This window comes from Mobula hypostoma, chromosome 27 (assembly GCF_963921235.1).
Source record: "Mobula hypostoma chromosome 27, sMobHyp1.1, whole genome shotgun sequence".
NCBI classification, from domain to species: Eukaryota; Metazoa; Chordata; class Chondrichthyes; order Myliobatiformes; family Myliobatidae; genus Mobula; species Mobula hypostoma.
The window spans coordinates 33,812,665-33,884,753 of NC_086123.1; the positions used below are offsets into that span (position 1 = coordinate 33,812,665).

The 72,089-nt window shown below is 44.9% G+C and overlaps 1 protein-coding gene across 2 annotated transcripts; it reads right to left on the reverse strand.

Moving 5' to 3' along the window:
- Window positions 1-19,247: 19,247 nt before the first annotated feature.
- Window positions 19,248-46,794, reverse strand: tmem119b (transmembrane protein 119b). 2 transcript variants are annotated; one of them, XM_063034327.1, is made up of 3 exons: window positions 46,293-46,794; window positions 36,661-36,716; window positions 19,248-23,781 (listed from the first exon to the last, which is right to left on the reverse strand). In XM_063034327.1, exon 3 carries the CDS (start codon window positions 23,751-23,753, stop codon window positions 22,719-22,721), a length of 1,035 nt encoding a protein of 344 aa, XP_062890397.1. In that variant the 5' UTR covers window positions 23,754-23,781; window positions 36,661-36,716; window positions 46,293-46,794; the 3' UTR covers window positions 19,248-22,718. The 2 variants fall into 2 exon arrangements, with proteins under 2 accessions (XP_062890397.1, XP_062890396.1); XM_063034326.1 differs by lacking the exon at window positions 36,661-36,716.
- Between the last annotated feature and the right edge of the window lie 25,295 nt (window positions 46,795-72,089).

Consider the following 72,089-nt stretch of genomic DNA (forward strand, 5'->3'; position numbering starts at 1 on the left):
CACCACATTCCCAAGCATGCTCAATTGTAAACATGCCTCCTTCCCATTTCACCCTCCCTCACCCCACCTTGCACACACAAACATACAATCGCTGGTGTATGATTGTGTGTGCAAAAGGTGTTTGGATCTGCGTACTTGGTGGGGTAGTTCACTCCTTCTGCCACTTAGCAGGACATTGAGGTTCCTAATGCCATCGCAAGTCCTTCTTCTCCGCTTTGAGTTGTTATAGGCCGCAAGTTGTCAAGAGTCAGTGGGGTTGTTACATTTCTTCAAGGTGGCTTTTACCCCACCAAGAACTTCTATACTTATGTAAATAAGAAAAGATTATCAAAAATTCATGTGGATTGCATATAGATGGAGATAGGAGAAATTACACTGGGAATTAAGGAAATGATAGAAAATTAAATACTCTGAGTTTGCATTTGTGGAAGAGGACCAGGAGAATCTCTTAGGAATAGTTGAGAACAACAGGTTGGAGAGAATAAGCAGGTGAGAGGAATTGGTATTAATAAAAATAGTTTTGCAGAAATTAATAGAACTGAAAGTCAATGTATTCTCAGAAAGGGATGGTCTACATCACAGGATAAAGTGAAAAAATAACTATACTGATCGTCATCATCCAAAAGTCTACAGATTCCAGAGTGGTTCCAAAGAGTGGAAGACAGCAAATGTAACCCTTTTAATTAAGAAGGGAAGGGATGATAAAGCAGGCAACCACAGCTCAGTTTGCCTGACATCGGGAGTAGAGAAAATGCTAATGTCTAATTTTTAAGGAAGTGGCAAAAATGCTCTTTAAAAACAATACTGGGATTGGGAGGCGTCAATAAGGATTTATGAAAGGGTGCAAAGGGACTTGGTAGTCCTGGTGCAGAATTCCCTAAGGATTAACTAAAGACCACTAATTCTCAGTTCTCCCACAAGATGAGATCTCCTCTTCACTGTCAACCTGACAGAATCCCTTAGCATCTTAATAGATTTCTTTGAAGATGGTAAGTCACACTTTTTCTCAGAACTCAAGTGGAAATATGCTTAGCCCGTGCAACCTTTTCTCATAAAATCACCCACCCTTTCCAGTAAACCTTGTCCGAACTGTGTTACAATGTAATAGTATCGTTCTTTAAATAAGGAAGCAGTGTTACATATGTGGCCTCACAATGAGCTTTATAACTGAAGCAAAACCTAACTTCTGTATGCATTTCGCCTTGCAATGAGCAAATCATTTTGTTGGCCTCCCCATGCCTGCATTTTATCCTTTTGGGGATTATGCACGACAACTTACTCGTCTCCCAGCATCTCGGATCCCTACAATCTCCTACTGTTGGAGTAATGCAGTATATTTAATTGCAGAAAAATTCCCGACAAAATAGACAACCTGATTATTTTCCCACACATTTTAAATCTCTGGACATGGCAGCAACAGTTAGACAGAGTGGTCGTGAAACTTGCATGGCATGCCTGTCTTCATCAGGTGGGCAGTGGGGTGTCATGTTACAGATATGCAAGATGCTGGTGAGATTACAAATGGAATATTTTGTGCAAATCCAATTGCCACCTCTAGGAAGCATATGATTAAACTCCAGAAGGTGCAGGAAAGATCACAAGGATTGTGCCAGGATTGGCAGGCTTAGAGCTTGGATAAGCTGGGACTGTTTTCCCTGAAGTGGACAAGGCTGTGGGCTGACCTTAAAGAGGTATGTAAAATCATAAGAGACAAGAGGGAAAGTTTTTTCCCCCCTAGGGCTGTGGAATCTAGAGGGGATAAGTTTAAGGTGAGTATGGAAGATTTAAAGGGGACCTGACTGACAAGTTTTTCACATGATAGGCGATGGGTATATGGAATAGGCTGTCAGAGAACGTGTTAGAGGCTGTTACGATTACAAAATTGTTGAAAGATTGGAGCAACTGGGGTTGTATACACTGGAATTTAGAAGGATGAGAGGGGATCTGATTGAAACATATAAGGTTATTAAGGGATTGGACACGCTAGAGGCAGGAGACATGTTCCCAATGTTGGGGGAGTCCAGAACCAGAGGCCACAGTTTAAGAATAAGGGGTAGGCCATTTAGAACAGAGTTGAGGAAAAACTTTCTCACACAGAGGGCTGTGGTTCTGTGGAATGCTCTGCCTCAGAAGGCAGTGGAGGCCAATTCTCTGGATTCTTTCAAGAAAGAGTTAGATAGAGCTCTTAAAGATAGCGGAGTGAAGGCAGGAAAAGGATACTGATTGTGGATGATCAGCAGTGATCACAGTGAATGGTGGTGCTGTCTCGAAGGGCTGAATGGCCTACTCCTGCACCTGTTGTCTATTGTCTAAAATTTAAAAGATACTTGACCAGATTCATGTGTAATGCTCTGGTTAAGATTTCTACTGTGATGCTGTAGATATTTCATTTTAGCACCTTCTGCAAAAGCTGTGAGTTCTGCGGGTGGAATGTTTGCTTCCGGCTAAAGATGACGGGCTATGATGTTCAACTTGGGAATGTTGTGTCAGCCAATCAGGATTGTGGAATTGAGAGAGAGCTGGGCAGAGTGCAATTTGTGACGGACAGGGTGGTCCCCGGGTCATTTTTTGGTGGGAGCTGCAGAAGAGACAGTAGGGAATATGGCTGAGGAGCTTCCCTGCTGCACAAGGTGCTTTGTACAGATGAATTGCCCCAAGGGGGAAGGGCCAAGACTCCCGAGAGAGAGCCTGCTTGCTTGGGAGGGTTTTTGAGCGAAGTTCGAAATGTGGTGTGTGATTTCACACAGACCATGGGTCCAATGCTGAGGAAAAAAGACAATTTCAAAATGAGCTCCAACTTAATTTGCACATTTGGGCAGGGTTAACTGAAATGGGCCCTTTTTTTCCTTTCTTTTTCCTACTAACTGATCCATAAAGCTGAAATTTGTAATTATACTTTCTTTATAATTCTATACGGCGTATGATCTGTTATTTCTTGCCGACCGACAATTGTGTATGGGCAGTATTTAAAGAGCACTCGCTTAAATCGGAACATCATAAGGTTCCTGTTTGGTTGAACCCCAAGTCATACTGACCCCAGGTGTATATTGTTTGTGAAAGGTGGCCTTCCCACCACTGAGTCCCATGCTGTTCACAGGAGGCAGCTCATAAGCCAAGTTCGCATATAAGCCCAGTGAGGGGGTTGTACAAGGGTATTAACTGTTGAGGGATATGGTCTAAGTGAAGGCAAAGGGATCTAGCTCAAGAAGGAACCTCAGCCAGCATGGATTTGCTTGGCCAAAGGGCTTTTTACTGTGCTTTAAAACTTTTACGTCTATATATCATTTGTCAAGTTTTTACCCATGTGCTTAATATTATCCTTATTAAACTTCTTTTCTTCTTTTCACCATTTACTTTCCTACCTGTGTATCATGTGCAACCAAACCCTGAGTGCCTTCATACAAGTCACTTATATAAATTTTGCATTATTGAGGCATAAGCCCTGATGTCGGTGGCAACGTCGCAGTTTAGATAGCACCGATGAATAGTGACACTTTATGCATAGTTCCAATGAGAATGATCAAATATTCCCATTTAGGACTACTGTAGCTGAAATCCACAGTCACCGCTATGGGTACTTCAGTAAGCAACATAATTTTAGGATGTTTAAAATATCTGTTGATTCTCAAAATCGGTGGACCCCAGATGACAGGCTTGTGTCTTGAGTGCTGTTCCTATTAAGAAAATGGAAGCTGAGAAGTTAAGCCATTCGACAGGTAAGATTGAAACACAGAGGCTTTAGACCTCCACTCCCAAATATCCTACTGGTCAATGTACAGTCTCTGGAAAATAAACTGAAGACATCAGAGCAAGATTGTTGTACCAGAGGGACTTCAGGGACTGCTATGTACGCTGCTTCATGGAAACATGGCTCACTGGGACTATTTCTGACGCAGTGCTGCAGCCCGATGGTTTCTCCATTCACTGTAAAGACAAGTCAGTTGAGTCGTTTGAAGATAGATGAGCGGGGGTATGCCTTATAATTAACTCATCATGGTGCACTGACCTGGCGGTTTTGTCTCAGTCCTGTTCACCCAACTTGGAACATCTAACGGACAAATGTAATCCATTTTACCAGCCGAAGGAGATTTCTGCCGTCGTCCTGGCAGTGGTTTACATTCCTCCTCAAGCATGGAAGGAGCTGAGCAGGCATGGCACTGTGCACCCTGATACCTTCCCTGTCACTGCAGGGGATTTCAACCAGGCCAGCTTGAAGAACCTCGGAACAGTTACCGCCAACACATCACCTGTGCAATCAGAGAAGCCAACACATTTGGACCACTATTATACCACATCAAGAACATTCACCACGCCATCCCATGCCCACACTTTGGCAAGTCCAATCTCCTGGCTGTACTTTTACTCCCATGAATAGGCAGAGACTGAAGACTGCAGCACCAGTGAGGAGAACCAAGAAGGTACGGTCAAGGGAGGTAGATAGTCAGGGATTCATCTTCCCTTCTGAATGAATACACCACAGTTGTCACCAACTTCATCAAGATTTGTGTGGACGAGCGTGTGCCTTAGAGAACATACCGGACATAGCCAAACCAAAAACCATGGATGAACCAGGAGATTTTTAGTCTGCTGAGGGCTGGATTGGTGGCACTCAAAGCCAGTGATCCAGAACTATATATAAGAAGGCCAGATATGACCTATGGAAGGGTATTGTAAAGGTGAAAAAAAAAACAATTCTGTTTGAGGTTAGAGATGGAATCTGATGCACGTTAGCTCTGGCAGGATTTACAGGCCATTACTTCCTACAAATCAAAACCTAACATCACGAATGGCTGTGATGTTTTAGTCCCAGATGAGCTCAATGCCTTCACTTTGAAAGGGAGAATAAAACTACTCCTGTGTGAATCCCTGTGGTATCTCTTGACCCTGTGATCTTTGTCTTGGAGGCTGACATCAGAACATCTTTTCAGAGGGCGAACCCCCACAAGGCATCAGGACCTGATAGTGTACCTGGTAGGGTGCTGAAAAACTGGCCAACCAGCTTGCGGGAGTGTCCAAGAACATCTTCAATTTCACACTGCTGCAGGCGGATGTTCCAACCTGCTTTAAAAGGGTGCCAATCATACCAATGCCCAAGAAGAGCAAGGTGAGCTGTCTCAATGACTGTTGCCCACTGGCGCTCACATTTACTGTGATGAAGTGCTTTGAGAGATTGGTCATGAGTAGGATCACCTCCTGCCTAGGCAAGGACCTGGACCCACTGCAATTTGCCTATCAGCACAGTAGGTCTACAGTGGATGTGATCTCACTGCCTCTCCATTTGGCCTTGGATCACCTGGACAATAACAAATCCTACCTCAAGCTGCTGTTTATTGATTACAGCTGAGTGTTCAACTCAATCATACCCTCAGTTCTAATCCACAAACTCCAAAAACTGGGCCTCTGTACCCCCCTCTGTAAATGGTTCCCATGATGGAGCTGACTGAATTTACAAATTTCTGCAGCTTCTTCCAATCATGTCCTGTCACAGTCGGTACAGATTGGAAATAACGGCTTCACCTCGCTGACAATCAACAGTGGCACAACTCAAGGGTGCGTGCTTAGCCCATTGCTCTACTCTCTCTACACCCACAACTGTGTGGCTAGGCAGAGCTCAAACACTATCTACAAATTTGCCAGTGACACTAGTCTTGTTGGCAGAGTTTCAGATGGTGATGAGGAGAGTAAGCAAGATCAGCTGGTTGAGTGCTGTCGCAGCAACAACCTTGCGCTCAATGTCAGTAAGACCAAGGTATTGGTTCTGGAGTTCAGGAAGGGGAAGTTGAGGGAATGCACACCAGTCCTCATCAAGGAATCAGCAGTGGAAAAGTTGAGCAGTTTCAAGTATCTAGTTGTTGATGTCTCTGAAGATCTATCCTGGGTCCAACATATTGATGCAGTTACAAAGAAGGCACAGCAGCAGCTGTATTTCATTAGGTGCACAAGGAGACTTGGTATGTCACCAAATACTCTCGCAAATTTCGACAGCTTTACCATGGAGAATACTCTAGCTGGTTGCATCAGTGTCTGGTGTGGAGGGGCCACCGCACAGGATCAGAAAAGGCTGCAGAACGGCATGATCTGAGCCAGCTCCATCGTGGGCAGTAACCTCCCCGACATCAGGACACCTTCAAAACGCGATGCCTCAAAACAGGTGGTATCTATCGTTCAGGACCCCCGTCATGCAGGACACGCCCTCTTCTCATTCAGGACCCCCGTCCTGCATGACATGCCTTCTTCTCATTCAGAACCCCCGCCATGCAGGACATGCCCTCTTCTCATTCAGGACCCCCGCCATGCAGGACACGCCCTCTTCTCATTCAGGACCCCCGCCATGCAGGACATGCCCTCTTCTCATTCAGGACCCCCGCCATGCAGGACACGCCCTCTTCTCATTCAGGACCCCCGCCATGCAGGACATGCCCTCTTCTCATTCAGGACCCCCGCCATGCAGGACATGCCCTCTTCTCATTCAGGACCCCCGCCATGCAGGACATGCCCTCTTCTCATTCAGGACCCCCGCCATGCAGGACATGCCCTCTTCTCATTCAGGACCCCCGTCCTGCAGGACACGCCCTCTTCTCCTTGCTACCATCAAGCCTGAAGACACACACTTACATTTTCAGGAACAGCTTCTTCCCCTCTGCCATCTGGTTTCTGAATGGACAATGAACCCATGAACACTATCCCACTGTTTTACCTCTCTTTTTGCGTTACTTATTTAATTTATATTTTTTATACATACTTATTGTAATGTATAATTTCTTTTTATTATGTATTGCAATGTACTGCTGCCACAAAGAGCAATAGATGTAGTGTATATGGATTTCAGCAAGGCATTTGAAAAGGTACCCCATGATAGGCTTATTGAGAAAGTAAGGAGGCATGGGATCCAAGGGGACATTGCTTTGTGGATCTAGAACTGGCTTGCCCACAGAAGGCAACGAGTGGTTGTAGACGGGTCATATTCTGCATGGAGGTTGTTGACCAGTGGTGTACCTCAGGGATCTGTTCTGGGACCCCCTTCTCTACATGATTTTTATAAATGACCTGGATGAGGAAGTGGAGGGATGGGTTAGTAAATCTGCTGATGACACAAAGGTTGGGGGTGTTGTGGATAGTGTGGAGGGCTGTCAGAGGTTACAACGGGACATCGATAGGATGCAAAACTGGGCTGAGAAGTGGCAGATGGAGTTCAACCCAGATAAGTGTGAGGTGGTTCATTTTGGTAGGTCAAATATACCATTAATGGTAAGACTCTTTGAAGCGTGGAAGATCAGAGGGATCTTGGGGTCCGAGTCCATAGGACACTCAAAGCTGCTGCGCAGGTTGACTCTGGTTAAGAAGGCATACGGTGGATTAGCCTTCATCAACCATGGGATTGAGTTTAGGAGCCGAGAGGTAATGTTGCAGGTATATAGGACCCTGGTCAGACCCCACTTGGAGTATTGTGCTCAGTTCTGGTCACCTCACTACAGGAAGGATTTGGAAACTATAGAAAGGGTGCAGAGGAGATTTACAAGGATGTTGCTTGGATTGGGGAGCATGCCTTATGAGAATAGGTTGAGTGAACTTGGCCTTTTCTCCTTGGAGTAACGAAGGATGAGAGGTGACCTGACAGAGGTGTATAAGATGATGAGAGGCATTGATCATGCGGATAGTCAGAGGCTTTTTCCCAGGGCTGAAATGGCTAGCACGAGAGGGCACAGTTTTAAGATGCTTGGAAGTAGGTACAGAGGAGATGTCAGGGGTAAGTTTTTTATGTAGAGAGTGGTGAGTGCGTGGAATAGGCTGCTGGTGATAGTGGTGGAGGCAGATACAATGGGGTCTTTTAAGAGACTCTTAGATAGGTACATGGAGCTTAGAAAAATACAGGGCTGGGCTCATTTGCTCGTTATTATCATTTGAGCTAATTGATAGAATTTTTCCACGATCAAATTGTAAATTTTGGTATATTTTCTTTTCTTGCTGGCAGTTTGACGTTTATTTTTAGAAGCTTTTTGTATGACGCATGGCTCCGGGGTTGTACACCTAATAGGTTATTTTTTTTCTCACTTTACTGCTTAATAGGTTTTTTTTGTTATCACAAAATCTTTTTTTCAATCTTTAAGATAATGTTTTTTTGAGACATTGTAAGTGTTGTTACTTCAATGTACTCATGTTATTTCTTTTGTATAATATAACATTAAAAAGATTTATTGAGATTTAGAAGGGCTATGGGTAACCCGAGGTAATTTCTAAAGTAAGTACATGTTCGACACAGCATTGTAGGCTGAAGGGCCTGTATTGTGCTGTAGGTTTTCTATGTTTCTCTGTTTCTAAAGTAACATATTTCATGACATAAGCCAGTGATATTAAACCTGTTCCTCACGCTGATTTCGGTACCTCATAATATCTTACAAATCAGATAAGGACCAACTGAACGCTTCCTGTTGGCTGACCAATCTACTATCCATGCCAATATGTTACTTTCTGTTTCTTGTGAACTTTTATTTTCTGCGTTATCCTTTATCAAATTGCCTTATTAAATGTTTCTTTAAATCCCAGTCCATCCACCAGGTCTTCATTACCCACATCAAATGCCACCTCCTCGAAGATCTCCAAACATGATTTCTCTTTCAAAAACCATGTTGACTTTCCCTAATTCCTTGAAAGTTTTAACTATCCTGCTATAACATCTCTAATATTAGCTCCTAACATTTTCCCTACAACAGACATGAAGCTAACTGACCTGTACGACTTACTTCTGTTTCCCCGACTTTTTTGTAGATAAAGGAGTTAACTTTACTGTTTTCCAGTTTAATGAAACCTGATTTCTGCCCAAGATCCACAAACTCGACTGTCTGGGTAGGCCCACTGTTCCTGCCCCACTGAACTCGCATCCGCATACCTTGACTCCATTTTATCGCCCTGCTTCAGTCTCTTCCCACCTACATCCGCGACGCTTCACATGATCTTGATCTTCTCAACAACTTTCAGTTCCCTGGCCCCAATTGCCTCATTTTCACCATGGATGTCCAGTCCCTGTACACTTCTACTGCCCCATCAAGAAGGCCTTAAGGCTCTCTGCTTCTTTCTCGACAACACTTACCCTCCACCGCCACCCTCCTCCAGCTGGTGGAGCTGGTCCTGGCCTCAACAATTTCTTCTTTCGGCTCCTCCCACTTCCCACTAGACTTGAGGGGTAGCCATGGGCACTCACATGGCCCCAGCTCTGCCTTCCTTTTCGTTGGATATGCAGAACGGTCCACATTCCAAGTCTTCCCCCCGGAAAGGCTCCCCAACTCTTTCTGCGCTACATTGACGACTGCATTGGTGCTGCTTCATGTACCCATGCTGAGCTCGTCAATGTCATCAAATTTACCTCCAATTTTCACCCTGTCCTTGGTCCATTTCTGACACCCCTCTCCCCTTTTATGATCTCTCTGTCTCTATCACTGGAGACAAACTGTCTGCTGATATCTTTTACCCATGGCTATCTTGACTATGTCTCTTCCCACCCTGTCTCCTGTAAAAATACCATTTCCTATTCTCAGTTCCTTCATCACTTTCACATCTTTTCCTAGAATGGGGCTTTCCTTTCCAGAACATCAGAGATATCTTTCTTCGGAGAATAGGATTTCCCTTCCTCCACCGTTGATGCTGCCCTCACCTGCATCTCCTTCATTTCATGGACATCCGCACTCAACCCATCTTCCTACTGCCTTAACAAGGGTAGAGTTCCTCTTGTCCTCATCTACCACCCCACAAGCCTCCGCATTCAACACATCATTCTCCACAACAGGACCCTATCACCAAATACATCTCTACTTCCCCCCCCCCAACCCCAATCTCTGCCTGCCACAGGGATCACTCGTGACCACCGTGATTCCCTTGTCCATTTGTTTCTTCCCACGAATCTCACACCTGTCCATTCACCTCTTCCGTCTCCTCCATTCAGGGCCCAGACAGTCTTTCCTAGTGAGGCAGCACTTCACATGCGTATCTGTTACGGTCGTCCACTGCGTCTGGTGCTCCTGTACATATGGGAGACCTGACATAGATAGAGGGACTGTATCGTAGAGCACCTCAGCGCCATCTGCAAAATGCAGGTTCATTTCAATGTTCGAGCTGAAATGAAATGGCTGTGGCTATATTTTGTCCCCACTCTCTCACCTTGCAACTACTGGTGCAGCTGAGCAAGGCTGTTCAAACCTCAAAAAGGCCTGAATGAAGCATGATTCTTTGAAGGTGCCCTTCCCAAAAGGTAAGGCAGCTTTTAGTTTTATAAGAATGCACCTCACATATAACTGAAAGAAAAGCTGTCAAGTTGATCTTAAGCCATCTCATGCCTAAGACTGATTTGTCCTCTTCTGTTTCTAAGCATCAGCAGCAGCAGTTGAGCTCATGATAAGATAATCAGGCCCATCTGTCTGCTCTGTCCTGGAGAGAATGGTGATCCAAGATCTCAGACATCTAAAAAGCTTGTGGATTTCTGGAGATGTCATTGAGTGTAAGGGGTCTCTGATGTACACAGCATGAATAGAAAATCGCTATGTTCCCATTCACTTGGACCACCTCTTGCCCTTCCAAGTGCTGGCACTGCTAACAGTTTTTCCTCTGATGATACCAGAGACAGCAGCAGAACCTAGTCCACATGCTAATGCCACATGCAATGGTTAGTTCTGAAAAGAATCTTAGAATTGTAGAAGCTGTGTGCTTCAATAATTCTGGTATTCTTTTCAGAAAAGAACTAACAGATAGGGTGGATAAAGATTTATTGGTGGTCAATAAGGTGCCGCGTCAAAAATAATTGTGGAAAATGAAAGCTTGTACAGGAGGTGAAGTATTTCTATGGAAGCAACATTGTCGAACAAAGGGGAATCAGGAAGACCCCATGATGGGTCTTATTTTGATTAGTAGATTTGACGAGTGGTGTGGCACAGTGTTTGGTGCTGCGGCCACAAGCCTATCTAAATGATTTAGCTGAAAGCACCAAGAGTATGATTGCTAAATTTGCCAGAGACACAAAGGTAGGTAAATGAATACATGATATAAATAGTTAAATGAGAGGGTGAAGATCTGACAGATTATCTATAATGTTGGGAAATGTGAAACTGTCCACGTCACGGTGATCTCATTAAATGTAAAAGTTGGAATTGATCCTGGTACTGTGGGGGTCTGTGGCTGATTCCTGCAATATCATCTCAATGTGAAAGCTGCTGGATTCTGGTATTAGGAGCAAAGAGACTGGGCCCTAATGCACAGTGACAGACTGAAGAGAATTAGCCTGAGTTTGTGAAGGGCAGCTTTCTCTGTCTTGCATTGAATCTTTGGAAGATTCTGGTTAAAGGATTACCAATGGATGGAGGTGAATGTAGATTTTCTTCTAGTAGTTGACAAGAACCCATTGCAATTGTAAGACACAAAAATGAAGAAAACGGTGCAGTGGGTTGAAAGATGACTAAAAATCAGACAATATGAGTAAATAGAAAACTCTTTGATTAGCAGTTGGAACTTTGTGCCCTCCTGGGATCTGGACTGTATACCATGTTTATCAATGAGGTGGGTAAAGTCACAGGTTGGGTGGTGGGGTGGGGATACGTCTCTACCAGAGGAGGTGTAAGGTGCTCCTTCCCTCCGCTAGCCTGCCATTGGACAAGGTGTAGCACCCGCTCAGCCCCTGATCAGGGTCACGTGAAGCCGCTGGAGCAGGTGGTGGATGGTCGTACGAGCAGTTGGTGCACATCACAAGTCCTGGTTATGCGACCACTGACAACAGCAGAGAATCTCTGGAGAGTATTGATAATGGCTGGGGTCACCTGTCCTGGAAAGACACTGCCCAGAAGAAGGTAATGGCGAACCACTTCTGCAGAAAAATTTGCCAAAAGCAACCATGCTCAAGACCATGATTGCCCAAGTCATACAACACAGCACATAATCATGATGATAAAAGTAACAGGGCAGTTGTTCATCGAAGTATGCTGATGGAGTGTGGAGCCATGGAGATTGGCAAGCTCTTAAATTATTACTTATTTACTGGATTTACTGTGTTTAATGTCATGGAAGAATTTTAAATATATTTTTTAACCATGAAAGTCTTTAGGCACTAGAAGACAGGAGTGGGATTTTGAAAGATCGGATCCATCTGCATTTGGAAATGCCAAGGACTGATTATGGATAGACCATCTGGCCTTGTGAATGGAAGATTGTACCTCATGGATTTGAGTTCTTCGAAGAGTTGACCAAGAAGATTGATGACATTGGGCAGTAGGGATTGTCTACATGCACTTTAGCAAGGCTCTCAACAAGTTGCTGTCTGGCAGACTGGTCCAGAAAGTGAGATCACATGGAATCTAGTTGAGCTAGCCAATTGGAGACATGTTGAGGTTGGTTGAAGAACTCAGCAAAAGGTGGTGAGGGCTGTTTCTCAGATTGGTGTCCTGTAACCAACAGTGTCCCACAGGCATCAGTGCCGTGTCCCCTGTTGTCATGTACATTAACAATCTGTACAAAATACATGGTGGTAAGTGGACGATGAAGAAGACTGTCTAAGGCTACAACAACAATTTGATCAGCTGGGAAAGCAGGAAAAGGAACGGCAGTTGGAATTTAACTCAGGTAAGGGTGAGGTGATGCATTTACAAGAGCAAACCAGGACAGATACCCGTAGTGAATGAGACAGCTGAAAGTTCCCTGGAAGTGGCAGCACTGGGTGGTGAAGAAGGCCTAAGGCATTCTTGCCTTCACTGGACAGGGCACTAAATAAAGATACTGCAATTTGAGACTGCAATATTGTCAGCAGTTTTGATTGCCATATGGTAGGAAGGATGTGATTAAGCCAGAGAGTGTGCGGAAAAGATTAGCAACGATGTTGCATGGACTGAAGGGCTTGGGTTATAGGAAGAGACTGTACGGGCTGGGACCGCCATTCCTGGAGTAACAGAGGCTGAGGGATATTGATGTAGAGCTATAGAAAATCATAAGCGGCATAGACAAAGTGGCTTGTCACAGGCTTTTTCCCAAGGTAGCGGAGTCCAAAATAGAACTTTATTGTCATTGCTCAAGACAACGAGATTGTGGTGTTACTCCAGCCCATGCAGTACAGCTTAATTTTAAAAAAAACTTCCCATATTTACATGCAACAAGTGACTTTGATAGTTCATAACATTCAAAGGCCAGGGTGTAGCATTATTCAGCTGCACGATAGCCCTTGTGAAACTTTTTCACTCTTACTGTCTTGGCTATGATGTTTCTTAATCTTCTGCTGGGTGGCAGGAGATTGAACAGGCAGTGTCTGGGATGGGATGGGTCTTTAATGATGTTATGAGTTCGCCATAAGCATGGAGAGTTGTAGATGATCTCCAGGTGCAGTAATTGAGTCCCAAAGATGTGCTGAACCATCCTAATCACAGTTGGAGTGCTTTGTGATCTGCCTTGCCTCAGCTACAGTACCACACTGCCATCCTGTACGTCAGTATCCTCTCTATCGCACATCATTAAAAATTGGCCAGCAATTTTTGGGACAGATTATCTTTCCTTCAGCACCACAGGTAGTATAGTCACTGTCGTGCCTTCCCAGTGATCGTGGTTGTGTTGATGGACCAAGAGAGCACCTCAAAACCTAGAGGGTGCAGGTTTAAGGTGAGAAGTGAAAGATTTAAAAACTAGAGGGTACAGGTTTAAGGTGAGAAGTGAAAGATATAAAGAGAACTTGAAGGGTAGAGTTTTCATATAGAGGGTGGTGGGTATATTGAAGAAGCTGCTGGAAGAAATGGTAGAGGTGGATGCCATTATACTGTTTAAAAGGCATATGGACAAGATCATGAATAGGAGAGGTTAATAGTGATACAGGGAAATGGCACTAGCACATGGGTCAGCGTGCATGATTTGCACTGAAAGGCATGTTTTCATGGTATATAACTCTGTGACTCTATGATGACACTTATCAGAGAGCCACAGTAAGTTACAAATACATAAACAGGAAATAACAAAAGAACATAAACAAATAAAGTGACTGCACAAACAGAAGGAAACAGAGTGCAGAGGAAGGGTGAATTTAATTTCCACAAACTCAATGGAGATGAGATGTGGGCTCACCCACTCTGTAGACGTGTCGAAGTGTATTCTAATAGCTGAAAATCTAGCAACACTAAAGGAGCAAGGAGATTAGGTTTAGGTCAGTGGTGCATTGATTTGATTTGGAAACAATAGTTCTGTTGTCCAAACTAATATTCGTATATATATCTGTAATCTGTCAAGTAGGGGACCGTGCACAATTCTGATTTGATGGAGACAGACGTGAGACTACGGAGGAACATCTGGAGAAACTTCTGAAATGCCCGCTTCGCTGCCGCTGCTACTGTGTGATAACTGGAATCTCTGGAGCAGAAGGTCCCGAATTCTCGACTTTACTTGTTTCAGCGGCCGGGGCGAGGTCGAAGGCGCTCGGCAGAGGATGGCGCTTGGGAAGCTGTATCGGAGGGGCTGGTCGGAGGCACGAAGTTTTCGGATGGACGGACTGTGGTCGGCTGCTTCCAAGGCATCGGCAAGGTGATGGTGCCTGGAGGTTTATGGCAGGGAGTTTCTCCCTTTTGTCGCCTGCTATCGGGGACTTGGGGACTTTAAGACTTTTTTTTACCGTGCCCATGGTTTGTTCTTCATCAAATTATGGTATTACTTTGCACTGCTGTAACTATACGTTATAATTATGTGGTTCTGTCAATGTTAGTCTTTGGTTTGTCCTGTTCTCTGTGATATCACTCCGGAGAAACATTGTATCATTTCTTAATGCATGTATGCATTTCTAAATGACAATAAAAGAGGACTGCGTGCTCTCATAATCTAATCTGTGACTCTTTTTTGAAAGGTAAACTACCGGAACACAATGATCTTATAATTGTCAATCCGTCACTGAGTGACAGCCTCGCTGTTACCAGCAGCTCCAACAAGGATCTTTTGCACAAATGTCCTCCCCCTAATGCACAGGGTCTGTGTAGAGTTAGGGTGGAGAAGGCAGATTGAGAGAATGGGCAAAGAAGTGGCAGATTGAATATAGTGTAGGAAAGCGTACGGTCATGCACTTTGGGAGAAGGAATCAAGGCATGGACTGTTTTCTAAATGGGGAGCAAATTCAGAAATCTGAGGTGCAAAAGGACTTGGGACTCCCCGTGCAGGATTCCTTAAAGGTTTTTCTTACAGGTCATAGTCATAGTCATACTTCATTGATCCTGGGGGAAATTGGTTTTCGTTACGTTGCACCATAAATAATTAAATAGTAATAAAACCATAAATAGTTAAAGAGTAATATGTAAGTTATGCCAGGAAATAAGTCCAGGACCAGCCTATTGGCTCAGGGTGTCTGACCCTCCAAGGGAGGAGTTGTAAAGTTTGATGGCCACAGGCAGGAATGACTTCCTATGAAGCTCTGTGTTGCATCTCGGTGGGATGAGTCAGGTCAAGTCAGTAGTGAGGAAGGCAAATGTACTGACAGCAGTATTTCAAGAGAAAGTAGTGCTGAGGCTTTCTGGAGCACTTGGAATACTGTGAACAGTTTTGGGCCCCTTATCTAAGAAAGGATGTGCTGCCATTGGAGACGGTCCAGAGGAGATTCACATGAATGATCTCGGGAATGAAAGGGTTAATGTATGAGGAGTGCTTGATGGCTCTGGGCCTGTACCCACTGGAGTATAGAAGAATGAGGGGAGATCTCATTGAAGCCTATCGGATATTGAAAAGCCTAGGTAGAGTGAGCATGCAGAGGATGTTTCCTATACTGGGGAAGTCTAGGACCAGAGGGCACAGCCTCGGAATAGAAGGACTTCCCTTTAGAACAGAGATGAGGAGGAATTTCTTTAGCCAGAGGGTGGTGAATCTTTGGAATTTATTACCAATGACAGCTGTGGGGGCCAAGTCATGAGGTTGATAGTTTCTTAATTAATAAAGGCATCAAAGTTACATGGAGAAGGCAGAAGAAGGGGTTGAGAGGGATAGTAAATCAGCTATGATGGAATGGTGATCAGACTCAATGGCCTGAATGGTCTAATTCTCTTGCTCTATGTTTTATGGTCTTATGTTATGGGCTATAACCATCACAGTTAATGAATAACTTTAGAAATGGAGTCATGCGTCTTTCCAACAACTGGCAATGTATTTTCCCCAGGTTCCACAAAACATTAAAAGGCAAATCAACCAGTTTGTGGTGGTGAATGAGAGGGAGTGAATAGAAATGGTTTCTCCTTCACCTTTAGTGCTATTGGGCTTTTCAGGAAACCAATGGCTTAGTTTTAACATCTCACTCAAATAGTTCTTCGCAATATTGAGCAGAAGTATCACCCTCGTTACAGGTCCAAGTCTACAGTGGAGTTTGTGACTATAACCTTCCCAGTCAGAGTGTGCCATAAAGAGCTGCTGTCTGATAAGACCATAAACTATAGGAGCAGAATTAGGTCATTAGGCCCATTGAGTCTGCTTCGCCATTTTATCATGGCTGATCCAATTTTCCTTTCAGCCCCAATCTCCTGCCTTCTCCCTGTATCACTTCTGCCTTCCCCAGTCAAGAATCTATCAGTCTCTGCCGTGAATATACATAAAGACTTGGCCTCCACAGCTGCCTGTGGCAACGAATTCCACAGATTCACCACTTTTCTGACGTGATAACATTTGAAAACGATAACATTTTCTGACGTGATACTCTTTAGCAGTGTGACGTTCTGTTTTAAGAGCGACTCCCTTTCCAAATAGGCAATTTTTGAGCTTGGTGTGACACGAACCCAAGAGGAAATTTATGGCCTGGAGGAGCCCAGTTTTGGCAGAGTATTTTACTGGTTTCAACATTCGGCAAGTAAGAGCAAGTCAAGCAAAGCAACTAACAACAGAGTTGAAATGGCAGGTTTGAAAATTGAGCAGGCCTGTTATTGAGCAGGATATTGAATAAGGGATCTGCAGATGGAGGGGGTGGGGTGGAGAGGAGGTACACGACCGTCTAGACCTGGGGTTCCCAACCTGGGGACCACGAACCCCTCAAATAATGGTAGGGGCATTAAAAAGGTTGGGAACCCCTTGGTCTAGACTTAGAGGAAGTGATCTTCACTGTTCCCTCTAAGCTGCGGGGGTGCACAGCTGCACAGCAACTGAAATGCTCCCGCCTTCGTTGCCGCCCAGCTGGAATTGGACGCAGCGAGAAAAAGTTTACAAAACGTGAACGATTTTCTTTGTTGTACTATATTTCATTACTCCCTTTCAATGAATAAATCAAACCAAAAGTGTGCGATTTTTCAATCTTCATTCTAAACGTTCATTGTATGCCTATTACAGAATGAAACATTTAAAGTGCTGCGCAGTTTTCAGGCCATGTAAAAATTTCCTGCTCGGAATAATGGTTGGTCCGCGCAGCTGTACGAAGAATAGAGGGAATATTGGTGACATTCATTGTAGAGTCATCAGAGAAATTTGATAGCATCACACTGTAGAGAAGCAGGTCAACCATGTCCATGCTGACTGTCGAGGACATGATCATATGTCATCTGAAGCTGTCTATGAGTTGTGAGAGTTCCAAAAATATTTTTTCCTTATATCCCTTCTAAACCTCCTACTCTTTACCTCAGAGGTTGGGAAAGGTATGGAGTACTGAAATTAGGTGGTCCTGGTGAGGGCCTCTCCATGGAGTTTGCAACCCACCTCATGTTGGGTCACAACAGTGAAATTATATCCAGTATGCACTCTGAGTGAACAGGGTATAGAATATTTGAAACAGGATGAATGAACTGGTTTCTGTTTTGAGAATGGACAGCTGTCAGGGCGGGGGGGGCGGTGAAGTTTAGTTCATTTAATGATTATTTATGCTGTATCTTTCCATTTCCCTTTTAAGAACTTTGAGCAATTTCCCCTCAGGACGTTGTGTATAATTTGGTCTGATGTCTTGGGTGTAGCAATAAAGAAAGTAACCACTTTTCCCTCGAGCTCAGCAGTGACTCCGTCTCATGACTCACAAATGCAGGCATAAAACCCCCAGAATTTGCAAACACATGGTAAAACATAAAAGAGCCCAGATGTTTCACTCCACGAGAACCTGGGAGAAATGGTCTCGGGTGACAAATCTACATTTATGGTCCACAATGATCCTTACTGTCTGTGTACCATCGGGTTGAAAAAATTACTTACTGACATAGTGTGAGTTAGGCACTGTTTGTGACATGGAGTTGCACTCAGTAGAAACTGATGCAGGATCCCAAACCTATTGTACGATCATTGGGTGATGAGTTCAGTCCTCCCGCCATCTGCCCTAAGTAAAGAGAGTAATTAAACCCAGAGCGTTTCACATCTGACCTGGCATTTGGTGAAGACATTGAGCTAGTGATGGTTCACACTGGGGAGCATTGATGGAACTCCCCCACCTTCCATTTACAGTCAACAACTTGCTAACCAACGCTGAGCTTGTGGACTATGAAACTGCAGCTTCCTGTGCACAGAAATAGTCCTCTGGAAACAGACAGCCACAGCCGCCTTGCTGTACATGAAAATAAATGGCCTCTGTGCACAGTAAGCATTCAGTGAGGGGTGCTGAGACTCGGTTCCCCACCGGGATTGGGGGAGGGTCCTAATGTCCTGTCTATCGCTTGGGCCAGGGAGTTGGAATAAAGAGCCAACTTTTCCCAATTAGGCCACTCAGTTGTTTTCAGGTTGATTAGGGGGCTGATGGCTCACCAAGCTTGCACATAGAGTGATTTCTGAAGCCCTGTAAAGCAAGATCCCTGCGGGCGAGGTTATTAGTTTTCTTCTTGCTGAGGTGGGGGGAGTTTGGAGGTTGATGTTCTTACTGTCGTGTGTCACATTTAGATAGTCTTTCGGGATGGGGCGGGGTGTGTTGGGGGTTGATAGTCATGTTGCTGTTCTTTTTTGCAGGGGAGTGGGTTTGAGGTTTTTCTTGAATGACATCCATGGTGTTTCTTTGTTTCATGGCTATCTGGAGAAGATGAATCTCAGAGTTGTACTTTGATGATAAATGAACGTTTGAACCTTTGAATTCCCTGATGGCTCAGTGTGGAAAAGAGGTCCCTGTTAGGACCATCGTGGGTTTAATCCCTGACTTGTGCTTTTGGGATGACCTCAGTTAGGCCACTCATTTGATTTCAGGTTGGTCAGAGGGACAACAGCTCACCAAACTTGCACGTAGAATGATTTTCAAAGCCCTGCACAGAAGGAAGGTCCCTGGGGGCGAGCTAAAGGAGGACTGTAGGGATGGAACCCAGGATGATTAGAAAATATATGTATAAAAGAAAGGAAAGCTCTTGTTTTATTAAAAATGATTTATTATTGCATATAGCCAGCAGTAAGTTCCACTACATCGACCTTAAAACTCAACAAAAAAAAAGCATTACACAGAAAAGTTCATGTTGACCGGCTCTGTGTGTTGTGTGAGACCCTCAGTGCAGGACAACGGAGGTGTAGTTAGGGTTGGACATCCTGGGAGGGTGTGTGCGGGTCACAAAGTTCAATGCGCCACAGCCTCACACACTTAGTACTTGACACCCCCTGTGGAGAGGGTGAGAGGCTCAATGGTTTCTTGGGGGAGGGTGGGGGTGAAGAAGGCTGAAAAGCTCTCGCTGCAGGTGACCCCTTCCATATCTTCTCCTCCTGCCCCTCAGTCACACCACACCACCACCCACCGGGTTATTCCAAGTATAGATCCCTTGGAGGCTGCGCATCACTGGGAACAGGAGGCGGAAGGCCGGTGGAAGAATGATCAAAATTGGAAGGGGGCATTCGCTGTTTTAAAAATGACCAGTGTAATTGTAGATGGCAAAACGGATGTAAACTGTACTGATTATCTGCATGAGCTTCCTTCAGAATAATAAAGGCAGGAGTAGGGCGTCTGCCCAGAGTGGGCAAAGCTAGCTCACCCTCCACTGTAATCTGAAAGTGACAACATGCTGTGAATCTCAAGATTTCCAATATTTACACTTTGCTTTCCTTTCCCTGATGTTCCAGGTCTGCACTTGCATGCTGTCCCAGCACGAGCTGTCCTGGGAAGGACGAGGCAAAGACTGCAGCACCCATGGGCTGGGCAGTGAGGGGAGATTTTGTAGAGGTATACAAAATTACAAGTGTTATAGATAAGACAAATAAAAACAAGCTTTTTCCACTCTGGTTGGGTGACACCAGAGCTAGAGGTGATAGATTAAGGGTGAAAGGTGAAATCTTTAAGGGGAACCTGAGAGGGAACTTTTTCAGTCAGAGAGAGGTGCAAGTGTGGAAGGAGATGTCAGCGGAAGAGGTGGGTGTGGGTCTGACTACAACATTTAAGAGAAATGAGGATAAGCGCATGAATGGGAGAGGTATAGAGAGCTATGGTCTAGGTGCGAGTCAATGGGACTAGGCAGGATAACAGTTTGGCACAGACTAGATGGGCTGAAGGGCCTGTTTTTGTGCCATAGTGCTCTATGCAGGTGGTAAGGTGGCTATATGTCTCTACCAAAGGAGGCGTAAGGTGCTCCTTCCCCCCACTAGCCTGCAGGTCACCCTCGGACAAGGTGAAGACCTGCTTGGCCCCTCGATCAGGGTCACGTGAAGCCATGGAAGCAGGTGTCCCTGAAGAGTATTGACAATAGCTGGGGTCACACATCTTGTAAAGGCAGAAGATGGCAAAGGCAAACCATGTCTGTGGAAAAATTTGCCAAGAACAATCATGGTCATGGGACACAGCCTACATCATACGGCACAGCACATAATGACTGTATGGGGAAAGGGGAAAGTAAAATATAACTCGGACCACAGACAGCACTCCTCATTTCAGAGCTTGATGCCAAGCTCTCCATAGCAGAACAAGAGCCCAATGTCCCAGAAGTTTGCCAGCCTTACAAAACATAATTTTAAAAAAAGTTCCTGACCATGAAACCATTGGATTGTGGTCGTGGCTGACTCCCCAGACTTACAGGTTGCTAATAGGTGATCCCTTCCAAGAGGACCACAACCTTGCCACGGTTTGGAGGCTTGCGTGCCTCAGTGACCTGGAGGGCTGTGTTGGCTGGAGTCAGGGCTTTGTGCTTTGAGGGTCACCCACACCAAACAGGTCAAAGGGTAGAGGCCAGACCAAGAGTGGTCCACCGGTCCTACAAGATCGGGGGTTCAGCTCAGGGTTAACGACCCAGACTGGCCAAACAAAAATTATTACAAAAACAGCAATGACGAATGCTCCTATATCTGTGTGCGACAGTATGGTCATTGCAACCCCAAGCACCATCGGCGTAATGGGCAGTAAGTGAGGAAGTGCATAGGTGATTACTGATTAAGCCTACCACCATAGCACCTCAATTGTACTGGCACTGGGTTCACCCTGCAGCTGAAAACACTCTGAATTGCTCACTCCACACACATGAGGAACCCAGCATGTTTGGATTCCGCTAGATTTCAGAGCATTTGTCACATGGTGTCTAGTTTTACTAAAAAAATATACAAGTAATGTAAACCACTTGGCTAAAGTTACCGCTAAAATGAAAGAGTTGTGCTCAAGCTATATGATTGGCTGTTGCAACTCAGTCTGACAAGCTTTAAGTTTCCTTCAAGGAGCTTCACCCCAATTAGTCACTATATGTTTAATTTTGTTCAGATCCTGCCTGAACAATCAATTAAAAAAAAGAATTCTTTGAGTTGAGCTTTTCCAATCCATGGGCACTTGTGTTAGGACTAAATTATCCAATGTTGTGATAGATAAAAAAAAATCATTTTAAGTTTTGGGTCCTGCCGATGCAAGGCTAAAACATCCAGCAGTTCTTCGATTTTGAGAAATGATATTATCTAGCTGCTTTTTTGACAAATGACTTCTTTGGAAGTTCTATGAATGGACCTTATCTACGGATCTGTTCCCTTAACCTGATACGTGAACAATTTGGAGAGACGAGGAAGATCTTTATTCACTAAATTCCAGTTTGCAGGAAGATTTGAAGGGGCCGTGAAACTGTTGGGCTTCTTTCTGAGCCCAGATGTTCAGTGGACTCAGAAGCAGGGGTTCAAAGTTGGCTTCAAGTATCTAGTTATTGTTGTTGATCCTCTCTGCACCCTGTGGTTTATTGGGCAGCATGTTTGCCATTTCTTTAGCATTTTCTGTTTTTTTGTGAGGCTGAGTTGCTAGCTCGATGCTCAACCCAGCACAGATGGAAAACGAGCAAGGAGATGGCCGGATTCGAACCCAGGACCACTCACTTCGAAGTCCGAGGCAGATGCCGTTACACCACCGGCTAGCTGTAAGTATCAAGCTGGATGGATGAAATTTAGTTAATAATGAGGGAGATTGGTGGCAGCACAACTGAAATATTTCTAAGTTTAAGTTAACAATGGAGTTTTGACTTGTGGGTGACCTGACTGAACATTCTTCCAATTTGAAGCATCATCTCTGTTAATCAAGCCCACAATTGTTTAAGGTGGTTAAAGTAAGCGCTATTTATATAGTTTAGATTATCCAAGTTTTATGTTAATTATTTTCCTCTTGATATAGAGGGAACCAAAGTTTAATCTTACAGGTGTGGGGTAACATTAAGAGAAGTAATAGAACTTTGCTTTTTTTCCACAGTTTATATTTTCCTGAAAAAGTTTCTCTTGCGTATTCTACTATTGAAAAATATGTTTTTGAAAGCATCTGCTTGAAAATGAGTGGCATTGATATAAGCTGAGAAAATTCTCTGTGTGGGCAACATTCAAGTAATCCTCGCGTCAATCTGATATTGATTTGGCCTGTGGTTGGTCGGTTAGAGAGCCCCGGTGTCACTGGGCTTCAAGATCAGTGGGGTGTCCTCGAGGTCCTTGCAATGATCAGCAACACTGGATGATTCACTTACACCCTGCTCAGCAAACTTGACTTCCTTTGGCTCCTGGCCACCAGCTTCACCTGCTTTGTCTGAGGCTGCATCTGCATCAAAATGTGGTTTATCAGCAGCCTGGCTGGACGGCTGTTGCAAGCTGTGGCCCAGGGCCACTCCAGTTTCCAACTCCATTTTATCCTTCTCCTTCTCTGCTCCTTCAATCCCTCCCTTCTTGTCTTCCTGCTCTGCTGATTTTTCATTCCGGTCCTTTTCAGGCTCTCTGGCAGTGTTGCTGTCAGACATCTGGCCTTCCTCATTGGTTCCTGCCTCCAGACCTGTCCTGTCCCTGCCCTCCTTGCCCTCCTCTTGATTGGGCTCTCCCTTTCCTGAAGCACCGACCTCCTGCCTCTCCTCACCCTTGGATGGCGCCTTCTTTTTGAGGTTGTGGTTCGCGGAGAGGATGTCGCTTTGCAGCTGCTCCGTGGAGTCGACCGTGTCCTCTCTAGGCTCGCCACTGACCATCCCAGTGACCTCCTCAAAGTTCTTGCTGGAACCCCTTTTGTCCTGCTCATCCACGTACTTTTTTGTGGGGAAAGAGGACGGGTAGTAAGCCGAACCCTTGCGTAGCTTCGTGAATATGACGGTGCATACGACGATCAGCAGTAAGACCAGAGTGGCTGCAATAATGATGATGAATACCATGTACTGTGAAATAAACTTCATTATAATTCTGCCGATGAGGGGAGGCTTGGAAAGGGTAACGTCAGAGAAGGATGTGTAGCTTACACTGGTCATGCCAACTTTCGTTGAGACTTCACTGTTAAAAGATGACACATTCGCACTCGTGACTTCAGATTCAGAAGTACCAGATGCTTCTTCAGAAGACGTCAATGTACTGCCGGTAGCATTGAAGAGGGGCATTGGCGTACACCGGCCCATGATCGCAAGAACAAGCTGTAATAAGATCAACCAAATGGCCATTGTTGACTTCCACAGGCGGGTCCAAGGTCTAGTGGAGCAGGAAAAGAACAAAGCAGCAGATTAAAATTTAAAGAGTGCGTCTATATTTGTTCAAAGCAATAAACACCCGGAAAGGCTCATCAGTGAGACAGCATCACAGCGGAGAGAAACGACTCAGAGTTTAGGCAAATGTGTTGATGAAAGTTCATCAGCCTGAAACAACAGCTCTATTTCTTCTCCAAGGATGCTGCCCGGCCTGCCGATCAGTTAAAACATTTTGTTTAAGTTTTATAGCATCTGTGGTATAATACTCTATCAATACTTTTGGAAAGGTCCTGAGATTAAATGTTGTAGTTTTTTCATTGGGAAATTGCACAGGCATGCCTCAGGGCTGCGTTATGGTAACATGCTGAATTACCTGGTCTCAGCTGGGGCAAAGTTTGTCCTCACTTTCCCAAGCAGTCCTCGATTAAAAAGGTGGAAGAAGTTGATAATGAAATTCTTGCTCCTTTTTAAGGTTGTAAAGGCTGTATTTGAATGCAGAACAAATGGTACAGCACAGTGGCAAATCTTTGGCCCACAATGTTGTGCTGAACTAATTAGTGTGACAATGCCTAATTAAACTAATCCCTTCTGCCTGCACATAGACCATATCGCTCCAATCTCTAAATATTCCAAGTGTTGAGATATTGAACTGTTGGGATGGGCAGTAGTTTTTGTGATGGACTTGAGATCATCACGGGGGGGGGAGGAGGGGGAGGGGGCGAGGGGGAGGAGGAGAGGAGGGGAGGGGGAGGAGGAGGGGAGAGGAGGAGGGGGGAGGAGGGGAGGAGGAGGAGGAGGGGAGGAGGAGAGGGGGAGGAGGAGAGGAGGAGAGGAGGGAGGAGGAGGGGGAGGAGGAGGGGGAGGAGGGGGAGGGGGAGAGGGGGAGGAGGAGAGGAGGGGAGGGGAGGGGGAGGAGGAGGGGAGGGGAGGAGGAGGGGAGAGGAGGAGGAGGGGAGGAGGGGAGGAGGAGGTGGAGGAGGAGGGAGGAGGAGAGGAGGGAGGAGGAGGGGGGAGGAGGAGGGGGAGGGGGAGGAGGGAGGAGGAGGAGGGGGAGGGAGGGGGAGGGGTGGGGGAGGGGAGGGGGAGGAGTGGGAGGGGGAGAGGGGGAGGCGGAGAGGAGGGGAGGGGAGGAGGGAGGGGGAGGGGAGGGGGAGGAGGGGAGAGGAGGAGGAGGGGAGGAGGGGAGGAGGAGAGGGGAGGAGAGCTGGAGGAGGGAGGAGGAGGGGGAGGAGGTGGGAGGAGGAGGGGGAGGGGGGAGGAGGAGGAGGGGGAGGGGAGGGGGAGGGGAGCCTTTGGGGATTTAACGTTTCCTGTCATTCATTCTTTGGGGTTTTTCTTCTGTTTTGTGAATGTCTGTGAAGAGTAAGAATTTCAGGTCATATACTGTGTACATTCTCTGATATTAAAAGGAACTATTGAATATTCATGTGCTTATCTAAGACTCTGATAAATGCCTCTACTGTAGCTGCCTTCATTTCAGGCCCATCACAACCTGTGTAGAAACTTTGCCCCAAATATTATCTTTGAACTTTCCCACTCTCTCTTTAAATGCCTACATTTATCATTAAACATTTCAACCCTGGAAAAGTGATACTAGCTGTCTACTGTATCTATGCCTCTCATCACTGTATAAGCGTCTATCAGGTCTCTTCAGCTGCTGCTGCTCCAGAAGGAAAAAAAACCTCTCTTCACAGAACATACCATCTAAGCCAGGCAGCATCATGGTAAATCTTTTGACAGACAGGAGACAACGAGTGGGCATAAAGGGGGGACTTTTCTGGTTGGCTGCTAGTTCCTCAGTGTTGTTCCTTAGGGTCGGTATTGGGACCGCTACTTTTCACATTGTTTGTCAATGATTTGGATAATGGAATTGATGGCTTTGTGGCAAAGTTTGCAGATGATACGAAGATAGGTGGAGGGGTAGGTAGTGCCGAGGAAGCAACGTGATTGCAGCAGGACTTAAGACAAATTGGAAGAATGTGCAAAAAAGTGGCAGATGGAATACAGTGTTGGGAAATGTATGATACTGCATTTTGGTAAAAGGAACAATAGTGCAGACTATTATCTAAGTGGGGAGAAGGTTCAAACATTAGAGGTACAGAGGGACTTAGGAGTCCCCATGCAAGACTCCCAAAAGGTTAAGTCTGTGGTAAAGAAGGCAGATGCAATGCTGGCATTTATTTCAAGGTGAATAGAATATAAAAGCAAGGAGCTAACACTGAAGCTTTGTAGACACTAGTCAGGCCGCAGTTGGAGTATTGTCAACAGTTTTGGGCCCCGTATCTCAGAAAGATGCGATGTCATCGGAGAGGGTTCAGAGGAGGTTCACGCGGATGGCTCCAGGAATAAAGGGGTTAACATATGAGGAGCGTTTGGCAGCTTTGGGCCTGCACTCACTGGAATTTAGAAGAATGTAGGGGGATCTCATTGAAAGGATTAGATAGGGTGGATGTGGAAAGGATGTTTCCATTGGGGGTATCCAGGACTAGAAGGCACAGCCTCAAATCTGAGGGGCAACCTTTTAGAACAGAGGTAAGGAGGAATTTTTTTCAGCCAGAGAGTGGCGAATCTGTGGAATGCTCTGACACAGACTGTGTTGAAGGCCAAGTCCGTGGGTATATTTAAGGTGTAAGTTGATAGTTTCCTTATCGGTCAGGGTATCATAGAATATGGCGAGAAGGTAGGTGTATGGGGTTGAGTGGGATCCAGGATCAGCCATGATGGAATGGCGGAGTAGACTCAATGAGCTGAATGGCCTAATTCTGCTCTTATGCCTTATGATCTTATGATCTTCACAAGTCCTGGTTATGAGACCACTGACGCCAGGCAGACAATCTCTGAAGAGTATTGATAATGGCTGGGATCACCCATCTTGGAAAGACACTGCCCAGAAGAAGGCGATGGCAAACCACTTCTGTAGAAAAATTTGCCAAGAACAATCATGGTCATGAGACTGTGGTTGCCAACATCATACGACATGGCACGTGATGGTGATGATAATGATGACATTGAAACATACAGTGAAATATGTCATTTGCATTGATGACCAACACAGTCCAAAGATTGTGCTGGGGGCAGCCCGCAAGTGTCCCCATGTTTCTGGCACCAACATAGCACGCTCGCTCTCTAACCCTAACCCATACGTCTTTGGAATGTGGGAGGAAACAGGAGCTCCAGGGGGAAACCCGTGCAGTCATGTGGAGAACATTCTTACAGTCATCAGTGATAACACTCCTTTCAAAGTCACGGATTCCTTTAGATATTTAGGTGTTATAATCACTAAAAAATATAAGGATCTTTATAAAGCTAATTTTGTTCCCTTGGTGGATTCTATGAAATATTTATTTAGTAGATGGAACCCACTTACATTTTCACTTGTTGGTCGCATCCGTATAGTCAAAATGATGATTTTACCAAAATTTTTATATTTATTTCAGAATATCCCTGTTTTTCTGACTAAGAAGTTTTTTGATCGGATAGATTCTATTATTTTATCTTTTATTTGGAATAATAAAAGACTAAGAATTAGTAAATATCACTTACAAAAGTTGAAAAAAGATGGAGGTCTCGTTTTGCCTAATTTAAGAATGTATTACTGGGCTGTTAATGTGCGATACATGTCCTTTTGGTTACACTGGGTTGATAAGAATGATCGGCCAGTTTGGGTAGATTTGGAATTGAAAGCTGTGAAACAGTTTTATTTAACCTCATTATTGGGAGCTGCTTTACCTATGCAATTAGCTAAAGTTGCCAATTTAAATTTATATCCTGTGATTAAGCATTCTTTACAAACTTGGCTCCAGTTCTGTAATATTTTTCATCTTAAAAAATTTAAACTTTGTAGCTTAGTCTATCGAAATTACTTTTTTAAGCCTTCTTTGAGTGATCCAATTTTTTTACTTTGGAAAAATAAAGGTATTAATTCTTTACTGGATTTATTTAAAGAAGATAGACTGATGTATTTTGAACAATTAGTTGATAAATATTCTTTTTCATACTCACACTTTTTATAATACCTTCAAGTTAGACATTTCTTACAAAAATATTTAAGTAATTTTCCTTACATTTTAGATGCCTACTTGTTACATACTATTACAAGTATGAACCCTTTAATGAAGGGTTCCATTGGAAGAATTTACAATTTACTATTACAATGGGATAAGCGTCCTTTATTTAAGATTAAACAAGATTGGGAAAAGGAACTTAATTTGACTTTTATGATGGAAGACTGGATGCGGATTCTGAATTTGGTTAACTCTTCTTCGATTTGTGCTAGTCATTCACTGATTCAATTTAAAATTGTACATCATTACTATTTGACAAAGGAGAGATTGTCTAAAATGTTTCCTAATGTTGATAATTATTGTGATAGATGTAAAACTGAGCTACACTGACATGTATGTTTTGGTCTTGTTCTATACTGGAACAGTTCTGGAAGTCAGTTTTTTCTACAATTTCTAAAGCACTTAAAATTAATTTACAACCTAACAAATTAACTGTCTTTTTGGAATAATTCCTCAAAGTATCTGTGGTGTTTCTTTGTCTGACCAACATATTATTGCATTTGTTACATTGATAGCTAGGAGGGCTATTTTGTCACAATGGTTCTCTCAAGTGATGTTATATCTTAGTTTGGAGAAAATTAGAAGTCGAACTTTTGAACCTATGTTTGATTTTGAGAAAAGATGGGGTTAATTTGCTCGTTACTATCATTTGAGTTAATTGATAGATTTCCTCCATGATCTAATTGTAAATATTTGTTTTTTTTCTTGCTGGCGGTTTGATGTTTATCTTTAGAAGCTTTTTGTATGGCGCATGGCTCCGGGGTTGAACACCTAATGGGGTTTTTTCTTTCTCACTTTTTCTTGCTTAGTAGGGGTTTTTTTTGGTCACCAAAATTTTTTCAATCTTTAAAATACTATTTTTTTTCTTGAGACAGTGTAAGTGTTGCCTACTTCGATGTACTCTTGTTAATTTTAGATAATAATAGTAAAAAAGATTTGAAAAGAAAGATGATGGCTAGAATCACCTATCTTGTAAAGACACTGCTCAGAAGAAGGCGATGGCAAACCACTTCTGTAGAAAAATTTGCCAAGAACAATCATGGTCATGAGACTGTGGTTGCCAACATCATACGACACGGCACGTGATGGTGATGATAACGATGACATTGAAACATACAGTGAAATATGTCATTTGCATTGATGACCAACACAGTCCAAGGATTATGCTGGGGGTAGCAGCGTCCCCGTGTTTCTGGCACCAACATAGCATGCTCACTCTCTAACACTAACCTGTACGTCTTTGGAATGTGGGAGGAAACAGGAGCTCCAGGGGGAAACCTGTGCAGTCATGTGGAGAATGTTCTTACAGTCATCGGTGGAAATTGAACCCCGACTGATGATTGTGGCCACTGTAAAGCATTGCCTAACCTCTACACTACTGAGCTGCCTCTACTGTTCCCTGCTGCATGCCTTGCGAATCTTTGAAATTCAAAGTGAGTTTTATTATCAAAGTACATATATGTCACCATATACAAGTTTGAGATTCATTTTCTTACGGGCATATATCCATATATAGACTGATATCTTTTTGGGGAGTGAAATCTGCTGTATAAACTTGGTCAGGTCTTTATGTGACTTCAGACCCACATAGTTGTGGTTACGTAACTACTCCCAGAAGCAGCCAGTCAATGCAAAGGCAGTAATCAGCATTAAATACTGGTCTGGCAAGCAAAATCCAGATACTGTTTTGGCCATGGTGTGAAATGGGTGACAATTTTTCTTTCCCCATATTGTTTAATCACAATTGAAGTCAATTAAAATAAACAACAGCGAGGACTCAGTTCCAAACAGTGTGTTGTAGATTCATCGAAAATGCGTGGAAAATGCTTGCTCTTATTGCTGGTGATTTCCGATCTGTCAGCGTTCAACACATGCATGTGAGCTGAGAAGTAGTTGTGGCCAAGCAGAGACACAAAAAAAGCCAAAGAAACACAAGCCAATAGAATTCAAAGGTCAGCTGAAGGGGCAGCCAATCAGGACCGAGGCAAGCAAACGGGTTGCTATATAAATGCAAGCACTCCCAGAAAGAAGCACCTTGACTGGTGATGAAATGTCTGAAAGCTAGTCGCCAAATGCGGTCAACACTGCAACATCAAGTGAAACCAATCCAACCAGAACGAAGGACCCTCACAGACACTGGACTGCAGCAGAGTCTGAGCTTCTGCCTAGGTGTATCACCGTGTAGAACCTCGGGGGCCATGGGGAAAGATGAAATCTCTCCACAGTGTGTCCTCCACATACTTGGACTTAGTGGCCCGATTCAGGATTATCCGTCCTTTAGGACTGTCACTTGCTCAGTCTGTTAGACCAACAAAAAATGTTTGACGAGAGCAGAAAATGAGAAAATGCCATGGTCTCTGGGGACTCTGCTATTGCTTGCACGGTGGGTGGGTGGTGGGGGGGGGGCATTTGATGCTTTGGCCGGAGCAAGTTGGGGGAGAGGGGGAGTTGATGCTTTTGCTACTGCTTGTGTGTGGGAGGGAGGAGGGGGGCTTTGGGGTTCTAACATCTTCTGTCATTCATTCTTTGGGTTTTTTTTCTCTCCATTTTGTGGATGTCTGTGAGGAGTAAGGATTTCAGGTTATATACTGTATACATTCTCTGATATTAAATTGAACCATTGATTCCTATAGTAACCCTGACCTAACAGAAAAACAACCTAATCTGGTCACAGTTACTTTGTCATTTGGGGCCGGTGAATTACTTACTATCAATCTTCTGTGTGTTGTTACTAGAGTCATTAATAATTGTACTTTGCCTGCACCTGGAGAGTGTGCACTGAACCGAACTCCTGACTGCCCAGTTGGGCCTCCAGTGGCCAATAACCAACAGCCTGAGTTAAAAATAATATTTTAAACAGCAGAGTTTAAAATAATGCTGAGGATGGATGGTGGAAACTGGAAGCAGTCAAAAGAGAAAAGTGAAAACAAAGGCATTTCAGAAAAGTTTAAAGCCGCAGGGCCTGGACGAATAAATGTCCTGAGTCATAACTCAGTTTCGCTCTTCACTAAGATTTTCCTGCTTTCATTTTTGATTTCCAGCATTTGCAGTTTCTTGCTCCCGGAAGTCCCAATCTCTGTGCCTTGAATTCAACGACACAGGGATACTCTACAGCAGCTCCTGATCTGGCGGACAGACAGAAAATTTGAAAGGGAACAAATTTCACTTGCAAATTTAAAATATACACAGGAGCCTTGTTTGTCTTTAAGAAATCACTGAGCGATATGTCAAAAAGGAGACTGTTCAGCCCAATACGTGTGTGACAGACTGTGCATGGGAGCAATCCGACTCATCCCACTTGGAGGCAGTTTTCCATATCCCCGAAGCTTTTCCCATTTCCTTCAGATAATGGGGTGCATGATAACGTAGCGGTTAATGCAACAGTTTGCAATGCCAGCGATTAGGGTTCAATTCCCACTGCCATTTGCAAAAGATTTGTACGTTCTCCCCATGACCGGTTGGTTTCCTCCAGGTGCTCTGGTTTCCTCCCACATTCCAGAGATGTATGGATTAGGGTTGGTAAGTTGCCGTCCAACTGTGTGTGTGTATGAGGCATGGTGTGCCCAGCACAGCCTCAGACAGTATTGGTCCTTGATGCAAACAACGTATTTCACTATATGTTTTGATGTATATGTGACAAATAAAATAATTTTCTATCTTCTAATTATAATCCAATTCCCTTTTTGAAAGTTGCACCAAATCTGTTTTCTACCAGGCAAGGTGTTCCAAGCCCAACCACACTGTGAATAACTAAATGTTTTTCATGCCATTGTAGAGTGTCATGCAGCTGAGTACTGCGGAGTTAATCATCTTGTGTCTTATGTCAGACTCCTGCCCGTTCCTACAGTTTGAAAGTCCATCAATACAGCCTTGAATAAAAGGCACAAAGGACGGTGGAGACTAATCTGGAGCAAGAAGAATGTGCTGCTGGAAGAACTCGGCAGGTCAGGCAACAATGGATGGTCCGTGTTTCTGACTGACTCCCCCTCTTCCTCTACTGCCTGACCTACTCAGTTTCTCTACCAATATGTATTTCATTCAGCCTTCAATAAATTCAGTGACTGAGCATCTACAGTGGTGTAGAAGAAATATTTACACGGTGAGTAGCTCAGAGATAGAGCCAAACAAACAGAATGGCAGCAGGCCATTCATCCCATCGAGACTGTTCTGCCATTGAATAAAATCCTAGCTGACACAAGAGACTGCAGATGCTGCAATCAGGAAAAACTCACAATCTGCTGGAGGAACTCAGTGAGGGGAAAGGCGAGTTGATTCCTAGCAGATGCTGGAATCAGGAAAAACTCACAATCTGCTGGAGGAACTCAGTGAGGGGAAAGGCGAGTTGATTCCTAGCAGATGGAATCAGGAAAAACACACAATCTACTGGAGGAACGGTGAGGAGCAAAGGAAATATCAAGGTTTCAGGTCAAAACTCCTGCACCAGGACCAGCTGATCCAATTCCAGTTGATTTAACATCCACATTTCCACCTATCCCAGTATCTCTTCACAAGCAGTACTCGGATCTATCTAGCATCCATGCCTTTCTGTTCCCACTGCTTTAGCAAGAAGAAAGTCCCAAAGACCAGCATCCTAGTGATTCATCTGTCTTTAATGGTTGATCCCTTACCTTTTAACGCAGACTACCAGTTCTGGATTCTTTCATAGGTACTCTGCACACCCACCCTGCCTGAATCTCTCACTATCTTAAACAATCTTATAAATGAAGTTGCCTCTCACGTTTGTGGGTACATGCCCAACCTGTCCAAATGTCCCTCATAGGCAACTATCTATTTCATATATTAGCTCAGCTGAACTGCTTCCAATGTACTAACATTCTTCCATAAATAAGGGACTAATATTATATATGTGTGGGTGACAGGGTGGAGCTGCATCTCTACCAAAGGTGCTCCTTCCCTCCGCTATCCTGTAGGTCACCCTCGTGCAAGGTGTAGCACCTGCTTAGCTCCCGATCTGGGTCACGTGAACCCATGGGAGCAGGTGGTGGATGGTCATACGAGCAGCTGGTGCACATCACAAGTCCTGGTTATGCGACCGCTGATGCCAGGCAGACAATCTCTGAAGAGTATTGATAATGGCTGGGGTCACCCATCTTGTAAAGACACTGCCCAGAAGGAGGCAATAGCAAACCATTTCTGTAGAAAAAAATTGCCAAGAACAATCATAGTCATGGAAAGACCATGATTGCCTATGTCATGGCATATGATGATGATATATGTGTGCACACGTGTGTGTGTGTGTGTGTGTGTGTATATATTTATATATATATATATAATATACACACACAGTGTACAGAATTTCCTGGTCTCGTCTCACCAGTGCCCAGTAGACTGTATTCAATTATATTTCATTTTTCTAATAATAAACTATAATATTCTTTTTATTCATCTGATTACTTGCTACACCAGCGTACTAGCCATTTTGGGGTCATGCACTGAGATGCCCAGATCCCTCAGTCTCTAGAAACGCTGTAATCTTTCACTCTTCGGATAAGACTTGTTTTTATTTGGTCAACTTTATATTTTCCTACATGGAATTCCATTTGCCAGATCCTCGTGCTACCATTTAGCCTATCCAGATCTCTTTGAACGACTGACTTCCTTACCTATACTGTGTCGTTACGAATATTAGCAACCACATCTCTGGAGCTTTATTTACATTCGTTGTACAAAGTTATGTCTGCGGCTCTGCTCACTGTGTCACATCACCTCATCATCCAGATCAGAAAAATAGACACTGGTTCACTGTTTCCTGTCCAGTCAAACCTTATTTTCCACCCAGGAGCTCCTATACTGGGGCAGCATGGTATCTCAGTGGTTAGCACAATGCAGTACTGGCAACCCGGGTTCAATTCCCGCCGCTACCTGTAGTGAGTGTGTACATTCTCCTCTTGACCGTGTGGATTTCCTCCCCCAGTCCAAAGACGTACTGGTCGGTAGGTTAATTGGTCATTGTAAGTTGTCCCGTGATTAGGCCAGGGTTAAATTGAAGGATTGTTGGACACAACGGCTCGAATTTTTGGAAGGGCCTATTCCACACTGTATCTCAATAAATAAATAACATTTCCCCTATTACCTTCACTGTGACCCCTCATCAAATGCCTTCAAGAAATCTAAATATAAGGCATCCACTGGCTCCTCCTTAGCCACTTTTCCAAAGAACCCAATACACTGTTTAAACAACATTTCAATCTTACACAATCGTGCTGTCTCAGACTGCCTTGAATTTTTCTAAGTGCTGTGCTATGACATCTTTAACTACAGCTTCTATTACTAGCTGGCAGTTCTTACAACTTCAGAAAAGTTTTCATGCAAAGCCGACTCAGAGCTCACTTGACACAGGTAGCACAGGAATATTTAGGGGAAGCTAGATAAATACAAGAGAGAAAGGGAATAGGAGGATTTGCTGACAGGCTTAGGTAAAGGAAGATAAGAAAATATGCTCCTAGCGCGGTTATGTAGAGCAGAATGGTCTGATGTTTTTATTGAAGATAGGAGGTGGTTTATCTCCTAGCATAGTTGTGTAGGGATGAATGGTCTGACATCAGGTGGCATGGTAGTGTAGTGGTTAGCACAAAGCCTTACAGTACAATTCCCACTTGAACCTTGATCCAGGTTCAATGTGCACCTCTGTGTGTCAGGAGTTTGTCTGTTCTCCCCGCGAAAGCTTGGGTTTCCCCCAGGTGCTCAGATGTCCTTCCACAGTCCAAAGACGGTTGGTGAGTTAATTGGTTATTGTCTCCTGAACGGGCTCAGATTAAGTTGGGAGATTGCTGGGCAGTGTGGCTCAAAGGGCCTCAGGGCCTATTCCATGCTGTATTTCAATCAGTAAATAAATAGACATTTTTATTAATGCAACTTTATGTAACACCAAATCAAACTGTGGTAAGCAGGATGCTTGGTGAGAAGTTGCCATGGCACCCTTGATAGTTTAGAGGCAGAGGTGTCAAGGGGCCTCATTCTGTGTAGCAGAGCTAAACAAGTCCAAGGGTTTTCTCACTTCAGCCCCTGGCTGATACTGGCAGAAGGTTAAATTGCCAATGGTTTTCAGTGCAGGCAACAAGCTTGGTCACCAATCAAAGTGAATTTACAGATTATGGGATGACTTCTTTGGTAAAGTGAATATTCCCATTGTGCATAAAGAAAATCCACTTGGATGAGTTAGCAAGTGCCCCGGGGTAAAAGGGACTACGATTCCAGGCTACAATCTCGGCATCCCAGGACAGGAAGGAAGAATAATTAGAGGAAACCAATCCCCAGGAGGCTGCTACCTTGTCAGACACTGGATCAAGTGGGATTTCTCACATTCTTGGACAGCGCTTCTGGGAAAACAGCAGCACATATGGTTTTACTTCAGATAGCCAGAGCAGATTTAAAAAAAAGATAAATTGGATCCCAAGCTCAATCCGTTTATTTTAGCTTTGCAGTAGATCTTCTTTTCTTACTTAACTTGAGAAGAGTGGAAAATAAAAAGACCACACAAAGCTTGGAAAATGATTTATTATAAAGCCCCATGCTGAGTTGTAAATGGGCCTCGAAGCACCAGGAATTATAAAGGGCCACTCTCCAGAAAGAAAGGTGAAAAAAGGTCAAAGGTTTGATTAATTTAGTAGAAACTGTCATCATCTTTCTGCGAACCTGTGGAGCTATAGCAGATTCCAAACATTCCAGGAGGCCAGCTTGGCAATGTGACCACACAGCCAGGATATGGTTGTATGGAATATCCCCATGATAAGTCCAAAACACCTTAAGATGTAGGAGCAGAATTAGGCCATTTGGACCATCGAGTCTGCTCCACCATTTCATCATGGCTGATCCAATTTCCCTCTCAGCCCCAATCTCCCACCTTCTCCCTGTATCCCTTCGTACCCTGACTAATCAAAAATCTATCAATCTCTGTCTTAAATATACCCAATGACTTGGCCTCCTGTGGCAATGAATTCCACAGATTCACCACTCTCTGGCTAAAGAAATTCCTCCCCATCTCTGTTCTAAAAGGACACCCTCAATAATGAAGCTGTGTCCTCTGGTCTTCTAGGAAACATCTTCTTCAAGTTTTCTCTTTTGAGGCCTTTCAACATTTGATAGGTTTCAATGAGCTCTCCCCTCATTCTTCTGAATTCCAGTGAGAAGAGGCCCAGAGCTATCAAACACTCCTCATATGACAAGCCTTTCAATCCTGGCATCATCTTTGTGAACCTTGCTTAAACCCTCTCCGAGGTCATCCTTTCTTAGATAATGGGCCCAAAACTGCTCACAATACTCCAATTGAGGCCTCACCAGTGCCTTATCAAACTTTAACATTACATCCTAGCTTTTATATTCTAATCGTCTCAAAATGAACGCTAACATTGCATTTGTCTTCCTCCCCACTGACTCAACCTGCAAATTAACCTTTAGGGAATCCTGCACAGGGGCTCCCAAGTCTCTTCTGTGCCTCAGGTGCTTAGATCGTCATGGTTAATATTTTCATTTGACCTAGTGAGGGAGGAGGAGTTAAAAGAAGGATAACACACGAAACAGAGAGAAAAGGGATAGGAGGGTGAGTGAGCACAAGGGGAAAAAAATGGGCCACAATAAAATAAATGGTGTCACAAAAGAGAGTGGAGAAAGCTTGTGTGTGATAAAGTAAGTGGGGAAGAGACAAATCAAGCGATTAGGAAAGATGAAAGGAAAGAGACGGAGAACCAATGAAAGAGAGCAGTGAAAGAAACAGGAAGGGAGAAGATTAGCAAGGAGCAAATGCTCAAGTCATTATAGAAAGAGCAAAAAATAAAGGGGCGACCCAGAGACTTGCCTACCGGATAATGGCGGATATTCTGTGATGGACGTAGAATGAGACGGAGTAGAGGTGTCACTGAGAAAACAAAAGAAATAAGAACACATCTAAGAGGAATGAGTCACGGTAGCACAGTGGTTAGCACAATGATATTTCAGCTCAGGGTGTTCCCAAGTACAGAGTTCAATTCCAGCACCGTCTCTAAGGAGTTTGCACATGAACACGTAGGTTTCCTCTGGGTGCTCTGGTTTCCTCCCACAGTCCAAAGACGTGCAGGTTAGTAGGTTGGTTGACCTTTGTAAATTGTCCTGTGACTAGGCCAGTGTTGCTGAGCATGTTGGACAGGAAGGGCCTGTTCTGTGCTGTATCTCTAAATAAAATGGAACTGATAGTTACTGAGACAGAGAGAGGAAAAGGAAAGAAGAGGAGTGAGAGGGGGAAGCAAATGTAAAATAGGAGGCAGCGCATACAAATGTTAAGTAGCGTTCTACACTCCAACACATTATTAAACTGTCCAGAAATTTCAACCTGTGCAGTGATAGAATATAGATAACTATAAGCAGTCAAGGGGACAGGGAGTGACTGGGTAAAGGAGAGTAGTAGGGGTGCTTGGATCAAGCCAGTTGACTCCACAAGCAATGGATCTGTGTTGGGCCACTGGTGTTTCAGAGGCTGTAGCCAAGCACTTTCTGAATAAGCTATCTACACAAAACAATCATCGGTTGTCTACCTCCAGAGGATATACAAAGCCAAAAGGCAGCAGAATGCAAAACCAGATCTACCTCTGCTTCCCCAACTTTGAAGTGGAGTCTAAAGACCAATGTGTGACTTAAAGCAAAAAATAGAGAGATTTATTTTAAGCCAGTTAAGTTGATTTCTATAAAATTAGTTCAAAAGTTGAAAGCAGAAATATGTAGTGTACTAGTTAGTCCTAAATCATTCTGTTATATTTGACCTCGTAATGTTAATTAAGTTCCTCATTTATTGTGCAGCTGGGGGCTTTACCAAACATTATTAATGACCTTTGTAAAGACAGCAATGTATTCTGAAGATTTTGTAATTTACCTTGTAGAAAAAAATAAGTATTTTAACCTCCCTGTTGATAGTTGTACTGAGTTGGATACTTGCCTCTAAATTAAACGTTTTTGAGAAACGCGCTTTAGGACAGGAGAGGAACAAGTGCTTTCATTAATGTAGCTGGGATCTTGCATTGCAAAGTTTAGAATGTATTTAGATGGAGAGCAAAGTTTTAGAGAGATGTGGGCCAGTTGCAGGCAAGTGGGTAGACAATCTGGTTGGCATGGGTGAATTGGGGCAGGGGCCTGTTTCCCTGCTGTGAAGCTGTATGGTTCCATGAATCATGCTGATCGTACTGCTGGTCAAGAGACCACTCAGCCCCTAAATGAATGAGGCCTTTACCGGAACTCTTCAATTATTTAATTATTCCGTATTTAGAGATACAGTGCGGTAACTGGCCCTTCTGGCCCAACGAGCCCACACCCCCCAATTACACCCACCTGGCCAGTTAACCTATGGTCCTGAAATCTCCCTAACGTGGGAGGAAACCAGAGCACCCAGAGGAAACCCCGCAGTTATGGGGAGAACGTACAAACTCCTTACAGAGAGTGTCGGTACTGAATCCAGGTCACCAGCAAGGTAATACTGTTACGTTAACCTTAATGTCACTGTGCCACCCCCATCGATTGGAATTAATCCCAGTCAATTATCGTGCCATAGCTCAGAAAAAGTTGCCTTAATAAAATAAAAAACTCTAGCGATACATAGCAAGCACAGATGAGCTCAGTCAATCAGACCAAACAGGGGTTTGATTAAAAGATATAACACAATAACCATTCGGTAGATTGGGAGGCACGAGTTCACAGAATTGTGGGATCTCAGAGGAAAGAAGAGGTCTTGTGGTTGTGTTATCTTTGTCCAGAGAGTTGCTAAGCTTAGTCCCATTCCCCAGATTCAGTCTATTAGGGCACACTGAGTCTGTTAATGAGTGTTGCTGGGTTTCATTCTTGTGGAATGTCTCATCAAGAAAGAATCCTGGCAATTAAGACCACTTACATGATCTGGAATCCTTGAAGAGCAATAAGTAAAGAGACTTTCACTACTACACCGCCTTTCACATCCTCAGCGTGTCTTGAAACACTCTGGAGATTCTATGCAATATGAAAACAGATCGTGTGTTTTAATGATGCTGATCAGTGGTGGTGGGGTGGAGATACGTCTCTACCAAAGGAGGTGTAAGGCGCTCCTTCCCTCCACTAACCCGCAGGTGACCCTCAGACAAGGTGTAGCACTTGCTTAACCCCCTGATCAGGGTCAGGTGAAGCCATGGGGCAGGTAGTGGATGGTTGTATAAGCAGCCGGTGCATATCACAAGTCCTGGTTACGTGACCACTGACGCCCGGCAGACAATCTCTGAAAAGTATTGATAACGGCCGGGATCACGAATCTTGTAAAGACACTGCCCAGAGAAGAAGGCAATGGCAAACTACTTCTATCGAAAAGTTTTCCAAGAACAATCATGATCACCATGATCACCTACAGCATACAACACAGCACATAATGATGACGACGGTCAGGTGTAAATGTAGGTATAATTCTCTTCCTTTTCCACAGGACCTCTTATGACCCTCTGGCAGGGCAGATACGGCTGCAGTTTGATGTCCCTTCCAATTAGTGACATCTCCATCAGAGATTTGAGTTCAGATCTTTAGAATGGGGTGTAACCAGCAATCCTCAGACTCAGGGAAATGCCTGAAGCCTCTTTACTTTTTGCACATGATTGACACAAAATTGATCCCTCCTGGCATTCTCTGTGCTTAATAAGGATACAGTTGCACTGACAATGAGAAAGGTGTGGGACTAGTAATTTGCTCTTCTAAGAAGCTAGTATTTACAAAGTGGACAGAATTGACTCCTTCTCCAAAGCACAATTCTAAGTACCTGTGACTGTGCAATATACCTGCAAGTAGAGCTGGAGCATTTTCGGGAATCTAAGGAGATTTGGATTGTTACTGCCTCAGTGGACACTTCTAACAAGATTGCAAAATGCAAGCCTTCTGGGCCTGGGGAGGTAGCAGCCTACAGATTCGTGGGATCTTTGAAGATTTGTCCAATAGAAAAACTGAACAGGGGATCTGTTTAAAACCTCTGAGATTTCCTGGTTCCCCATAATTAATCTGGCTGCTTCGTTCTCATAGTTTATTTTCTATCTCCTTTTTACCATTTTAATTTCAAGTTCATGTTTATTGTCATCTGACTGCACATATATACAACCAAGTGAAACTATGTTCCTCCAGACCATGGTGCACCCACAAAACATAGCACATAAACCAAAACATTATCATAACTAATATACAAAATATTGTCTTTGCAAGTTAAAATTTATCCTAGTTTTCAGGTCCACTGCCAATTTTCACCTCTTAAGCAGTTTTCTTTCAACTAATACCCTCCCTAATTCCTTGGTTAGCCAAAGTTAGTTCATTCCTCTCTTAGAGACTTGCTTTCATTTTGGGATAAATTCTGCTGAGAGTTATAAATTACCTCCTTAAGCTTCTGCCACCACTTACCTATTTTCTTCTATTAGACAATAGACAATAGGTGCAGGAGTAGGCCATTCAGCCCTTCGAGCCAGCACCACCACTCACTGTGATCATGGCTGATCATCCACAGTCAGTAATTAGTAATAATTATTAATTATCAGTAATTATTCTATCTGCTCAATCCACTTTAGCCCACTCTATCCCTTTAAGTTAAACTCAGTTGTTTCCCCACTTTCTCACTTCCGAGCTGAATACAAAATTCTATCGTGCCGTGATTACTAATTCTAGAGGATTTTAAGGTAATTTATCAAAGCTTCCTCATGAACCATGACCAGATCCGAAGTAATCTATTCCCTAGCTGGCCCTATAATGTATTGTTTCGAGAAAATTATATTGAGTGCATTCTGTGAATCTATTTAATTACTTGAAGATTAAGGTTTTCTACAGTTAACGTGTGCTTTGTTTACATGCTCCATTACTTGTTGATTTGTCCCTTTCCTCCAGGGTGGCCACTGTTTGGGCATCTATACACCACTCCCACCAGTGTCGTCTTTGTTTTCCTGTTTTTAATCTCCACACAATAACACTCCGCATCTTCCCTCCAAGTCGTCGCTCACAACTGTACTTGTTAGCAATGCTAGCCCACCACCTCTCCTTCCTGTATCTCCTTCTTAAAAATCAAGTATCCCTGAAAATCAAGTTGCTAACTTTGATCCACCTTCACCTTATCTCCATTGTGGGTATTAGATCATGCCTGTTTACTTTTAATTATGTCATTACTTCATGTACCTTATTACAAATGCCTCATGTATTAAGGTACAAAGCCTTTGGGAATACCGTCTTGTCTTTTTACTTTTGCTGTGCTGTGGCCTTCGTATCCTTTCAGCCTTGATCTCCATGCCTCTGTGTTTGCGTTCGACTCTTTACTTTCTGTCCTTGTGTCTCATTCCCTACACCTCCGGGGTAGTTCTCCACCCCCCACCATTCTACTTCAAACCATCCCCAGTGGCACCAACCACCATGAGGACATCAGTCACACTCCCGCCTGGGTCTTGCTCGTACAGGGCCCACCTTTGCCAGGACTCGTTCTGGCGCCCCACAAACGCAAATCACTTCCTCCTGCAGCAGGTCTGGCCCGTTGCCCTGTTGCACTTCACAACTCACTAACACTTGTCACTGCAACTAATCTTTGAGGTCCTGCCTTTTAGTTTATCCTAACTCCTAGAATTCAATTTTCAGCCTTGTTCCCTCTAACTGGTCAGAATGCAACCTCTCCCTTCCCCTTCAAAATGTTCTGCAGCCGTTCCTTCATACCAACACCAGGGGGCAACACACCGTGTTGGAGATACTCCACTGCTCATTGATACCATCCGTCTCCAGAAGTGCCTGTTCTATGCTGTATCACCAGATAAATAAATGAAATATTATCCCTCATCAGTATCCCAAATAATGTACCTGTTTGGAAGTGTATGGTGGCAGGAGATTCCTGCATTATCCACCTTCCCCTACCCTGCCTGGTGGTCACCCATTCCTGCCTTGCCTTCACGGAACTGATACCCATGTACGTCTCAGTGGCATGGATGGTCCACAGTGAATTGGGCCTGTATTCACTAGAATTCAGAAGAATGAGCGGGGGCCTAGTTAAAACCTGTCGAGTGTTGTTTCCTACGGTGGGGAGAGTCTAAGACCAGAGGACACAGCCTCAGAATAGAGGGACGTCCATTTAGAATGGAGATGAGGAGGAATTTCTTTAGCCAGAGAGTGCTGAATCTCTGGCATTCATTGGTGCAGGCCAAGTCGCTGAGTACTTTTAAGGCAGAGGTTGCTAGATTTTTGATCAGTCAGGGCATGAAGGGATACGGGGAGAAGACAGGAGTCTGGGGCTGAGAGGGAAATGGATCAGCCATGATGAAATGGTGGAGCACACTCGATGGGCTAAATGGTCTATTTCTGCTCTTATATCTTATGGTGAATGCATCTAGATTGTAGCTGCAACTGGATACACTTCCTACACAAATAGTTGCCACAGTCCCTGATTTCCCACATTGGATAGAGGAGCTCTCCATAGGCCTGAGATTCACTGCCATCAACAACCCTTAAAGTGAAACACCTTGTACTTCTTCCTTTCCTCCCCTCACCTTGATCTAACCTCATCCTTTTCCCATTCCTGATGAAGGGCCTGAGCCCGAAACATCTACTTTTCCAGAGATGTTGCCTGACCTGCTGAGTTCCTCCAGCACTTTTGTGTGAGTTGTATCCTCTACGCAGTTGTATCCTCTACCGCACAACTGTCACACCAGCATCCTGTTCATCTCCACCTGCAATCTATGCTTCAGAGCTCACAGTCCTGTCTGCTAATTTAGAAGCCTTGGTTTGCTCCGCCAAGTCTAAATCTAAACAGGCAATCGCCCCAACACTGGTCCCCGGGGGATGCCAATGTTCACCTTCCTCTAGATCAGAAAGCAACGATTTAACACAACCTTCCGTTGTCTGTTTCTCGGCCAACTTCTCCTTTTTACCATGTGTTTGTGAAACCTGTCGTGTGTCGGATCTTATCAAAGGCCTTCGTAAGTCCACGCACACCGTGTCAACTGCATTACCCTCAACGTGGAAGTCAGTGAATTTGTGCTTGAGCAAATTCTGGGGAGGAAACAAATTACAAAGAAAGGCTGATTGAGGAAAATGCTGTCGAGTGGAGTATAATTTCAGAAAACGTGATGTTGTTCACCTTGGAAGGAAGAGCAATTCTCCAGGAATATCAGTAAATGGAGAAAAACTGCAGAAAGCTGCAGTACAAAGGGATCCAGGGTTCTTGTGCATGAGAATAGAAATCCAGCACAGAAGCACAGCAGCAACAGAGAAGGCGAATAGGTTATTTCAGGGTTTGAGTTTCTAAGTTTGGTCGTTTTACATTTTAGCAATAGGTTCTTCCCCTCCAGCATCAGATTTCTGAATGAATCATGAACTCGTGAGCACTACTTCAATTCTGACATAAGACACAAGGCATAAGATATAGGAGCAGAATTAGGCCATTCAGCCCATCAAGTTTTCTCCATGCACCATCATTATGTGCTTTGTTGTATGATGTAGGCGATCTGTTCTTTCCATGACCATGATTGTTCTTTGCAATTTTTTTCTGCAGAAGTGATTTGCCATTTCCTCTTTCTGGGCAGTGTCATTATCAATACTCTTCAGAAATAGTCTGCCTGGTATCAGTGGTGGCATTACCAGGACTTGTGATATGTACCAGCCGCTCATACGACGATCTGCTCTCTTGACTTCACATGACCCTGATCAGGTGCTAAGCAGGTGCTGCACCTTGTCCAAAAATGACCTATAGGCTAGTGGAGGGAAGGAGCACCTTACACCTCCTTTGGTAGAAATGTACCATCATGGCTGATTTATTATCTTATCCCCATTCTTCTGCCTTCGCCCTGTAATCTTTTGACACCCTTAGTAGTTAAGAACCTATTAACATCCACTTTAAATATACCCAATTTCTTATTATAACTTACAGCAATTTTTTAATGATTGCACTGTATGGCTGCTATAAAATAATAAATTTTACAACTTGATTCTGATTTTGGTAATGTACAAGATGTTTCTGAGTCTTTTTCTAGGGTCAGCAAGCAGTCTTAGCCTCCTGTCTAAGTAGAGATATTACTTCACTGGAGATGATTATAGAGATATTATTTCATTGAGATGGTCCCATGTATGAAGGATTGTTCTGTTGGGAAGGGTACAACAGCTGGGGCTCTCCTCCTCGGAATTTGGAAGAATGAGAAGAGTTTCTTTTTTGAAACATGTAAGATTCTTAGGAAGCTTGTCGGGTAACCGTTGAGAGAATGTTCCCTCTCGTTGGAAGACTCGAGCGCATACAAAGTTAAGAAGTGATCGTTTAAGACTGAGATGAGAAAGAGTTTCTTTTATCAGAGGGTTGTGAGGCTTGTGAACTCTTTGCCACTGAGAACTGTACGACACAGTTCTTGAGTCTGAGATGGATTTTCTATCTATAAGAGAATTAAAATTCTGGGGAAAGGGCAGAAAGGTGGACATGAGTAATGTTGGATCGTCCAAGATCCTGTTGAATGGTGGAGCAGAATCGATGGGTGGAATGGCCTCCAGTTCCTACTTAATGTTATAAATTGGAGAAAATCAGGAAATAGGTCCAAGGATGCTCATATGATCGCATAATTTGCTATTAAACTGACCAACATGAAGCCATTGTATTTAGAATTAAACATTCTGCTTGTTTAACAGACGGACCAGATGTTCAGGGTACAGCTTCTGTCAGGACTGTTGTTCAGAGCTGAGTTGGAGACAAGGGAGAAATAAAAGCAGGGCGAGCTGAAGAAGAAGGCAGGTGAGATCAGGGGGTACAGAGTATGCCCAGGAAAGTTCTGGGATACTCATTTATTGACCATTCAGATGGGGTTCTTGCTTCTATTCTAACCCCAACCGCTCCCTTTGGTACACCAAGACCTAACATCAGAGAATGGCAGAAATAATGGACAAAGCCAGCAACGGTGGACAAGGAGCAGCTGCGCTCTCCTGGGGCTTGAAGTGATCGGGAAGCAATATCACTTTCCAACTGCCCGCTCACCAGCTTCACAATCTTGCCTGCATTGCTGCTAGGAGGTGGCAAGTGAAACATCCCCAGGGATGTTGTGAGCTGTGTGATGGAGTCACTGGCTCCTCTTGGTAGTCAGCCTTTCATCCCTTGGCTTCTGAGAGTGGCTAACAGAAAGAAATCCAAACAGGTAAAATTGGACAATCAGCACAAGGCCTCTGTCTCCTTCAAATAATCTGTGCCCTGAAGGCCTTCAGAAGACCTTCAAAGGTAGCAGAGATGATTCACCATGAACATGGCAAGGACGGGCCACCATCCCAGATCACCCCTGTAACGGCCACTTGAGAAGAAAATCTTGATGCATCAATATGGAAACTGATTTTCCCAGTGTGGTTCACTGGCCCTCTTCACACCTGCATCTGTCTCAAAGCGTTTAACGTGCCTGGAAGCTTCTATCAATGATCTGGCCAGTGGTTATTGGCCTCGATAACAGCGCTATGCTGTTCTGTGAGCTTTCCTGTTGTGCTCAGTCAAGAGCTACATGATGTTTCCCATTGTACCGACCAGAAGATGCAAAGGAAGTCAATCTCTCTACAGGTCAAGGTGTGTTTTATCGTGAAATATAGTACCGACTGTCTGGGTCTGATTAGGTGGACTAACTGCATAACCTCAGTCAGTTTATCTGACAGTTTTTACAAGCAAAGAACAGAAGACAATGGAGAGAGACATCGGAGAAGAGACAGTGTAGGAGGAGAGGGAAATGAGGGAAAATAATCCTCGAGCCGAAAAATCCATTTGAGAAGCAAAAAGGGAGAGGGGTAGGAAGGGAAAGAAGGACAGGAATGTGTGAATAGAGAGAAACCAACATGACTGAAAGAAAATGCAGCAAGAAATGAAGGAAAAGAAAAAAACATTTGAAGAGTCCTTGAGGCAGAAAATCAAAACAAAGCTGGAAGGTTGTTCACTCCTTTCTACCTCCTTCCAGCCATTTCAGATTTCTATCACTCAGTCTGTTTTTTAATGCAGTTTACTAATATCCTGGAGAGCCCTTCTTTACGGTGCATGATCACCATTGCCCATCGCTTGCTAGTGGCTGAGGAGATATTTCAGTGAAGAACAATGCCCGATGAGGACTTCTTATTAGTGGGAGAATCATAAAAAGTGATTCACAATTGACTTCATGATGTTCCTGAACAGAGCAGAAGGGAGTGTTTCTAGCCATATTTAGCTGAAAATTCATATCTTTAAGTTTGCAGAACGTCAAACAGAAATTGAGACGTGGAGGTTGAGGAGAGGAGATGGTAAACAGCAAGAAAGAAAATTCTGTAAAGTGTTTTCTTTCCTTCTGTGAAACACCATTGCCAGATTAAATCAAGGCTGACTGTGCAGTAAACTTCATCACAGTGGTCAAAAGATAATTTGTTGCAGCTGGAGACAAGGGATAGAGTGAGAGAGAGAGAAAAAAATCTTTGCTTGTGCTGTAGTTCATAGCGGTTCAAACAAATACCATTATCAATTTAAACTTACCGTGTTGAGCTACTGGTTTGGATGAAATAAGCGTCCTCTCAGCAAGCGGCTTCTACGAAGGAGCTCTTGGAGGTAAAGGACAAAGTTGGCAGAAGTCACCGTACTTCTCGGTCTTTGGTCTTGCAATAGCTTCCTCTTGTGTTTAATTTCCTCCTGCCATCAGTTGGGAATAAGGCTTGTGATCTCTCTCCTCTCTGCTCTCGTTCTCTCTTTCTCTCTCTTACTCGCGCTCTCTCTTCCTCAACAGATTGTTTTCATTAGCCTGGAGTTTAATGTGGGGAGTGCGCTGCGGGGATGCAATATTCTTCAGCAGCAGACTTCCTGTCAGACCTTTGTCCGCTGCACTGAGACCAGAACGCTTGCTTTGTGCAGCTGAGGAAACTGTAGGGAGGGAGGGTGGTGGGAGGGGAGACCTCGAGGCTGTGTAACAGAAGAGTCTAAGCAAAGTGAATAACTGGTTGCAAACAGAAAAGATAAGCAGGAGCAGATCCTGTTGTCAATATTTTTTCAACTTGCCCTCCAAAAGAAAGAAAGTTTGTCTCAATGTTCTGTAAATAAATGAGAAGGAAATAATTACTCTGAGTGATGGAATGTATTGTATGTAACAGATAGAGAGTTATTTCTGGACTTTAATACTAGTGGGGGTGAACTGTTTTATCAGATTTCTTGTTCTTTGCTTTAAATGAGTGGCCAGCATTAGAACTGGGACTCTTGTAGTGGTTCTCTCACCTATAAAACAGGACACAGTGGGTTTGAGCTGCTTTGCAAAGACTTCAGCACATAGCCCAGTCTCCTGTGCAGCACTGAGGGAGCTCCACACTGCCAGAGGTACTCCCTTTCTGCAAGCAGTGATAAAAAATCCAGGGTCTAAATCAGAAGGCAGATCACATTGATTCAAAGAAGGACTGGAATGCTTCATGCAGTGTGCTAGCCAATATTTATTTCTCAATTAATGCTTCTAAATGCAGATTATCCGATCTTTATCACAATGAATTAGTTGGTTGCAGTATTCCCTTCATTTCAAAGGAACTTCATTAGTTCGGCGCCCCACGCAATGTAGCAGAGGTGTCTAAAACTAAAAGATATAGATCTTGAGTATGAGATAAAAGGTTTGGAGAGGATCTGAGGAAGAATGCTTTCACCCTGAGTGTGGCTGGATTCTGAAGCACACTGCCTGGGGCAGGTAATCCCATGGGAGTTAAGATTTATTTAGCCAAACTTTGTCTCATCAAGGCTTAGAAGTCTATGGACCATGGACTGGTAAGTACATCAGTGCAGATGGTTACTTGTCAGCATTGACATGATGGGCTCATGGTGCCTGCTTTCTGTGGTGTAACGTTGTGAGCTTTTGGAAAGGTACAAATGCAAGTCCTTACTTCCCCCATGAGCTGGAGGTGTGGATGGGAAGTACTGACCTACGGATCCCTTCTCCTTTTCGGAGATGTCCCAAGCAGCTGGCCGAACAGGAACAGTGGGATTCAAGGCAAACCTGAGTTGTCCACATGTTCCTTCCACCGAGTTGGAGCAGAGCCTTAGTGTTGAGGTGACACTCACTCAGGGGATCAGAGGTGGAAGGTCGATCCTGGGAGAGGGGGTTTGCTGTTAGCAATGAGAATCAAGGAAAATGATGCTTTAAGATGGGAATTCACGAGGTGCCGATATCATTGGAAAGGCCAGATTTTACTTCACAAACCGTATTGCCCCTCGAACAATAATGGAGAGCAGCACGATGGCATGGTGTTTAGCAGAATCGTTTTACAGCGCCAGCGATCATCAGTCGGGATTTGATTCCCGCTGTTGTCTGTCAGGAGTTTGTCTGTTCTCCCCATGACCACGTGGGTTTCTTCCGGGTGCTCCAATTTCCTCCCACAGTCCAAAGACCTACAGTTAGGGTTGGTAAGTTGTGGGCATGACCCGTTGGCACCAGAAGCATGGCGACACTTGTGGGTGTCCCGGACACAACCCTCGAACTGTGTTGGTTGTTGATGCCAATGATGTATTTCACCGTGTGTTTCAGCGCTTCGATGTAAATGTGACCGATAAAGCTAATCTCACTATATGGTTTTGGAAGCCATTTGGAAAGTCAATTTAAAGCCAATCATACTGTGCAGGAACCAGACACGGATGGCCAATCTCATTTCCAAACTCGGTTGGACTTTACGATAATCCATGGACACCATTTCTGATTCATCTCATCAGGCTGTTTCGGATCTTTTTAATGAACTGAGTTCAAACTCAAAAGGGGGAGGAGAAGATGGCGGTGCGATGCAGCGCGCGCGGCCGCTCCGAAATGATATTGGTATTTGTTAAGTAGATACCGTGCACAATCTTGATTTGATGGAGACAGACGTGAGAAGCACAGAGGAACATCTGGAGAAACTTCTGGAATGCCTGCTTCGCTGCCGCTGCTACTGTGCGATCGAGAATCTCCGGAGGGGAAGGACCCAAATCCTTGGCTTTGCCTATTGCTTGTTGCCGGGGCCAGGGTTGAAGCGCTCGGCAGAGATGGTGCTCGGTGCTCGGTGTCGGAGGGCTAGTCGGAGGCTCGAAGTTTTCGGACAGACTCAAGAGTCGGCTGTGGTCGGGTGCTTTCAGGATGCTGCATCGGCAAGTTTGCGGCGCTGGAAGCTCATGGCAGGAAGAGAGTTACTCTTCCTTCTACCGTCTGCGTGAGATGATGGGACTTTCGAGAGACTTTGAGACTTTTTTTTTACTGTGCCCATGGTCTGTTCTTCATCAAATTACAGTATTGCTTTGCACTGTTGTAACTATATGTTATAATTATGTGGTTTCTGTCAGTTTTTCAGTCTTGGTTTGTCTTGTGTTTCGGTGATATCATTCTGGAGAAACATTGTATCATTTCTTAATGCATGCATTACTAAATGACAATAAAAGAGGACTGCGTGTCCTCATAATCTAATCTAAAATCTAAAAAATTCAGTCTTGTAAGGTATAACCTCTTGTCTACGGAAGAATCCAGGCCCCCCTAGTATGAGAGAGTTGAGTGATTTGGTCCCAACCCTGATCTCCCTGTGACCGCGTGGGTCTCCTCTGGGTGCTCCAGTTTCCTCCCACAGTCCAAAGATGTACCGGTTGATAGGTTAATTGTAAATTGTCCTGTGATTAGGCTAGAATTAAGTCGGGGGATTGCTGAGCTCAAAGGGCTGAAAAGACCTATTTCACACTGTATCTCAATAAATAAATAATTCCTGAGTTCCCTCCACTGTGCTACACAGACACACAGGGTGTTCCCTCTATAAGCTTCTTCTCACTCCGGATTTTAAAAGGTATAAACCCCAGGTAGAAAGCCACCGGATTTGGCACAAATTAACACAGTTACAGTGCTACATTCATTGTTTCAATCCACACTTTGTAACAGATAGGCACCCATCTGTGTTCCAATTTTGTATCATTCGAATGAAATAGCTCAGATCAAAAGACAACATTATTTCAAAAGATGTTTTATTCAAGGACGATATCCATCTGCACCAGCAGTTAATCTTTTTTATTTAATTTGCCCTGACACTGACATCATGTGTGATTGAGGGTAGCAAGCCGAGAGCTCCAGAGTAGCCCAGTGAGAGAAGCCAGCACCATGTCACAGGTTCAAGGGTCAGACAATGATGAATCATGGCGATCAGTCCACTCAATTGTACAGAAAGCACTTGTATATATTTTGCTTAAGAATAACATTTTCCCAATCTTTGAAAATCCAAAAAAAGGCCAATATTCACCATAAACTTTTACTGGTCAACAGAGTGTCAATAATGAATTGGTAAAATTGTTAACTAAAATGCTGTCCTTTCATTTCTAAACATAAAATGTTAAGATAATTGTTTCCTTGTCTTTAAGGGGTGTACATAAATCCTTAACTTCCTTTCATTTCCAGACTTAAAATGTTAAGATAATTGTTTTCTTGTCTTTAAGGCCTGTACATAAACCCTGAACTCCCATCTCCGAGTAGCTTCAAGTCAAACAAACAATCCTCTTAACCTTGTGCTACGCTGAGAAACTAATTTGGAAAGATCAGTTATAGTTTGTGTAGAATTGGGACGAGGGTAAAATTGAAAAGGCGGTGTTGTGACCACAAGTTCAAGGAGCAGAAAGAGGCCATTCAGCCCAGGGAGTCTGCTCCACCGTTCAATCATGGCTGATTTATTATGCCCCTCAGTTCTGCCCTGGTGGTGCAACGGCATCAGCGCCGGACTCCGGAACGAAGGCTCCTGAGTTTGAATCCAAGTCGGGCCACCCCCCCGCACCGACCCCCTGAGCACGCTTTCCATCTGCGCCAGGTTAGCCACTCGGCCTCATAAAACAAAATAATAAGGGTCGAGTCAGGAACGTTCATATCGTGACCTGGTTAATCGGAAAGGAGACCAATCCTGACACCACGCGCCAGACGAGAATGGCTGACTCTGGTGCAACACGATAAAAAAAAGTTCTACCGTTCTACAACCCCTTCACCTCCTACATTCCTCCTTGTCTCTGTAAACCCTTCTCTCCCTACACCCGTCCCTATCTATGTAATCCTCATCTCCCTTCAGGCCTTACACAGGCCCCAGTCTCAATGTCCCACCCCTCTGGCCTCAACACTTTTCCCTTTCTCTGTACCTTACAGATTAGATAAAATCAATAAACAAAGTATTACATACACCCTTGGAGGTTGACGGGGGCGGGGTTGGATGGGATATGGGGTTGTTGGTGGGGTTGCTACCCCCCTGAAATGAGTTTTTGCAGGGTGGGATGTCTGTAATGGGCATACAGTATCTTCGTAATTCCAAGCACTTGTCCAAGCTGTGAGTTCATCTGCCTTACCCATAGAACTTCTTGAGGAGAAGGTTGTGATGGGGTAAGATTGGATTAGAATGGAATGGTGCAACTGGATGAGATGGGGAGGGAGGGGGCCAAGGATTGTCCCTCTTGATGTTGGTGCTATCATTGAAGCAGTAAATAATTAATTAAATATCTTCAGGAAAGATACTGAGAATATTAAAACAATCTAATGAGAATCTTGTAACAACAGCCCTCTTTTCCAGGCAACTTCATAGTAAATGGTGTTGCCAGATCTGGAAGAGAGTTATAAGGAAAGATTGAATAGGTTAGGTCTTTATTCTTTGGAATGTAGAAGATTGAGAGGAGATTGGACAGAGGTATACAAAATTATGAGGGATTTAGATAGGGGAAGTACAAGCAGGCTTTTTCCACTGAGCTTGGATGTGACTACAACCAGAGGTCATGGGTTAAGAGTGAAAGGTGAAAAATATAAGGGGAACATGAGGGGAAACTTCTTCACTCAGTGAGTTGTGAGAGTGTGGAATGAGCTGCCAGCACAAGTGGTGCATGTGAGCTTGATTTCAAAGTTTAAGCGAAGTTTGGATAGGTACAATAGAAGGTCAATGGCAGTAGGCAGTTTAAAAGGTTTGGCACGGACTAGATGGGCAGAAGGATCTGCTTCTGCACTGTCCTTTTCTATGACTCTAAATAACTTGTTCATTCTCTATTACAACCACATCTTGTGTGGTAACCAGAATGATACACAATAAGATACTGTAAGTGTGGCCTAACCAATGTCTGCTACACGACATCCCAATTCTTATTCTCAAGGTGCCAGCCTATGAAGAAAGGCATGGCAAATGCCTTTTCACTGCCCTATCCAGCTGCTTTCAAGGAGCTAAGGGCTTGTAGCCCAAGGTCTCTTTCTACACCAATACTCCTAGGTTGGTGCCATTTATGCTCTGTGTCTCAAAGTGCACCACCCCACACATGCCCAGTGTTAGTTCACTTGCCCTTCCAGTGAATGGGGAGGAGACATTAGGATGGTGGTGAATATTGGTAACTCAAGTTGAGATGTTTGATGTTCTGGTGTTTGCCGAGCCTGACAATGAGCTTGCAGACATTTCATCACCAGTCAAAGTGGTATCCTCAGTCTTGATGGTGTTTTACCCTGGGAGTTTATATAGTGCCCTTCGCACCCCCCCCCCCCGGTTTGCTTGCCTGTGTCCTGATTGGCTACCCCTTCAGTCCACCTTTGAATTCTATTGTCACCTCGACTGGCGATGAAATATTATCAAGCTAGTTGCCGAGCTTGATGAACGACGAACACAGCAACATGCAGCATCAAACAAGTGTCTTGAGGTGCCTGCTGTAAGGTATCCAGGTCTTAAAAGCCCCTGGAAGGGCAGGGATTACTGTTGCCCGGTAGACCTTGAGTTGTATGCCAGCTTTCAGCCATTGACCTTTACCTACCGTCATCCTCGTATCTATCGGCATATCGAAGGCGGCGGTAAATTTGATCATCTGTGTCCGTCACCACTTGGGTGACTTCTGGAACACGGGACTGGCAAAAGGGCAGAGTAACCGGGCATCTTCACATCACAAATTAAATATGATCTTACAAAATCTCATATTAATGATCAGGAAACAGTGTAAAAGCAAAATACTGCTGATGCTAGAAACAGAGACAAAAACAGATAACACTCAGCAGTTAGGACAGCAACCATGGACTGAGGAACAGAGTTAACATTGCAGGTTAGTGACCTTTTACCAATTATTGATCTTCCTTGAGGCTTCAGAGGGCAATAATAATATGCTAGTGGTATTGGTGGTTGTCCATCGTGTGCGATGATGGCAGGAAACCTGTGTGGGAGAGTTTTTGAAGTGGAAAAGCCATTGTACTGGGGACGTTCCACTCTGTCGACCTCAGAGATCCGGGTTCGGTGGTATGTATAGTCATCACAAACTGGAGTCTTCCTTGGTTGCAGTAGATAACCATGACGCCTTCTGAGTCTCGTCATGCCCCTCGCTCTGCACAGAGCATTCCAGTACCGCCTACCTAGGCTGTTGGGTCTCACTGTCGATCTCATCCACTCCAGTCGGCCGGAGCTGACTTTGCGAGCTAGGACAGGCGTGTCCCCGTCTCACCGGATATGAGGCCACCGGCTTAGCCCGTCTGCCGAAGCAGTGTACCGGGGTGTGGCTGCCATTGCCTGCAGACGGCTACCTGGAGCCACAGGTGAGAGCTGTGTCCGGTGGGGACAACTGTCCTGGAATGGGACATAACAAGCCCTTTCATCAGAAGTGCTGCCCCTCCTTGGACACCCCATGCACTCCAACGTGATTACAGAAGTCGTGTAAGTCTACTTCCCTTTTTCCATTTTTATACTTCCCAACTTTCCAATCATCTTATTTCATGTGGTTGATATAAACTAATAGTAAAACTCCATTGATCTGGCACTGCTGGGCTGGATTGGCAGCTCTTCCAGACTACCTCATCAATGCAGCAACACCCTCAATTCACCCTTTTTTTAAGATACTACAGATTAGTATAATAAACTTTCTAGTGAGTTGGTTTATTTTAAAAAGAGCACAGGAGACAAGAAGCAGTGAGTTTAAAGGGGGTGTAGGAATGAGGCCCAGGTGAGTTTAAAATAAGGCCATAAGATGTAGGAACAGAAGTAGGCCATTTGGCCCATTGAGTCTGTTCTGCCATGGCTGATCCAATTTTCACTCTCCTGCCTTCTCCCCGTATCCCTTCATGCCCTGACCAATCAAGAATCTCTCAGCCGCTGCTGTAAATATACCCAATGACTTGTCCTCCAAAGCCTCCTGTGGCAACAAGTTCCACAGATTCACCGCTCTCTGGCGAAAGAGATTCCTTCTCACCTCCATTCTAAATGGACGTCCCTCTATTCTCAGGCTGCGTCCTCTGGTCTTAGACTCCCCCACCATAGAAAACGAGTGAAGGAAGCTGAGACCCTGTGAACCACTGGCGTTTCCAAACTATGCTTAGTAGATTATCAGAGTGTTAATTCAATGCATTTTTCCCAATGCTAACTTTAAGCATTTGGCTTCCCCTAAGATTAGCTCATCCATTTTAGAATGTTGGACAATACCATTGAGACACTGGAGAAATTGCTAAAAGATATTTACTGAAACAAGAAATGAACAGGCTGGTGCTTTTTCCCCCTTGGAATTAGAGTTGGGGGTTGATAAATTAGACATGAAAAAGATTAAATAAAGTGAGGGACCGTAAGTTTAAGAGAATCGTAAGCAAACCCTTGAGAACCCAGCAGAAACTTCTCTATCCAAACAACCATAACTACCATAACTATAGTTGAAGACCACTAATGTAGTTGCACTTAAATAGAAGCCAAATATATGAGTGTGGGAATATGTTGATTGGGTTAGTTGAATGAAAAATAATAAGATTGAATGTGTACAGGGAATATCTAGAAGAATGTTGCCAGAACCCCTGAAAATGTGCATCATAGGGAAAGATTGAATAGGTTAGGACGTTATTCCCTGGAGCGTAGGAGATGAGGGGATATTTGATAGCAAATTATGAGGATTTGTCGTTCATTATGTGCCGTGATGTATGACTTGGGCAATTACGGTCCTTCTGTGACCATGATTGTTCTTGGCAAATGTTTCTACAGAAGTGGTTTGCCATTGCCTTGTAAGACAGACGACCGCAGCCATTACCAACACTCTTCAATAATTGTCTGCCTGGCATCAGTGGTCGCAAAACCAGCTGCTCATACGACCATCCACCACCTGCTCTCATGGCTTCACGTGACTCTGATCGGGAGGGAGGGAGGGAGTGTTACACCTTGCCCGAGGGTGATCTGCAGGCTAGCGGAGGGAAGGAGTGCCTTACGCCTCCTTTGGGAGAGACGCATCTCCACCCTGCCATCCTATGAGGGTTAAAGATAGGATAAACGCAAGTAGGTTTTTTCCACTGAGGTTGGGTGATACAAGAACTGGAGGTCATAAGTTAAGGGTGAAAAGTGAAACATGAAGGAGAACTTCTTCACTTAGAGGGTGGGCAAGTGCTCCCTGTGGGTTCAATTGCAACATTTAAGAAAAATTTGTATAGCTACATGGACGGGAGGGATATAGTTCAGGTGCAGATCAATGGGACTAGGCAGTATAACAGTTTGGCGCAGATCTGCCGAGCCGAAGAGCTTGTTTCTGTGCTGTGGAGCTCTGTGACCATGAAAGGAGGCTCACGAGGGGCAACAACTTCAGTTTGAATATGAAATACTAATATAATAAATGAAAAATCTTGGTCTGTGAGTTTCACTTAATAGTGACAGTTGAGATTCCTAAAACATGGCTGATGTGAAAATGAGTAGATCCTTCACTCATTTTGAAACTCCTGTTCATAGTATTCACCAAAAGCATGCCATCCATCAGAATTATTGGACACTAACTGTTTTCAAAGAGGACATCATAAAACTCAATAACCTTACTATTAAACCCGCCGATAAGGGGGGTGCTGTTGTAGTCTGGCGTACTGACCTCTACCTTGCCGAGGCACAGCGACAACTCATGGATACCTCCTCTTAATTACCCCGCGATCGTGACCCAACTAAGGAGCACCAGGCCATTGTCTCCCACACCATCACCGACCTTTATCCGCTCAGGGGATCTCTCATCCACTGCTACCAACCTTATAGTTCCCACACCCCACACTTCCCGTTTCTACCTCCTACCCAAGATCCACAAACCTGCCTGTCCTGGCAGACCTATTGTCTCAGCTTGCTCCTGCCCCACCGAACTCGTTTCTGCATACCTCGACACGGTTTTATCCCCCCTTGTTCAATCCCTTCCTACCTATGTTCGTGACACTTCTCATGCTCTTAAACTTTTCAATGATTTTAAGTTCCCTGGCCCCCACCATTTTATTTTCACCATGGATGTCCAGTCCCTATATACTTCCATCCCCCATCAGGAAGGTCTCAAAGCTCTCCGCTTCTTTTTGGATTCCAGACCTAATCAGTTCCCCTCTACCACCACTCTGCTCCATCTAGCGGAATTAGTCCTTACTCTTAATAATTTCTCCTTTGGCTCCTCCCACTTCCTCCAAACTAAAAGCGTAGCAATGGGCACCCGTATGGGTCCTAGCTATGCCTGCCTTTTTGTTGGCTTTGTGGAACGATCTATGTTCCAAATCTTTTCTGGTATCTGTCCCCCACTTTTCCTTCGCTACATCGACGACTGCATTGGCGCTGCTTCCTGCATGCATGCTGAGCTCGTTGACTTCAATAACTTTGCCTCCAACTTTCACTCTGCCCTCAAGTTTACCTGGTCAATTTCGGACACCTCCCTCCCCTTTCTAGATCTTTCTGTGTCTATCTCTGGAGACAGCTTAACTACTGATGTCTACGATAAGCCTACTGACTCTCACAGCTATCTGGACTATTCCTCTTCTCACCCCCTCTCTTGCAAAAATGCCATCCCCTTCTCGCAATTCCTCTGTCTCTGCTGCATCTGCTCTCAGGATGAGGCTTTTCACTCTAGGACGAGGGAGATGTCCTCCTTTTTTAAAGAAAGGGGCTTCCCTTCCTCCACCGTCAATTCTGTTCTCAGACGCATCTCCCCCATTTCACGCACATCTGCTCTCACTCCATCCTCCCGCCACCCCACTAGGAATAGGGTTCCCCTTGTCCTCACCTACCACCCCACCAGCCTCCAGGTCCAACATATTATTCTCCGTAACTTCCGCCACCTCCAACGGGATCCCACCACTAAGCACATCTTTCTCTCCCCCCCCCCACTTTCCGCAGGGATCGCTCCCTATGCGACTCCCTTGTCCATTCGTCCCCCCCCCCATCCCTCCCCACTGATCTCCCTCCTGGCACTTATCCTTGTAAGTGGAACAAGTGCTACACATGCCCTTACACTTCCTCCCTTACCACCATTCAGGGCCCCAGATAGTCCTTCCAGGTGAGGCGACACTTCACCTGTGGTCGGCTGGGGTGATATACTGTGTCCGGTGCTCCCGATGTGGCCTTCTATATATTGGCGAGACCCGACGCAGACTGGGAGACCGCTTTGCTGAACACCTACGCTCTGTCCGCCAGAGAAAGCAGGGTCTCCCAGTGGCCACACATTTTAATTCCACATCCCATTCCCATTCTGACATGTCTATCCACGACCTCCTGCACTGTAAAGATGAAGCCACACTCAGGTTGGAGGAACAACACCTTACATTCCGTCTGGGTAGCCTCCAATCTGATGGCATGAACATTGACTTCTCTAACTTCCGCTAATGCCCCACCTCCCCCTTGTACCCCATCCGTTAATTATTTATATACACACAGGTGTTCTTGTACATCAGTCACTGAAAGCAAGCATGCAAGTACAGCAGGCAGTGAAGAAAGCTAATGGCATGCTGGCCTTCATAACAAGGGGAATTGAGTATAAGAGCAAAGAGGTCCTTCTGCAGCTGTACAGGGCCCTGGTGAGACCACACCTGGAGTACTGTGTGCAGTTTTGGTCTCCAAATTTGAGGAAGGACATTCTTGCTATTGAAGGAGTGCAGCGTAGGTTCACAAGGTTAATTCCCGGGATGGCGGGACTGTCATATGTCGAAAGATTGGAGCGACTGGGCTTGTATACTCTGGAATTTAGAAGGCTGAGAGGGGATCTTATTGAAACATATAAGATTATTAAGGGATTGGACACGCTGGAGGCAGGAAGCATGTTCCCGCTGGTGGGTGAGTCCAGAACCAGAGGCCACAGTTTAAGAATAAGGGGTAGGCCATTTAGTTGAGGAAAAACTTTTTCACCCAGAGAGTGGTGGATATATGGAATGCTCTACCCCAGAAGGCTGTGGAGGCCAAGTCTCTGGATGCTTTCAAGAAAGAGATGGATAGAGCTCTTAAAGATAGTGGAATCAAAGGTTATGGGGATAAGGCAGGAACTGGATACTGATTGTGGATGATCAGCCATGATCACAGTGAATGGCGGTGCTGGCTCGAAGGGCCAAATGGCCTACTCCTGCACCTATTGTCTATTGTCTATTGTTTATTCTTTCTCTCTCTCTCCTTTTTCTCCCTCTGTCCCTCTCACTATACCCCTTGCCCATCCTCTGGGTTTTTTCCCCCCTCCCCCTTTTCCTTCTCCCTGGGCCTCCTGTCCCATGATCCTCTCATATCCCCTTTGCCAATCACCTGTCCAGCTCTTGGCTCTGCCCCTCCCCCTCCTGTCTTCTCCTATCATTTTGGATCTCCCCCTCCCCCTCCCACTTTCAAATCTCTTACTAGCTCTTCTTTCAGTTAGTCCTGACGAAGGGTCTCGACCCGAAACGTCGACTGTACCTCTTCCTAGAGATGCTGCCTGGCCTGCTGCGTTCACCAGCAACTTTGATGTGTGTTGCTATCATAAAACTCTGGTCTACTTCCTAATCAGTGCCAACAATATCCATTTTCGAACTGACAAGAATGACCCCATTTGAAGAACATTCCACTATTTCCGAAACACTGGATGATATATTGAAGTGTGAAAGGTTAAATGTTTCTATTTTACTGTGTTTCTTGGCTTGATGTTGGGTTATTGGTGGAACAGAGTCTAACAAGTCCTGAAAGAATGCATTTAAATATAGACAGGACTATAATTTGGAGGACTATTTGTGGTTCAGTTTGGTGGAGTCTTCTGAGTTACCACTTTGGCAAAAATGAGTATTTTTATTACTGAAAACACATTCTAGGCAAATGTTAGGCATTAGTTTGTATTAAAAAATGGTAATATTTAATTTATCATTACATATTATTATTGCCCTCTGAAGCCTCAAGGAAGATCAATAATTGGTAAAAGGTCACTAACCTGCAATGTTAACTCTGTTCCTCAGTCCACGGTTGCTGTCCTATCTGCTGAGTGTTATCTGTTTTTGTCTCTGTTTCTAGCATCAGCAGTATTTTGCTTTTACATTATTTCCTGATTATTAATATGAGTTAATGTAGGTTTTGTAAGATTACTTTGAATTTGTGATGTGCAGATGCCCCTCCTGACAGCCTCATGTTTCAGAATCCACTCTGAGTGGTAATGGACATAGATGATCAAATTTGACACCACCGTCATGCACCAACACATATGAGGTTGACGGCAGTTGAAAGTCAAGGTTTCAAACCTGCCACGCAACTCAAGGTCTACTGGGTAATACCTGCATGTTTAGAGACGTGCAATTGCTACTTATTTTTATGTTGGTCCTGAATTCTCTCCTCCGAACACTTCACTGTCCAGGCTGTTTATAAATGAATGTGATTGGTCAGCAATTGATGTGCACATACCCAGATTCTTAAAATGAAATCCATCTTGAGGCCCTCTGTTGGTCAACCGGCCACGGATATTGCCTCCCAGCTGTCTACATGATAGGACGTGATGCCTACAAGCCAGGACAGTACGATATGGAGAGCAAGACGTTGCCCATGTAGCAAGCTCTCCCTTTTCACGCAGCTGATGAATCCAAAGGAACGGCAGAGACCGATACAGTTTAGCACCAGTGGCGTCACAGGAGTCACCAATCAGTGTTGAACTCAATGTAGGACTGCCTTAGGGACTCCAGCAATGGATTTTTCACTCTGGGTTTACTCCTGGAGCCTTCCCCGTGAGTGGATGTAGCCGCAAGGCAGCCAAGGGTTGAGAGCAGAGTTTTCCTTCTCCTAGGTGAGCTGCCAAACACAGCTGACGAGCCCCAGCCGCCTGAATATATAATGTTATGAAGTGAAGAAGCACACGAAGCTTCATAAATGTGGAAAAAAGACAATTTTTAAAGTGGAGGAATCATTGCTAAACAAAATTAATTCACAGCTGTGATGCTGCGAAATAATCTCCAGACCCTGATGCAGGGCTTTGAGGCAGATTTCTTTATCGTGTGGCATGGTCTATCTATAAATAATTTGATGCTTCCCTTGATGAGCACAATGTTATTGGCTTACCTGGTGATAGAAGAATCGCTCAGTAGCTACATGTTCCAGTTCACCTCTCTCCCATCTCTTCTCCTCACCTGCGCGTCACCTTCCTCTGGCACCACTTCTCCTTCCCGTTCTGTCCTGGTCCACTGCCCTGCCCTATCAGATTCCTCCTTCTTCAGCCCTTCACCTCTTCTACCTATCAGCTGCCTGCTTCTTAGTTCGTCACCCCTCTGCCACCCAGCCACTTTCCCCCTCACCTGGTTCCACCTATCACCTACCAGCTTGTACTCCTTCCCCTCCCCCCACCTTCTTACTCAAGCTCCTGCCCCCTTCTTTCCCAGTCCCGACGAAGGGTCTTGGCCCGAAATGCCGACTGTTCATTTCCTTCCATAGATTCTGCCTGACCTGCTGAGTTCCTCCAGCTCTTTGTGTGTGTTGCTCAAGATTTCCAGCAACTGCAGAATCTCTAGTGTTTATGACTTGCTGCTGCTGCGTCCCCATGATTGCAAGGAATGGTGAGATTCTTTATGTAAGGTAAGGGCTCCCAGCCGCTCTCTTGCCATGGACCAATGCCATTGAGCAAGGCACCCCTGGACTCCAGGTTGGGAACCCCTAATCTAAGACGAGGTGGAGATAGAGCCAAACAGAATGGGAAACAGGTCCCTTGCCCTATCTCATCCAACCTAGTTTTCCCAAATGAGCTAGCCCCATTTTCCTGCTTTTGGCTTATATATTTCAAAATCTTGTTCTTACCCAAATGTCCTTTGGATACATGTGAATGAGGCACTCTGAACTCCCATTATGTTTAACTAAGTATGGATCTTGGTGAGTATTTATTAATTATTTACATATACCGCACGGTAAAGGTCCCTTTTGGCCTGACGAGGGGAGGTTTTACTCTTAGATCCCCATGGGGTTGAGAAAGATTTTGATACTGGTCAGATTGTGGTACTGGAGGCTGACCACTAGCAAGCCGTTACTTGCCGTAGGCTTTGCTAATTCATGTTATTCTTAATTATGGGTTCAATGCTTAATCGGTGTTTTCACAGTTGCATTTACTCAACTTCAGGCCCATGAAACCCCTCTGAAGGAATGTTAATTAAAGGTTCAAAGGTCAAATTTAATGTCAGAGAAATGTATACAATATTAATCCTGAAATGCCTTTACTACGAAAACAGAGGAGTGCCCCAAAGAATGAATGACCATTAAACGTGAGAACCCCAAAGTCCCCCCCAGCTCCCCCTCCCACACGTAAGCAGCAGTGAACAACGATCCCCCTTCCCCACCAGCCCAAAAAAAGCATCGGCTCCCGCCACCAAGCAGGAAGCAACAGCAAAGACACGGACTTGCGACTTCGCATTTCACCCGGCATTCGACGTACCACATACCGCAGAGGAAGTAGGAGACCTGATGCTCGTGAGTGTGTGAGTCCGGAGTAGAGGGTGGAGACCCGGAGGAGGAGTGTGCGGGAGGGAGGCAGGGAGGAAAAGGGCTGCTTTTTGCTGTTCTGCTGAACGGTGTGGGCACGCTATGTTGGCACTGGAATGAGTGGCGACACTCGCGGGCTGCCCCTGGCACATCCTCGGCTGCAGACACAAACACCGCGTTTCTCTGTCCGTGTGATAAATAAATGAATCTGAATCCGAATTCCTCAGGCAACCCATTTCTTAGGAGCAAGACTGGCAGTGAACGTACAAACCCACCCCCACCCCCGCGGGATTCCTGCCCAGGCTTCCGCTGGGACGTTCGCCACCAAGAACGCTCCTGTTGAAAGCAGATGCTGGCTGGAACAGGGAACCAGGGCACTGGTGGGCCTCCAGGAGTTCACCCAGATCTTGCAGGCTGCCGCAGAGAGTCATAGAGCCACACAGCATGGAAATATGTCCTTTGGCCCACCTAATCCATGTCATCTGGGATTCCTGTCTAAGCTAGTCCCATCTGGCCCATGTACCTCTAAACCAGGAGGTTTTTAAGGGTTTCCAACCCTTTTTAAGCTGTGGACCTCCACCATTAACCAAGGGATCTGTGGACCCCAGGCTGGAAACCCCTGCTCTAACCCTATCTATATACCTGTCCAATTGCTCTTTAAATATTGTAAATCCACTTGCCTCAGTCAGGTATTATACCAGCCAGTCATCCCAAGTATTACATGGTGAACAGGTTCCACCCTTACATACTGTGCATAGGCTGATACAGCAAGTAAAGGTATCATCCCGTACAGACAACTGAGGAGATGTGGATTGACTCGTTCACCCAAATCTAGTTGTTGTAAATCTAGTCAAGAAGAAAAGAAGAGCTTACGAAAGGTTCAAAAAACTAGGTAATGATAAAGATTTAGAAGATTATAAGGCTAGCAGGAGGGAGCTTAAGAATGAAATTAGGAGAGCCAGAAGGGGCCATGAGAAGGCCTTGGCGGACAGGATTAAGGAAAACCCCAAGGCATTCTACAAGAATGTGAAGAGCAGGAGGATAAGAAATGAGAGAATAGGACCGACCAAGTGTGGCAGTGGAAAAGTGTGTATGGAATCGGAGGAGATAGCAGAGGTACTTAATGAGTACTCTGCTTTAGTATTCACTACGGAAAAGGATCTTAGCGATTGTAAGGATGACTTACAGGGGACTGAAAAGTTGGAGCATATTAAGGAAGAAAATGTGTTGGAGGTTTTGGAAAGCATCAAGTTGGATAAGTCTCTGGGGCCAGATGAGATGTACCCCAGGTATGGGAGGCAAGGGAGGAGATCGCTGAGCCTCTGGCAATGATCTTTGCATCATCTAAGGGGACGGGAGAGGTTCCAGAGGATTGGAGGGTTGCGGATGTTGTTCCTTTATTCAAGAAAAGGAGTAGAGATAGCCCAGGAAATTATAGACCAGTGAGTTTTACTTCAGAGGTTGGTATGTTGATGGAGAAGATCCTGAGAGGCAGGATTTAAGAACATTTGGAGAGGCATAATATGAATAGGAATAGTCAGCAAACCCTAACGCGCAGGTTGACTCTGTGGTTAAGAAGGCATACGATGCATTGGCCTCATCAATTGTGGGATTGAATTTAGGAGCCGAGAGGTAATGTTGCAGCTATATAGGACCCTGGTCAGACCCCACTTGGAGTACTGTGCTCAGTTCTGGTCGCCTCACTACAGAAAGGATGTGGAAACTATAGAAAGGGTGCAGAGGAGATTTACAAGGATGTTGCCTGGATTGGGGAGCTTGCCTTATGAAAACAGGAGGAATGAACTTGGCCTTTTCTCCTTGGAGCGACAGAGGATGAGAGGTGACCTGATAGAGGTGTATAAGATGATGAGAGGCATTGATTGTGTGGATACTCAGAGGCTTCTTCCCAGGGCTGAAATGGCTTGCACGAGAGGGCACAATTTTAAGGCACTTGGAAGTAGGTACAGAGGAGATGTCAGTGGTAAGTTTTTTTACACAGAGTGGTGAGTGCGTGGAATGGTGGTGGAAGCAGAAACAGTAGGGTCTTTTAAGAGACTCCTGAACAGGGACATGTTCAGCACAGCTTTGTGGGCTGAAGGGCCTGTATTGTGCTGTAGGTTTTCTATGTTTCTATGTCTCTGAATATTGTATGGTGTCTGACACTGGGTTCCCTCAGGCATTGCAGTAAGCCTGACACCAGGAGTCCCACGACCCTCTACGACGCAGAGTGCCTCATCTGGCCCAAAGACACTTCCCGCCAAACTCAGCTCAGGCAACCAGATATCCTGCTCTGATCTCCAAGGTCAACTGGTGGCCTGAATCTTCACAGGAACTCCTTTGTGCCCATCCATATTGCTCAGCGCATACATCATTGGAGACAGTGGAGGAAAGAGGTTTACTGGCCTGTCCATTAATGGACATGGACCCCACTGCTTTTCTCATCCCCCCCCCCCCACCCACCGAAAACAACTCAAAGCAAAGGAATGCTGAGTGTGAGATTTAAAAGCCTGGTCCCTGTCTGACAAACAGCAGTAGTTTAAACAAGCAATTATCCTTGATGAATTACTCAAGCCCGGCTCCCTCTGAATGGGTCACACAACCACAAGGAATGTTTAAACGTCTATAAGCAGGCATTTCTTTTTGACATGTGGGAAAAACATGTATTAACAACAGAAGAGAAATTCAGCTGAGGCCTGTTCTGTCCCCAGAACTGAAGCGGGGGGATGGGGGTGATGACATGACTTCACTGTGTTGCCCAAGAAAAGGAAAAAGCCTCTGTAGATTTGTCAGATGTAAATTAGTACGTTGTTAAATCGGTTTGTTATTGTCACAAGCTCTAAGACACAGTGAACAACTTGTCTTGCCTACCGTTCCTAGAGATCAATTCATTACAACAGTGTGTTGAGGCAACCAAGATAAAACAGAGTGCAGAGTGAAGTGTAACCTCCAGAGATTCTGCAGATGCTGGAAATCTTGAGCAGGGCACATACAAATTGCTGGAGGAACTCAGCAAGTCACACCTGACCTATGAAGGGGAATAAACAGTTTACATTTTGGGCCCAGACCCTCCATCGGCCCAAAACGTCGACTGATTATTCTCCTCCATAAATGCTGCCCGACTGGCTGATTTCCTCCGGTATCTTGTGCGTGTTGCAGAATAAAGTGTTACAGTTACAGAGAAAGTGCAGCGAAGTCAGACATTAAGCTGCAGGGTCCTGACAAGGTAGACCGTGAGGTCAAGACCTCATCTTGTAGTACTGGGGAGCCATGCGTAGTCTAATGATCGTGGGATCGAAGCTGTCCTTGAGCCTGGTGGTATGTGCTTTCAGGCTTTTGTATCTTCTGCCCGATGCGGAGGGGAAAAGAGAGACTGTCGGGGCGGGTGGAATCCTCGATTATGCCGGCTGCTTTACCGAGATGAGAAGCGCAGGCGGGAGGGGAGGGAAAGCTGTTTTCCATGACGTGCTGAACTATGTCCGCAAGACATCTGGATGCTGCAGCCCGTCTGCCAACGGAGGAGCTGAGTGCGAGACGAGAGAGGGGAGAGGTCGTCTCTGCTCTCCTTCTCGAGTCGGGTCCTCTTGTTTCACTTCCTGACTTTGCCGAAAGCCCGCTAACGAGGCAGAAAAAAATAGCGAGTGACGTAGGAGAGGGGAGAGTGAGACTTGGGAAAATGATGGTGTGGGGGGAGAGGAGGAGGGAACACTGAACTAGAGGGCCCCAGCGTAAAATTAACAAACCCCACTTCTCCACGATAGCGGAACAATTACAAGAGCAAGGTTCTGATTCCTGTTGAACAAGATTTTTTTTTAAAAAGAGTTGAGAAAGGGAATTGTGATTACAGAGGTATTCTGAAATAATTAGCAGTGTCTGCCATGCTGCTGGAAGGGAAGCGCGGTGGTTGCTGAGCAAGTGGGAGTAGATGAACATCAAACTATCTACTCAATCCTTTAGCGATGTCAAGGAGCTCATCTTCAGAAGTAGAAACACTCAGTAGGTCAGGTAGCTTCTGTAGTGAGAGAAGCAGAGCCAATAGTTTAAGTTGGTGAGTGTTTAGAGTCATAGGAAAGTACAGCACTGAAACAGGCCCTTGGGCCCATCTAGACTGTGCTGTGCCTTTTTAAACTGCCTTCTCCCATCGACCTGCACCTGGACCATAGCCCTCCATACCCCTACCATCCGTGTACCTATCCAAACTTTGTGTAAACATTGTAATCAACCTCATGTGCACCACTTGTGCTGGCAGCTCATTCCACACTCTCACAACCCTCTGAGTGAGAAGTGTCCCCTCATGTTCCCCTTAAACTTTTTACCTATCACCCTCAACCCATGACCTCCAGTTGTAGTCCGACCCAGCCTCCAACTGCTTACCTTTACCCTGTCTGTGCCCCTCACAATTTTGAATGCCTCTCTCAAATCTCCTCTCAATCTTCTACATTCCAAGGAATAAAGTCCTAACCCTTCAATCTTTCCTTATAACTCAAGTCCTCCAGACCTGGAAACATCCTTGTAAATGTTCTCTGTTGGAAAAGTTTGCAATAGACGGGAAATAAAGATTGTGAACCAGGTAAAGGAGACAAAATCTCATGTGGAATCTCATGTGGATAGTGTGGTGAAGAAAGTTTTTGGTATGCTAGCCTTTGTAAGTCAGACCATTGAGTATATGAGTTGGGATGTAATGTTGAAATTGTGCAAGACATTGGTGAGGCCAAATTTGGAATATTGTGTACAGTTTTGGTCACCGAATGTAGGAAAGATGTCAACAAAATAGAGAGAGTACAGAGAAGATTTACTAGAATGTTACCTGGGTTTCATCACCTAAGTTACAGAGAAAGGTTGAACAAGTTGGCTGATAAGGGGGGTGCTGTTGTAGTCTGGCGTACTGACCTCTACCTTGCCGAGGCACAGCGACAACTCGCGGATACCTCCTCTTATTTACCCCTCGATCGTGACCCCACTAAGGAGCACCAGGCCATTGTCTCCCACACTATCAACGACTTTATCCGCTCAGGGGATCTCCCATCCACTGCTACCAACCTTATAGTTCCCACACCCCGCACTTCCTGTTTCTACCTCCTACCCAAGATCCACAAACCTGCCTGTCCTGGCAGACCTATTGTCTCAGCTTGCTCCTGCCCCACCGAACTCGTTTCTGCATACCTCGACACTGTTTTATCACCCCTTGTTCAATCCCTTCCGACCTATGTTCGTGACACTTCTCACGCTCTTAAACTTTTCGATGATTTTAAGTTCCCTGGCCCCCACCGCTTTATTTTCACCTTGGATGTCCAGTCCCTATATACTTCCATCCCCCATCAGGAAGGTCTCAAAGCTCTACGCTTCTTTTTGGATTCCAGACCTAATCAGTTCCCCTCTACCACCACTCTGCTCCGTCTAGCAGAATTAGTCCTTGCTCTTAATAATTTCTCCTTTTGCTCCTCCCATTTCCTCCAAACTAAAGGTGTAGCTATGGGCACCCGTATGGGTCCTAGCTATGCCTGCCTTTTTGTTGGGTTTGTGGAACAATCTATGTTCCGTGCCTATTCTGGTATCTGTCCCCCACTTTTCCTTCGCTACATCGACGACTGCATTGGCGCTGCTTCCTGCACGCATGCAGAACTCGTTGACTTTATTAACTTTGCCTCCAACTTTCACCCTGCCCTCAAGTTTACCTGGTCCATTTCTGACACCTCCCTCCCCTTTCTAGATCTTTCTGTCTCTGTCTCTGGAGACAGCTTATCCACTGATGTCTACTATAAGCCTACTGACTCTCACAACTATCTGGACTATTCCTCTTCTCACCCTGTCTCTTGCAAAAACGCCATGGCCTTCTCGCAATTCCTCCGTCTCCGCCGCATCTGCTCTCAGGATGAGGCTTTTCATTCTAGGACGAGGGAGATGTCTTCATTTTTTAAAGAAAGGGGCTTCCCTTCCTCCACTATCAACTCTGCTCTTAAACGCATCTCCCCCATTTCACGTACATCTGCTCTCACTCCATCCTCCCACCACCCCACTAGGAATAGGGTTCCCCTGGTCCTCACCTACCACCCCACCAGCCTCCGGGTCCAACATATTATTCTCCGTAACTTCCGCCACCTCCAACGGGATCCCACCACTAAGCATATCTTTCCCTCCCCGCCTCTCTCTGCATTCCGCAGGGATCGCTCCCTACGCAACTCCCTTGTCCATTCGTCCCCCCCATCCCTCCCCACTGATCTCCCTGCTGGCACTTATCCGTGTAAGCGGAACAAGTGCTACACATGCCCTTACACTTCCTCCCTTACCACCATTCAGGGCCCCAAACAGTCCTTCCAGGTGAGGCATCACTTCACCTGTGAGTCGACTGGGGTGATATACTGCGTCCGGTGCTCCCGATGTGGCCTTTTATATATTGGTGAGACCCGACGCAGACTGGGAGACCGCTTTGCTGAACATCTACGCTCTGTCCGCCAGAGAAAGCAGGATCTCCCAGTGGCCACACATTTTAATTCCACATCCCATTCCCATTCTGACATGTCTATCCACGGCCTCCTCTACTGTAAAGATGAAGTCACACTCAGGTTGGAGGAACAACACCTTATATTCCGTCTGGGTAGCCTCCAACCTGATGGCATGAACATTGACTTCTCTAACTTCCGCTAGGCCCCACCTCCCCCTCGTACCCCATCTGTTACTCTTTTTAATGCACACATTCTTTCTCTCACTCTCCTTTTTCTCCCTCTGTCCCTCTGAATATACCTCTTGCCCATCCTCTGGGTCACCCCCCCCCCCGTCTTTCTTCCCGGACCTCCTGTCCCATGATCCTCTCGTATCCCCTTCTGCCTATCACCTGTCCAGCTCTCGGCTCCATCCCTCCCCCTCCTGTCTTCTCCTATCACTTTGCATCTCCCCCTCCCCCTCCAGCTTTCAAATCCCTTACTCACTCTTCCTTCAGTTAGTCCTGACGAAGGGTCTCGGCCTGAAACGTCGACTGCGCCTCTTCCTATAGATGCTGCCTGGCCTGCTGCGTTCACCAGCAACTTTGATGTATGTTGCTTGAACAAGTTGGGTCTTTATTCTTTGGAATGTAGAAGGTTGAGGGGGGACTTGATAGAGGTATTTAAAATTATGAGGAGGATAGATAGAGTTGATGTAGATAGGCTTTTTCCATTGAGAGTGGGGGGGACTCAAACAAGAGGACATGAGTTGAGAGTTAAAGGGCAAAAGTTTAGGGGTAACATGAGGGGGAACTTCTTTACTCAGAGAGTGGTAGCTGTGTGGAACGAGCTTCCAGCAGAAGTGGTTGAGGCAGGTTCGATGTTGTCGTTTTAAGTTAAATTGGACAGCTATATGGACAGGAAAGGAATGGAGGGTTATGGGCTGAGTGCGATTCGGTGGGACTAGGTGAGAGTAAGAGTTCGGCACGGACTAGAAGGGCCAAGATGGCCTGTTTCCGTGCTGTAATTGTTATATAGTTAAAAGGAAAGCATGGCAGATTCATGCAAAGACCTCCTTTGGGGTTTGAGATATTTTGCAAATAACGTTACTGGCTCAGTAACATAAAGCTGATGGATTCCCTGGAAGTAACTGTCTCAGAACCTTCCTTGTGTTAAGCTGGCGGTGTGGTTGCCACTTTGGGCAGGACTTTGCATGCTGATGGAATGACTTTGTTCCAGTTGGATGAAGGCGTAATGGTTAATGCTGAAATAGGAAAAAAGAACCATTGCTGTTTCCTTCTTGGCAAGTTGCGGAGCAGACAAAATTAAAAAGCTGAATCAGAGAAGCCACAGCTGGCAAACCGCTCTCGGATTATGCACATTGTTCCAAGTCACTGGTCAACTGGATTCTTACAGAAGGAGCTTTGAAAGCAAGTCAGAAGTACGTAGGAATATATCAGGCATCTAGCCAACAATGAACAGACATGCATTGAAGCTCACTACCGGCCTCATGCAGAAATAATAGTAAAATATTTTGCAGCGGTACCTGGGATTCTTAGTCTAGAGCTTAATATTGCTTACAGTTGGATCTGTATGTTTTTAATTGGCTTCAATGTCTTGAGCCAGTGAAGGTACAAAGAAATAAAATATCTGTTTTGCTCCCAGTTGTCTTCCAGTCCTCTCCAGTGCTTCTTCAAAGTTCAAAGTACATTTATTATCAAACTATATATATGTCATACAACCTTGAGATTTGTCTCCTCACAGACAGCCACAAAACAAAGAAACCCAACAGAACCCGAAAAAAGGAAGACCATCAAACACCCAAAAAAACATGCAAACAATAAAAGTAAACAAATAGTATTCAGAACAAAAGTGAGTCCATAGACATGAAGCCCGGAGCAGGCCGCAGCCTCAACCTCAGTTCAGCGCAGAGCAGCGAGCAGAACTGGCAGGCTGTGGGTGGAAGCCAGGTTAGTCTCAGGCACGGGTAACATGGATCAGAGTGTCTTAACCCCCATAGAATTGGAATTGTGGTATATACACTCCTGGGGTAATAGAGCTAGGAAAAGGGCATCCATGCTGACCAAGATGTACAGTTGCATCTTACCCTTGAATAAATATCGTCTAATTGTGCCTGGCTGTAAAATTGGTTGTCCCATTTCTCTATATGCTTCCAAGTCTTTTCTATCCATGTTCATCTAAATATCTTTTAAATGTTGTTATCGTACCTGTCCCTTCTCTGGCTGCCTGTTTCATATGTTTCACCACGCTCTGTATGAAGAAATTTATCTATTTATTGAGACGCAGTGCGGAATAGGCCACGCTACCAGCAATCCCCCGATTTTTAATCTGAGCCTAATTTACATGGATGTAAGGAAGGTGGAGGATGTGGATATGCTGTAGGTAGGAGGGATTGGTGTTTGGGTGTACTTGATTTGCACAAATGGCCTTTTTCTGTGCTGTGCTGTACTGTTCTGTGTTCTATCTATAGAAGAATGTCAATGATTGATGTTTCGGGCTGAAATATCCACTGTTTCTTCCCCTCCATAAATGATGCCTGACTAGCTGAGTTCCTCGAGCATTTTGTGCATGTAACTAGTGCAACATTGTGTGTACTATGTTGCAGCAAGCACAGAGAATTGCCTGCTGTAACAAATGAGCATGTTGACTTGACATTCTCAATGTAAGCTGCATGTTACAGTACGAGAAGAACCTAAACACGCCACAGGAGCAATGCAGGAATTTCAATTCAATAAAAGTCGAGACGATCAGAAACATTTCTGCAAAGCTGCACTGTAACCATGTCACGGTTACTGGCCTAGTTGAGTTACAGTCTGTTAAATTTCGGGAAACTGGTGAGATATATAGCAGAGATGGCTGGGATTCTATGGGTTCTTCATTCTATAGAAACCTCACTTTAAGGGAGAGCAACTAATTTCTGCGATCGCCAACACTACCTTTTATATGCCATGGACCCCTACCATTAATCGAGGGGTCCATGGATCCCGGGTTGGGAACCCCTGAGCTAGACCATCTCAGAATGGTAGTGGCCTTAAATCCAGGGAAGTATTAACTTGTTCAGCAGGCTTTGAAATGTGTTCCCTAAAACATCCCCTTAACAAAGTCACGAGTTTAATAGATTCAGTATGACATGCTCAAAGTCTGCTTTATTAGATCAATCTCAGAAACTGAAACATTGTACTAGTTTGTTTAGTGAAACATAACCTAATAACCGGACTCAGAAGGTCTTCCTGGCATTCTCCTGTGTGACTTCAAGCAATGTATTTTCATACATGTTTGTTCGTTATGTGCCATGTCGTATGACGTAAGCAATTGCGGTCTTCTCATGAACATGATTGTGCTTGGCAAATGTTTCTCCAGAAGTGGTTTGCCATTGCCTTCTTCCTTGCAGTGTCTTTACAAGTGTACGGGGTCTTTCTTTTTTTGTGTTAAATTTTAAATGGCTTCTTTGTTATGTTATACTGGGGAATGCTTCTTTGTTATGTTAAATGCTGAGAAAGTCTCTAGCTAGACATTTGCTTGGGTTACTACAGACAGCAGCGTGCTATTAGCCAATGGGTGCTCATGTATCGTTTTATTTTCGGATGATAATGCTGTATCATATGACTGTGGACAGGGTTGTTGGCAGGGAGTCGGAGGAGAGGCGGGGAGTCGGAGGAGAGACGGGGAGGTCGGAGGAGAGGCGGGGAGTTGGAGGAGAGATGGGGAGGACGGTGGAGAGACGGGGAGTCAGAGGAGAGACAGGGAGATGGAGGGGAGACGGGGAGTCAGAGGAGAGACAGGGAGTCGGAGGAGATACAGGGAGGACAGTGGACGGGGATTTTGGTGGGGAGTCGGAGGAGAGTCGGGGAGTCGGAGGAGAGACGGGGAGGATGGAGGAGAGATGGGGAGGATGGAGGAGAGACGAGGAGTCGGAGGAGGGACGGGGAGGATGGAGGAGAGACGGGGAGGATGGAGGAGAGATGAGGAGGATGGAGGAGAGACGAGGAGTCGGAGGAGGGACGGGGAGTCTGAGGAGAGATGGGGAGTCGGAGGAGAGACGGGGAAGACGGTGGACGGGGTTTTTGGGGGGAGTCGGAGGAGAGACGGGGAGGACGGTGGACGTGCGGAGAGGCTCCGGTCGATCAGTCCGGGTGGTCGTCAGGAATCAATTGAGCTCCAACGGTTGCGCGCAAAGAACTTGGACTTTGATAAGTCTTGGCGCCTTCTTTTTCCCATTACTTCCTTTTCTGTAT

Bases quoted from the DNA above. Each gene is read 5' to 3' on its own strand.
- tmem119b (XM_063034326.1), bottom strand. From the start codon at position 23,753: ATGGCCATTTGGTTGATCTTATTACAGCTTGTTCTTGCGATCATGGGC.